The following is a 56,133-nucleotide window of genomic DNA, read 5'->3' as shown; positions in this document are numbered from 1 at the left end:
AGAGGGTTGACTGGGCTGGAGAACAAGGAGTGAGGACGGGTGTGAGGATGTATTCTATATGCAGTCAGGACTCACTGAAGAATTCTGTGATTTTATTTTCCTATTTGCATTTTAGAACAACTACTCTGGTTGTAAATGGAAAAGAGACTAGAGCAAAGTGAAGCTGCAGGTAGAAAGCCTGTGTGTCTGTCTGCTCCCTCAACCAAGTCTGCCTACTGTGGGGAAGCTCACTCTAACAGGAGGAGAGCTCAAATTGCAGAAGTCCAGGTGTCCGGAGAGAGATTCACATTATAAGCCCAGTATGTGGGCGGAGCTAGAAAGCACTCCTAATCTAAGCATTCTGGTACAATGACACACCAGGGAAAAATAATTTTGCATATTGTAATTTGTATGTAATTCACATATACCATCTGTATCTTGGCAGCCCAGGCCTGAGTGGCACTGAGGGAACTAAGAGAAGGCTGATGCCTGGGTCCCCACAGAGCCTTAAGGAGCAGAGTGAGGAAGAGCCAGGAGCACATGTCTGTAAGGGACAATAGGTGTGGGAGCAGAAGGTGGGTCTGCTGGCTCTTCAGTATTTCCTCATCTCCTAGAAAACTGAGGAATCCACAGTAGACAGAATCATTGTTTTGCAAATGCATCAGAAAGAACACTTTTATCAGAAATAAAATGACTGTCCAGGAAAAGAAGAAAATGTCTTTATGCCATTCCCCAGAACGGTAACTCTTCTCCTGTGCATACCTGAAAATGTCAGGAGCGCATTTCTACATTGACATTTTAATAGATTGTATGACAAATGTTATAAGACAATTCTTGGAAAGGTCAAACAAACCACATAATCTCTAGTTTCTTCTTCTTATCAAATTTTTAATTCCAAGGAAGTGGTAGGTTAGGAGGAGATTGGAAATCTGAATTCATATCAGATCCTAATGAAAACAAATCAATTTTAACTAAGTCGACAAATAAGAGTTATTTATTATTTAATTAGCATGTAATTGGAAAGAGTTTATTAGCTTTACAAGAGGCACAGTCCACACATAGGTAAAGCACTTCATTGTTGCAAACTTTGGAATATTGGTCTTGCATGTCCTTGGCCTCCATGGCTGCTTTATTACAACCTGAAAATCTTCCTTACTTTTTCTAAACTTTTCACATCCATGGGAGGCTTCCTGGGGCTGCCAGGTTGCAGAAACTTCTTCACCGTGGGCAGGTTGCTGATTCTGGTTTTCAGGGCCTGTAATTCACAAAGCACAGCCTCAGAGTGAAGCCAAGGCCTGCCACCACCATTAATACCTCCCAGGGAATCTGAGCCCCTCCTGCCAAAGACCAAGCGAGTCCCCTCCATCAGCGCCAGCATGGAGGCAGAAACAGACACCCAGTGAGAAATGAAGATAAGAGGAAGGACATGTAGCTCACTTTATTTTCCCCAAAGATATCGTTCAGATTTTAAGCAGCTCAGTCATCCCTTTCTCCTTACATATTAATCCTATAGATTAGTGACTCTTGTATAAGACAAGAAAAATCAATGTGCCTGTGAGATATCAACACAGATCAGTCTCTAAGCAGAAGTAAAAATATGGGGAAATGAATTGGAAAGGAAAATGTTATAGAAAATATTAAAGACAAACCATGGGACCACCTTTTCTCAGTGAGCGATACAGTGTGGGGGGCAGAGTGCTGGAGAGCTGTGCAGAGAGGAACACAATGTCTGACAGCAGGAGCTGGAGCCCAGGGAGAAAACCAGATGGAAAGGGCCCTGCTCAGACTGACTGAATGTGGGAAGACAAGGACACATATGGGATAAAAGAGGTCACAGAGAATTCAGGAACAGAAACCACGTTGAAAGAGAGGGATGGGGAGGATGCTGGGCCCTGGGTCCTTCCCATGATAAAAGGCAAAATACTCTTTGTGGGGTAGCATGCACCACAAATTTCCTTTCCATAACAAAAGTGTTTTCATTCCTCAACATTGGAGCCTGGAAGCTGATTTTGGAGACCCTGGGGCACTGAAGGCCTGGAGAAGGCTGGGGTCAAAACATGGTCAGTCCCAGGACCCAGATACAAGATCCCAAGATGGGATATGTGGGGCTGCCTCTCTGGGCTGTGAAATGGGTCACCTTCAGCAGAGGGAAGCTGGAGATAAGGCTGGAGTCAAGCTCTTCCACGTAGTAGAGAAGTTCCACCAGGTGAATGTCAGCCCGGCTCAGCTTGTTGCCAACAAGGTAGTCTTGTCCATGACTCTTTAAGACCTGGAGAATTGGAGGAATCAGATCAGGAACACATGCCCACCCAGGCTGGGACCCCTGCTTCTTTCAGAGCCTCTCCAGCCTGACTTTCCCCACCTCTGTTGCCTTACTGCATGGGTGCAGAAATCCAGAGCTTTCTCCACATTATCTGAATGAATGAGAGAGTAAGAAATGTGACTCTACTCACTCCTCAGTTGGAGCTCAGGCTCCCATTTTCTCTTCTCATTCCACATCGCTGTGGCATCTACACCACCCACCCAGCTTGCTTCTTCCACATGGGCCAGGGGCATAGCACCCGCCGCCACATGTTCTGTCTACCCCAGGCCCTACAATGTGGAGCCCTCACATTCAAGACATGGCTCTACATTCTGCTCTCTCCCTCTTCAATCTCCCTTGGGTAGAGACTCCACCTTCATGACAACACTCTTCCCCCAGAAGGAGACTATTTCAGAGTCCTCATTTCTCCTTGTCTGCTCTCCTCATTCCCCGCTATATCTCCCTGGGATCTGTAGTAAACCTGGGTGAACCTGAATTCATCATCTTTCTTACAGCATTGACTCTCACTCCTGACTGGCACTATGTTATAATCTGCAAGCTGAAGCATTTACAGGTGAACTGCACTGATGTCTACAACTTACTATAAAATGCATTTTGCAAAATCTTCCTCTGCATCCCACAATCACTCTCCTTTTTAAAAATACCCATCTCTGAAACACTACAGTATTCTCTGGTTGGGCAATTGGTCTCCTGTCTTCCTGCACATGGTACCAGAATGTTTTCTGATGGATCACTTTCATCATGTTCGTCTTCAATCAAAGTCCATGGGGTTCCATAGACTCAACAGCAACCTCTAGTGTGGTCAAGAGCCTTCCACAGCCCATGTTCTACTTATGAACATGAGATTTTGTTGAACAGATAATTTAATGTTGGGGTCCGTAAATTAACATTTTACTGGAAAATTATGGCTTGGGTGTAAGTGATACAATTGCTTCTCCAAGCCTATTTTCATAAAATGCCTAGAGAGCCAGAGCGCTGCATTGGTGTTCAGGAAGTCTCACTGAAAGTGAAGGTCAGTGCCCCAGGAATGCCCAGCCACTATTTTTCTACTGGCCTCTAAACTCAGTTCCCCAAACACTGAACACTTTCACTTACTTTTTCAAAGGCAGGGAAATAGCGGTTTTGAATTTTCTCTTTGACCAAGGCAGTCTTGGCATCTCTTTCCTCAGGTTGACACGTGATCAGAAGAAGGACCATTTCAGTCAAATCTACTATACCTTCTGTATACATATCAATCCTGAAAGACAAGCAAACGGTCAAATGCCTTTTGCCTTAGATTTTATAGGTTTATAAAAACCTAAGAAAATAGAGGGTCAGATGGTGGCAAAGTAATTCACCTCCAGTGAGTGCCTTTTATAGTCTAGTAATTATGCTCTGATTTTTACAGGTATATTAACATTTATGTCTTAAAACAACCTATCAAGGTAGATAGATCTCTAAATTTTGTTACACACATGACCTAAAACAGGAAAAAGAGCATCGGTGGTCACAGTCATGAAAGAAATTGGTGGAATCACTGCCAGTACCCACTGGTGCTGTGCCAAGATTTATCAACTCCATTGTGGTTTGTTCTGTGCATGAACTTAGTGTGAGTCAGATGGCCAAAGACCTGCCCCCTAAGTAATCCTAAGAGAGTCCCTGGCACAACCTTCTCAGCCGTATTTCTTGTCCTCTCTCATCATTTTACAGCTCCCAGGGCTCCTATGCCCCAGATTATCAGTTCTTCCAATTACACCCATGAAACGTGTTTCCACAGCCCTCTCCATGTGCTATTGCCCAACTTTAGCCAGGTGTGACTTTCTGGAGACCCCACCTAAGAATCCCCTTCCCTGGTGAAATTCTCTATTCAGTTACAACCAGTGCAAACTTTTCTTCTTTTGTGTCAAACTGGAGTTTCACAATACTTTTTAAAACAAGAGCTTTATTGATGTATGTGCACATACTATAATTGCAATCTGTTAAATTATACTACTGAGTGGTTTTTGGTGCATTCACAGAATTCTGTAAAAATCATCACAGTCTAATTCCAGAATTATTCTTATCACCCTGATAAGGACATCTGTACCATTAGCAGTATTCATTTTTCCTCAAGCCCCACTTCTTTAGCTCCAGGCAACCACTAATCTACTTTCTACCTCTATGGATTTGAATATCTGGACATTTCATACAAAAAAAATTCTATAATGCATGGCCTTCTGTATCTCATTTCTTTTATGTAACATGTCTTTATGGTTTAACCATCTTGTAGCATGCATCAGTACTTCATTACTTTTCATGACCAAACATCATTCCATGGCATGGCTAAGGCACATTTTTCTCCTCCATTTATTGATTGATGGATATTTGAGTTGTTTCCACTTTTTGAATACTATGAGTATTGTTATTTGCATTGTTCATTTATGTAAGAGATGTAGTGTGGATGTATTTTTGATTGTTTGGGGATGTACCTACTAGAGCGACTGCTGGGTCATTGGTAATACTATGCTAAAGTTTTTGAGAAGCTGCCAACAGTTCTATTCAGGATTTATTTGGAATCATGCGGTCTCCTCACAACAGAGAGGAGACCCCAGGGTTTTGCTGGTATTGAATCAATCTGGCTGTTTCAGCCTTCTATCCATTTGTCAAGGTAACCGCAGCATCCTGGGCGCCAGCCTCTACTAGCCCTGCTCAAGTATTCCAGTCCATATAATTGGTTGGTAATTTAGGCTCCTGGTCATAATTCTTGGAATTACTGGGATCTGAGATTCAGCTCATTTGCAGCTTTCCCTCCCCAGTCCTTCATCTACAGACTCTCAAACATTCTGTGCCTTGCCCTACACTATTGGCTAGAGTCTAGCCCCTGAAGCTCTGAGTACCTGAATCACGATTCCCTATCCTCCTCAGTTCATAGGGTTTATGAGTGTTTGGAAACCTTTGTCAGGGTGCTGGATCCATGGACTGCATCCTCTTCTAGAATCACCCTCACCTGAACCCTCCCCATGTTCACTGTTCCCTCATCTCCACGGGACTCTGCAATACTGGACCTCAGTATGTATGCCCAAGGCCCAGCCTGCTGCTGGTCATGATGCCCTGCCACGGTCCCACCCACTCAGGGAAGGACCTAAATCACTCTGTGTTCTCTGTGGATGGAATAACAGAAAATATACCGTACAGGGCTCTCTCCTTTATGTCTTTCCCGTAGAGGTTGTATTTGCTGGCAATGTAGTTGAGAATGGCTCTGGTCTGCACCAGCTTCATCCCATCAATCTCAACCATTGGTACTTGCTGGAACAGCAAACTCCCATCTTTAGAAAGAAGGGAAAAAAAGGAGCATTAAATGTCTATGAAACCCACCCTTTCAGGATGAAAAAAATGGTTTTGGAAATGACTAAATTTGTGAAAGGAAAAAGAAATTATTGCCTGGTAAGATTTCATCTGAAACAACCTTTTTCCTTGTTTTGTTTTTTGAGACAGAGTCTTACTCTGTCACCCAGGCTGGAGTGCAGTGGGACGATCTCAGCTCACTGTAACCTCCTCCTCCTGGGTTCAAGCAATTCTCCTACCTCAGCCTCCTGAGTAGTCGGGATTACAGGCATGCACCAACGTACCTGGCTAATTTTTGTATTTTTAGTAGAGATGGGGTCTCATCATGTTGGCCAAACAGTTCTCGAACTCCTGACCTCAAATGATCCACGCGCCTCAGCCTCCCAAAGAGCCGGGATTACAGGCCTGAGCCACCACACCAGGCCCAAACAACATTTTTTAAAAGCTTCCTGTGGTTCTTCTTTTTCTTAAGAAGCTTCCTTTTACTTTTTAATCTTGTTATTTCATTTTTGTTTTTATTTCCCCTCCAGATACATAGTGAGACTCTTGTATTTTTTGTGTTGATTTATCTTCATGGATATTTTAGGAAGAGGTTGGGACAAGTTACAATAGGACTGGCAACAAGATGCCATTTAAAACAGGAAGTTCGCAGGGTAAGTTTCATGGTGTTTGTAACATTTAAGGCAGGTTCTGAGAGGTTTTTATGTAAGGGTCCCTTTCTCTGCTCTTCAAAGCCTGCAATAGTGCTGCAGTGTTACTTTGTCACACCCCGCCCCAAGAAAGAAAAACCTCATGGCAATGGCCACATCGATTTCTCCTCCTTTCGACTAGCACGTGTTCTTGCATGTGCTTGGATGGGGAGGGCTGTATGGGATCCTCTACTGATGACCACAGCTCATTCACGGTGTCCCAAGCATGAAAACAAAGAAAGGACTTTCTCTGGGGGTGGGAGATCATTCCTCTAACAAATAGTCTGAGAGGTCTGGTCCTTTCAGCCTGGAGAGAGTTGCCAGACCTGTTCAAGGGGCCATATCCTTTCCACTTTAACCACTTTCTCTCTCTGCACCATGTCCAAATACCACCGCCTACACACATAGGCATTCCCGGCTTCTCAAGCCTCCCTCTGTACTTCCTACTAGATACACTCATCAGAGGCACTTAGAAATTGATCTTACCATTTCTTAACTTGTCCAAATCTTCTGCAGATTCTAGAAATTTCTCTTCAAACTGGAAGCAGAAACAGTAAATGGATTCTTGTTAGTTCATTCTATTATAGACTTGTGACCTTGATGGCCCCATCTGGTGCATGATTTGGAGAATATAAGATTTCTGAGTTCGGCAGGACACACAGAGGGGTCTGGTCATGGTCATTTGGAAATTTAGACCTAATTCATTTAGAAAAGTGCATGGGTCACAGCACGTAGCTGCCCAATCTTCTAGTTCACTTCACCTCCACCCTGACCTCATGAATGTGTATGATTAGGTCATGTTTTGAGAGGGGACGTCACTGGAGAAAAGGCACTGAGCAGTTCTTCTAGTTATGGTGTTGTCATATCTTAGGAAAGCCTGTGTCTCCAGGTGAGATTAGACCACAACCTTGTTTGTCCCCAGTATGGGGTATACCATGGGCTAATGGCCATCAAATATTCTGCCACCAAGGAGCCTCTGCTGTAATTTATATCGCCCCACTTCTTGGGAACCCTGCTAAGGGTGAAATAGGTCGCCGCTGTTGCACAGCTTTAACACTTGTAATTCTAACTTTCTCTTCTCAAGTACATGGAACCCAATAGGTTAAATTATCAATTTAATAAAGGAATTAGAGTACCACACTAACATTATTTTTAATGAAAGCCTCTGGTTTCTGATGTGGTTTTGTGGGTTCAATATCACCATTTTCATGTACTGGCTTCTTGACTTTGGACATGTACCAAATCTGTGTCTGAGTATGCTAATCTATGAAATGGGTATACTTACGGTACCTATGGTATAGGATGATATCAAGATTAAATTGTAAGGTCACAAAAAGCACTTAGAAAAGTAGCAGGTGTATAGTAGCTGCTCATTAAATATAAGTTATCTTTAGAATTTTGAAACTGTACTTAGTTCTTTATCTACATCCAGTAACTTAAACCTGGGAGTAAATTCCACCTTGTCCTGGACAAGTCACTTTGGTAGAAATGGCAGCCAGCAACAAGACTGTCTCAATCTGACCAGAAGCTATGGGTGGATGCAGGTATTTAATACAGATATGAAATTCAGTTATTACATGATGATGCAGTTGACTTAAGTAGGCAGAATATGTCAAACCAAAAGTCTAAGCAAAAGTTCTCATGGTTTTTTGGACTTCAATGTTGTTATGATCTGGTTCCAATCTTGACTCTGCCTCAAAATAGCTGTGTGATCTAGGAATTATTACTTTAAATCTTCAAGCCTTACATTCTTCATCTGCAATATTTTCTTAAATGGAATTTTGTAATGTTTTCAAAATGCAAGATACAGGGCCTGACCCACATACATCAAGTAATAAACAGTAGTGACGTTTGCAGTGGCTAATTATACTTTAGGGAGTTCTTTATGGTGAAATGTCAGGAATTTGGGGGTTTCTAGCTTGCTCCATGGAACAGAGTTTGTTGTGGATCTATGATCACACAGGACCAGGATCTAGAGGTCATGGAGGTGCGTGCCAACAATTAACAAAGCGTCCAGTTCAGGACAAACCTAAGGAATGGTGAGTGGTTCAGGCAGGAGGGTGGCCGAGGTGCGGTGGGGTTGGCAAGTGGGATGTGCTTGTGAGGTTGAGGACTGGGTTATGATCATCAGCCCTAGGGCCCTGAGACTCCAGAAGCCTGAGCAAGGTCTGCATTCAGGCGGGATGGAGACCAGGGAGCCTGGGTTCCTCTCAGCCTTGCCCCTCCCTCCCTCCCTCCTGCTGAACTCTTCCTGCCCAGGCTCTGACCACATCCCTGAGCTGCAGAGCTGATGTCTGGGTGACAGTGAAACAGGGTGTTCATTTGTACAAAGGAAACAACCTGGAATGATAGTGTTTGGATTTCTTGTGTGATTATTTCTTCATAGGATTGAGAAAGGGTGAGGCTTAAGTCCCAAGCCTTCGTGAAGCAATGGAGAAAGTGCCATCCCGAGGTTCAGGTCCACACGGCGCTGTGAGGCTGAAGGGGCGCGCTAGAAGTTCCCTTCACAGGACGCCACCTCACCTGAAACCCTCCTTTTCAGCTGCCACCTGAGGGACAAGATCTCCTGAGTTTGTCCATGACTTACCCCCGAGGAAAACCCTCAGGCAGTTACTGAGGGACTCTGGTCTGGACTTGGAAGTGTTTTTCTCAGTGACACGTCTAGAGGGCAGCGCTTAGTGGAGTCCCACAGACACCTCCCAGCGTTTCCTGCTCAAACATCCAGGAAGATGGCCTGGTAACACTGGGGAATGCTTGGGTGTTCTAGAAGCCTCCACCCCTCATTTTAACCACGTGTTTACTTGTCTACATCCTCATAGACATGTAGGCCGCCCCAGGGCAGGGACTGTGTCTGTCTTCTTCACTGTCTATCTCCATGACCTAGTATGGAACCTGGAATTAATAAGTGCTCAACCAAATAATTGCTGTGAATGTAGTCAATCTTTAATAGGTAATTTGTTACAATCCACTTCCTTCCGCCTCTCATTTGTAGTTTACATTTTGCATTTTACCTCTGACTACAACCTTCTTTTAATATTATGTATTTTTATTGTTTTATTGTGGAAATTATGAACAAGAATAAAAATAAACAGAAAAGCGTAATAATTCTGCTTATACTTCTCACCTAGAATAAATAATTATCAACCAAAACCAATGTGATATTATATATAGGTGGGCATAAATAAATATATTTATGGTAAATAAATAAATATATTTATGCCCACCTACTTCTCCTCTTGTAATAATTCCAAGGAAATCCCAGATCCATATGATTAATCCTTAAATACTTCAATGTGTTTTCCTAAAACACATAAACTATTCTAAAGGCAGCCATAGTACATTATCACACATTAAATATTAACAATAATTCTTTCATGTCATCAAATAGTCAATATTCATGTTTCTAATTGTATGAATGCCATAAATTATTTTTTACACTTTGTTTAAATTCTAATCCACTTAAGTTCTACACTTTGTGATTAGTTTCTTAATTATATTTTAATATGTATGCTCTTAGATGAGAAGAAATTTTAACAATTGTTAGGTCAAATCTGTTCATCTTTTTCTTAATTACAGTCCATTTTTATTTAAGGCACAATGCTTCAGTAAGTAATCATTGCATAGTTTCTGTGGGAAAAGCATGTGATAATGCAATTTTAAATCCAACTTAAGATGACGTAACTCAGAACCTACCTCTACTCCAGCTGCAGCCAGGAGCCACCGGATGGGCTCCATTCTGCCCCATGTATTGAGGTAGTGGAGCTTGGGTTTCTCTGCCATGATAGCAGTCTCCTGGAGGTTTCTCTAAGCCTGAATGAATGAATGAATAATTGAAGCCATAGAATCAAAATGTACTTTAGGATGTGTGGTTGAGAACCACCAACAATGCTAAAGAACAAGCTGCCTTCTTCAAGACTGGGTTGGAGGAGTTCCTGGAATGTTTTCTTGGCCCAAATTGTTACCCAGCAGTGACCACCCTCAGATTCCAGGAAACCAGTCTCAAGTCTTCATTGGCTAACTGTGACTTTTCTTGGCAGCCTAAGAGGTGAGAGTATGTGGTAATAATACATGTATAGGAGTTAATGGGAAGAGGAAGAATTCAAGAACTAGTATTTATTGAAAACTTCCTAATGATCCTTCCTCAATGCTAGTCCCTTTTAATATTTTATATCTTTAACCCTCCTTATAGTACCATGAAATGGTTGTTATCTCCATTTTTTAGTTAATGAAATGGAACATCAGAGAAATGCAATGTTCACAGTCACACTCCAGTTGGTGATGGACATGAATATCTACACCAAGGACTAAAATGAAGGCATGCCTGGAAGCCAGCTGGGTGAATGCCCTGGGAACCCATGAACTGGTTGTGAACCCAGAGGATGTCACTGACAGGGAGGACCAGCAGGGAGCTAAGTCACCCTTCAGCTCTTTGGCTGTGAGACTGCATTTGATCAAAACCAGAAATTAGGCTTCAGACTTAACTATAGCTAGAATATCCAAATTATTTCAACAGACAGAGAATGCTAATCCCTTGCTTCTTTTGGCATTCTATATTCTAACTCTGTGGGGGAGCATTTTGTTTTATAATCTGGCAAAAGAGATGCTGCTGCATTAACTTTGCAAGATATGGAAGGAGCTAGCATTTATTCAATGTCAGTCACTCACTGGTCATTCTTCTAAACTTCTCTTCATTTTATCCTACAAAAATCACCTAAGGTGAATGCTGTAGCTATTCTCATTTTACAGTTAAGGATACTGAGGTTTTTAAAATAACTTGCCCAGATTAAGTGGTGGATCTGGGATTCAGACTCACTGCTATTAAAAACCAAGCACTGAGTCTTATTTTCTATGTTAGTGTTTCTCAAATATGCATGGTAACCTTTCAGTAGATTGTGAAATCCCACTACTTTTTAAAATAAAATAGAAAAGAATAGAAAATATCAGTGAGTCTGACATGTGGAAGGGTAAGTAATGTTTCATGAGTTGTTAGTTTCAGTTATCTGTATGTTGTGTGTATGGATGTTTGCATGTGTGCATGCTGACTTGGCCGTTGTAAATGGTTAGAGATAAATTGAGTGGGCTCATCAGTGAAGTTTGATAGCCCTTGCTCTATCCCAGGCTGTTTGGGAGGTGGAACACAGCAGAGTATCAGAGAATGAAAACCAGTGACTACAGGGACAGATGCAACTAATTGTCTCATGAATGTGAGTGGAAAGACACAGGACTCATTGAAAGCAGGAGTTCCAGTGCCAGGACTTAGGAACAGTTGCATTTTCTCTCCAAACCCCTAGCTCTGATATTAAACATTAAGATTCTTCTTGCAATGTTTTGTGGTTGTTGAGTTTAGGAGAAAAATATACTTGCCTTTAACTACTAATGTATTTCTTTCTTTCTTTCCTTTTCTTTCTTTTCTTTTTCTTTTTTTGAGACGGAGTTTCACTGTTTTTTCCCAGGCTGGAGTACAATGACGTGATCTCAGCTCATGCAACCTCAGCCTCCCAGTTTCAAGTGATTCTCCTGCCTCAGCCTCCCAAGTAGCTTGGACTACCAGCACATGCCACCACACCCAGCTAATTTTGTATTTTTAGTAGAGACAGGGTTTCAGCATGTTGGCCAGGCTGGTCTCGAATGCCCGACCTCAGATGATCTGCTTGCCTCAACCTTCCAAAGTGCTGGAATTACAGGCGTGAGCCACTGCACCTGCCCTCAACCAATGTACTTCTAAAAATGTATGTATGACTTAAATTTAGACATCGAAATCTTTTTTATATACTTTAAATTCTGGGGTACATGTGCAGAATATGCAGGTTTGTTACATATGTATGCATGTGCCATGCTGGTTTGCTGCACCTATCAACCAGTCATCTACATTAGGCATTTCTCCTAATGGTATCCCTCCCCAACTCCCCCACCCCACTATAGGTCCCGGTGTGTGATATTCCCCTCCCTGTGTCCATGTGTTCTCCTTGTTCAACTCCCACTTATGAGTGGGAACATGCAGTGTTTTGTTTTCTGTTCTTGTGTTAGTTTACTGAGAATGATGGTTTCCAACATCATCCATGTCCCTGCAAAGGATATGAACTCATCCTTTTTTTATGGCTGCATAGTATTCCTTGGTGTATATGTGCCACATTTTCTTTATCCATTCTATCACTGATGGGCATTTAGGTTGGTTCCAAGTCTTTGCTATTGTGAACAGTGCCGCAAGAAACATAAGTGTGCATGAGTCTTTATAGTAGAATGATTTATAATCCTTTGAGTATATACCCAGTAATGGGATTGCTGGGTCAAATGGTATTTCTAGATCTAGATCCTTGAGGAAGCACCACACTATCTTCCACAATGGTTGAACTAATTTACACTCCTACCAACAGTATAAAAGCATTCCTATTTCTCCACATCCTCTCCAGCATCTGTTGTTTCCTGACTTTTTAAGGATCGCCATTCTGACTAGCATAAGATGGTATCTCATTGTGATTTGGATTTGTATTTCTCTAATGACCAGTGATCATGAGCTTTTTTTCATATGTTAGATGGATGCATAAATAGAAATCAAAATCTTTTAAATGTCTACATTTTAAAAAGTGGGAGTCAATAGTTTAGCCTTTGAAAAGTAAATAATTCTTTGAAATCATACTGAATCAACTCACCTGTTTTGTACCTAGATATTTTGACATTGTACTTTCCTAACTTGGGAAATGGAAATAGCATTATTCAGCAGAAAGGAAGGGAGAGTGAAATTCACACGAAAGTGTGGGGTGTAGTTGTTTAATTGTTATGGATTAGTTCACAGTGTTGTAACTCTAATCCCCACACTAAGCTCCCTTAGCCATTGATTGAGGATCATGTTTCAACAGGAAATGAATTTTTATCTTACATAATATTTTATCACAATTCTCCTGCTGATAACTAACATTTCACCTTCTCAATATGAGGTTTCCAAGGGTCAGGTTAAGACTAGGACAAAGGTTACCGTTGAGCTTTGCTGGGTCAACAGAAAATGAGAACCAGAGAGCTCAAGGATTTGCCATGGGTCACATACACATGCTGCTCATTCACGGTCAATATCTAGGGAGTGTGTCTACCTTCTGCAACAACCCTGGGAAATGGCTCCTATTATCCGAATTAAAGATGGGCACACTGAGTCTCAGAGAGCTAAAGCACCTGTCCCATGCTGCACACTTGGTGAGTGTTGGGTCAGCCTGAACTTCTGATTGCAAGTCCAGAGCTTTTCCACTCCACCCCGTAACCTGGCTCTCAGCTCCTCTCTGAGAAGTTGTTTTATATTTTCCTATTCAGAGTATATTAGCCAACTAAATGTTGGAAGGAGAGGGTGAGACGGGAACATCTAATTCCTGAGTTCCTCCTGTGAGCAACTTTTCAGGGGCTTGCTTGGAAGAAAAAATTAATAAAAGTGTGCCTTTTTCTACTTTGACAACCTAAAATGCAGAGTGAGTTGAAGACTAGTATAACTGTATTTACATCAATTAAAAATGGGCTTGTTTTAACGGAATGTAAGCTCTCATAATTCCAGGAGTTAATTAAAAGAGTTACTTATATCTCTGAGTTTGTCCCAATGACACTGTTTCTTATCAGAGAGAAGGGAGAATGAGATAAATCACGACTCCTCCCATTATGAGGTTCATAAAAGCTGTAGGTTGTTTAATCTCTTTAATTCTTAGAATAGAGGTAGTTATTTCTACTTTTGTAGGTTGTTGAGAAAGTTAAATGAGATAATGTACCAAAAATTCATAGTAGGAACTCAGCAATGGGTGTTTGCTCTTGTCCCAATGCTTAGAAGATGGGTGAGTCTCTGGACACACTGAGTAGCCCATGGATCCTTTTTCTTTGATCTATCTATCCATCAATTATTTTACCTATCAGTAATCTATGTATATGTATCTATTTATAATCCCTATCTGTCTACCCATCCACGTATGTATTATTTTATCTATCATTCTATGCATCTATCTATCTGTAATCTGTCTCTTCATCATCTATTATCTATCTTGTATCCATCTCTCTATATCTCTGTATTTTGGCCATAGAACTCTAATAGGAATACATTTTTATATGAATCCAGACTTATATGAAATCTGTCGTATGATGGCTCTGTTTCTCTCTCTCTCTTTCCTTTTTAGCTCCTGTACAGAGGTTAATGATATTCATTAATCAGTCCATGGGGATTAACAGGAAGTTTTCAGTGAACGTCCAAGCAGTGGGGCACATCAGTAACACAGCCTTGCTTAGTCCCATGAGGTCATGTAGTCCCATGGTTCTCAACCAGGGGGATTTTGCTCCTCTGCTCCAGAGGACATTGAGCAAGGTCTAGAGATATTTTGGATTGTCACATCTGCAGGGAGGGAGAGGGGGCTACAAATCAGGTAGGTAGAGGGCAGGGATACCTAGAAACATCCTAGAGTGGGCAGGTCACTTCTCCATACAAAGAATTACACCATTCAAACGGCAGCAACAGTCAGAGTCTCTTTCTTAGCTATCCTCTAGATTGGCCAGGAGTCGGTAGAACTCCAGGGACAAAATATGACTTGTCATGGAGCTAATTAGTGGCAAAGGCTCTACTAGAATCTAGTTCCCCTGACATTCAAACTAATTTACTCTAATTATAATAAACCTTAGTTTTAAATTTTCACAGCCAATATAGTATTACAGTATCACAATTTACAGCAATTGTGTGTTGACTACTTACATAGAGAAAGAAATTTTTGCATACATTGCCACTTCTTCCAGCACTGATTATTCTCAGATTGTTTAAATTACTACCATTTCTTTTTTCGCCTCATGTCATTGTTTCCCAAACCATTAAATGCTGAGGCCCTGGTTTTCTAAATTCTTCATTTTAACGTTTCTCTAAAGATATATCCAACAGAAAAGAAATAAACAATTATTGAACTGTCACCCAAACACACAAAGATGGCACGATATGAGTAAAAACAGACTTTTTCTTGTCTTAAGGACACATACTAGCATATTTTTCTAGGAGGCTAGAGAGGAGAGTGTGAGGCAATGTAGAGAGATTTATAAGATCAGTACTTACTTTGTTAAACGCTGTCACTGTCGTGGCTCGACAACTGAGTTCCAGGTCCTAATGTATTTATAAGGTCATTGTTCCTTTCAATAGTTCCCTCCCACTGAAAGGAGAAGGGTGAAGTTAGGGAGAAGCCACTCCCACACATTTCATGGCCAAGGGACCACCTACTGGATTCTAAGACATGAGTAAGTGATCTGCTTATCAGAAGAAACTGGTTAAACATGTTCCTTTTCAAGGTTGGCAATTAAAGTTCAAATAATACATGTCACCTGGATTTTGCTCTCTCTACAAGTCAGCAGAAATTGGCTTTTTAAAGATGCTTTTTTTCATGAGTTGGATGCAAGGACTAGGGCAACTGAAAAATCTCTATTGTGAGCATAGCTGGGGGGGATGTCTGTGGAGGGCAAGTTGATGGCACTCTTTTCTTACCGAGTTGCCAAATAATGTATAGAACATCCATGTCAACGTGAATTTCAGGCAAATAATTAATAATTTTGTAGTTATAGCTATTTCCAAACATGGCATGAAACATGATTATACTGAAATATTCTTTAGTGTTTATCTGAAATTCACATTTAGGTGGGTGTCCTGTATTTTATCTGCCAAATCCAGGAACCCTGTTTGCATGTGCTTTCCTCTTTGCGTCACTCGAATTGCCCATAATATAACAAATCTGAAAGTATCCATCACCTGGATTCATCAATTGCAAATAATCTTTCTTCATCTGTCCCATCTAGGTGGTTATGTTGGCCCCCAAGAAAGATAGGTCCATACAGAAATCCCTAGACCCTGTGAATGTGATCTTGTTTGGAAAAAGGCTCTTTGCCGATGTAATGAAGTAAGAGAATTTGAGATGAGATCATCTTGGTATATCTGGATAGGCCCTGAATCCAATGACAATTATCCTCACAGCAGAGTGAAAAGAAGACACAACATGGCGAGGGTGAGGTGCAGGAAGACAGAGGCAGAAATTAGAGCAATGTGGCCACTATCCATGAAAGTCCAGAAAGGCCAAGAGCCCCCAGAAGCTAGAAGATGCAGGGAAAGATTCCTGGAAAGCACTCCTAATCCAGGCACTCTGGCACAATGACACACAGGGAAAAAATGATTTTGCATATAGTTATTTGTATGTAATTCACATATACCATCTGTATTTTGGCAGCCCTGGCCTGAGTAGCACTGAGGGAACTGAGGGAAGGCTCACGACTGGGGCCCCACAGAGCCTTAAGGAGCAGAGTGAGGATGAGCCAGGAGCACCCGCCTGTAAGGGACAACAGGGTGGCCTGAGAGAAGAGGGTGGGTCTGTTTGCTCTTCAATATTTCCTCACCTCCTAGAAAACTGAGGAATCCGCAGCAGAAAGAAAGGTTATTTTGCAAATGGTTAAGGAAGAACACTTTTATCAGAAATAAAATGACTGCAGGAAAAGAAGAAAATGTCTTTATGCCATTACCCAGTATGGTAACTCTTCTCCTGTGCATACCTGAAAATGTCAGGAGCGCATTTCTACATTGACATTTTAATAGATTGTGTGACAAATGTTACAGGACAATTCTTGGAAAAGTAAACAAACCACGTAATCTACAGTATTTTTTTTACTGAACTTTTAATTTCACGAAAGTGGTAGGTTAGGAGGAGACTGGAAATCTGAATTCATATCAGATCCTAATGAAAAGAAATTAATTTTAACCAAATCAACAAATAGGAGATTTATTATTTAATTAGCATGTGATTGGAAAGAGTTCATTAGCTTTACAACAGGAACAATCGATACTTAGGTAAAGTACTTTATTGCTGCAAAACTTTAGAATATGGGTCTTGCATGTTCTTGGCCTCCATGGGTGCTTTATTAAAACCTTAAAGTCTTCCTGGCTTCTTCTAAAGTTATCACATCCATGGGAGGCTTCCTTGGGTTGCCAGGCTGTAGAAACTTCTTCACTGTGGGCAAGTTGCTGATTCTTGTTTTCAGGCCTGTAATTCACAAAGCACAGCCTCAGAGTGAAGCCAAGGCCTGCCACCACCATTTATACCGCCCAGGGAATCTGAGACCCTTCTACACAAAGACCAAGCAAGTCTGCGCCATCAGCACCAGCATGGAGGCAGAAACAGACATTGAGTGAGAAATAAAGAGAAAAGGAAAAAGAAAATACAAGAGCTCACTTGTATTTTCCCCAAAGATGTCGTTCAGTCAGATTTTAATCCACTCAGTCATCCCCATGTTTCTTCTTACATATTAATCCTATAGATTAGTGACTCTTGTATAAGACAAGAAAAATCAATGTGTCTGTGAGATATCAACACAGATCAGTCTCTAAGCAGAAGTAAAAATATGGGGAAATGAGTTGGAAAGGAAAATGTTATAGAAAATATTAAAGACAAACCGTGGGACCACCTTTTCTCAGTGAGAGATACAGTGTGTGGGACAGAGTGCTGGAGAGCTGTGCACAGAGGAACACAATGTCAGAAAGCAGAAGGCAGAGCCCAGGGAGGAAACCAGATGGAAAGGGCCCTGCTCAGACACACTTGGTGCGGGAAGACAAGGGGACATGTGGGATAAAGGACATCACAGAGAACTCAGGAACAGAAACCACACTGAAATAGAGGCATGGGGAGAGATGCTGGGCCCTGGGTCGTTTCCATGATAAAAGGCAAATGCTCTTCATGAGGTAGCATGCACCACACATTTCATGAACGTAATAAGAATCTTTCCCTGCTTGTGAGGAACAAGACATAACAAGAATCTTTCCCTGATTGTGAGGAATCAGGGCCTGGAAGCTCACTTTGGAGACGTGAGGTCACTGAAGGCCTGGAGAAGGCTGGGTCAGAATGTGGCCAGTCCCAGGGCCCAGATATGAGATCCCAAGATGGGAGATGTGGGGCTGCCTCTCTGGGCTGTGAAATGGGTCACCTTCAGCAGATGAAAGCTGGAGATAAGGCTGGAGTCAAGCTCTTCCACGTAGTAGAGAAGTTCCACCAGGTGAATGTCAGCCCTACTCAGCTCGTTGCCAACAAGGTAATCTTGTCCGTGGCTCTTTCATACCTGGATAACTGGAGGAATCAGATCAGGAACACATGCACAATCAGGCTGGGGCCCCTGCTTCTTCCTGAGTTTCTCCAGCCTGACTCTCCCACCTCTGCTGCCTCACTGCATGGGTGGAGAGAACTGGAGTTTTCTCCATGTTCCCTGACTCATTGAGAGTAAGAAGTGTAGCTCTGCTAATTCCTTGGTTGGAGCTCAGGCTCTCATTTTCTCTTCTCATTCCACCTCACTGCAGCATCCACACCACCCACTTGGCTTGCATCTTCCACATGGGCCAGGGGCTCAGCACCTGCTACAACATGTTCTGGGTTCCCCAGACCCTACAGCATGCAGCCCTGACTTTCAGGGCATGATTCTACACTCTGCTATCTCTCTCCAATATCTCTTGGGCAGTGACTCCTCCTTCCCCCAGGAGGAGACTATATCAGAGTCCTCATTTCTCCTTGTATGCTCTCCTTATTTCCTGCTCTAGGATCTGAAGTAAACCTGGGTGAACTTGAATTCATCCCCTTTCTTGAAACATTGGCGCTTACTGATTTCACTGTGTTATAATCTGCATGCCACAGTATCCAGGGTGAACTGCATTGATGTCTGCAACTTACTTTGAAATGCAAAAAAAAAAAATTGTGTTTGACTGAGGGAGACAGGGGTGGAGTGACTGCCCCATGTGATAAAGCCCAGATGAGGAGATGTTAATTTTGCTGTCTAGGTGGTTGGTGTATATATGGTCTTAAAATATTTCTTTCAACTATTGTGAATATATAAAATGTTTCATAACAAAATTTTTAGTGATATGTGATATTTATTAAAATATTTCAGCACATTCACATCATAAATAATAAAATGAGAAAACATACAACATCACTGATTTAAGGTAACATTTTGGCAAATACCCTTTCAGACTGTGTATATATATCTAAGTGTAAATAATTACTTGATACATAAAGAAAATGCAACATCAAATGCTATATTGTAGCATACATAGTTCAGAGTCATGTATCATGGGACTCTTTGGTAGAACCTGTGAAATTCTTCCTGACAGTCTATTTTTATACCATGCCTTGAGAGTCAAGTGTTCAATTAACATCAAGGAAGGCTTTTTGGACATGAAGGTCAATGTCCCACAAATGCACAGGCACTATTTCTCTGTTGCCTTATGTTATTGACTGAATGTTTATGTTTCCCCAAAATTCATATGTTGGGATCCTGACCCCTGATGTGATGCTGTTAGTAGGTGGGGCCTTCAGGAGTCATGGGGTGGAGCTCTCATGAATGACATTAGTCCCCTTATGAAAGGGACCTTAGAGAACTCCCTTGGCATGTTTGCCATGTGAGGACACAGTCAGAGATTGGTTGTCTATGAACCAAGGAACAGGCGCTCCCCAGATGTGGAATCTGCTGGCACATTGATCTTGTACTTCCCAGCCTACAGAGCTGTGAGATAGAAACATATGTTCTTTACCCAGTCTATGGTATTTTGTTATAGCAGCCAAACTGCTAAGACACCCTCTACCTCTTAGTGCCCTTATAGACTAAACAGCTTCCATCATGACCTTTGCAACACTCAAATATGCCAGCATTTGGTCAATAACTGCCAACTTTCCTAATTTTTGCCTCCACTATCAGTTTATGACCAAACACAGAAAGTAAATCTGACCAATCACATAGAAATTAATGCTTCTAGTTAGCCAGCTTATAGCATCTTCATGCCAACAACCTGCAATCAGGACATATGTTTTTTCACCATAAATCTCTCAGACTTTCCCGACTGCCTCTGAATCTCTGGCAAATGCAAGTGATGGTGTCTGACTTCCTTACTATAGCAAGCTCAAAATAAACACCCTTTGCTTATTCTCATTTGGGTTGTCTTCATTCACTTTCACAGTTTTTCTGGAGGTTGTGACAAGACATGGTCTATGTTGCCCATTGCCATGGACCCCAGCCTTCAACCAGGTGCAGTATCCACAAAGGCTCCTTGTGCCTTGTGGCAAGTCTGCACCTGGGCTGAACTCTTTTCTCTTTGCTTTGAGCTCTTTCACTTTTTATTCTCAGTTTGGACCTTGGTTTTTTATTGGTTCCCATCTGCTTACCATCCTTAATAGAACCAGGCCTTTTTTGCCTGTTTGTTTCTTTTCAGTCTTTTGTGGTACTGCTTTGTGTCATGCTATCAAGAAGTGTTGTTTGTCATTAAAAAAAAAAAAAAGAGGCAGCACATAGGCATAGGCCCAGAAGCCTGTTTTTCAAGACAATCTCACCGTACACTGAGTTGGAGGTTCTCACTGGACCTCTGTCCACGTGTACAAACTCTTCTGTGGGTCATCCCTGAAACTAAAAGAAGTTCTTCACTCTTGGCTTTTGTTCTTGTCATTCTTTGAAATTGGCAGTGATCCAGGCAGAAGATTACAGTTTCTACTTGGGGCAGAGTACTGACTGTGACTTTAGGTTTTCTTTATTCCCATTAGGTGTTAATCCATACGGTTGGGTGAAAAAATCTCTTTTGTAGTTTGGAGGCTCAAATCATGTAGCCACTGAAAAGACAAAGACATGCCTAGGGCGAGAGATGGGACTCTGGAATACTGCACCTCAGCATACATGCCCAAGGCCCAGCCTGTTGCTGACCATAATGCCCCTGCCACGGTCCCACCCACTCAAGGAAGGACCTAAATCGCTCTGTGTTCTCTGTGGATGGAAGAACAGAAAATATACTGTACAGGGCTCTCTCCTTTATGTCTTTCCCATAGAGGTTGTATTTGCTGGCAATGTAGTTGAGAATGGCTCTGGTCTGCACCAGCTTCATCCCATCAATCTCAACTATTGGCACTTGCTGGAACATCAAACTTCCATCTTTAGAAAGAAGGAAAAAAAAGGAGAGTGAGATGTCTATGAATCCCAGTCTTTCAGCATGAAGAAATGTTCACTGAAATGACTAAATCTATAAAACAGAAAAGAAATTATTGCCTGGTATAACCTCTCAAAGGAAATAGAATTTGTTTTTAGCTTCCTGTAGTCCTTCTTTTTCTTATTAATCTTCATCTTGCCTTCTAATGTGTTATTTCATTTATGTTTTTATTCCTCTTCCAGATACATAATAGGTCCCTTGTATTTTTTGTGTTGGTGTATCTTCATGGATATTTTAGGAAGAAGTTGGGAGAGGTTGCTGCAAGCCCACCAGTCAGACGCCATTTAACATGGGAATTTTTCAAAGTAAATCTCATGGTGTAAAGACATTAAACACAGTTCTGAGAGAAGTTTCTATGTAGGCCCTTTGTGTGCTCTTTAATACCCCCACTGGACAGTGTGCGCAGGGTGGGTGCTGTGTTCCTCACCCTACTGCTGCTGCCCTGGCTCATGTCCCTCCTCACCCTCTGACTTGGACTTCCAACCAATTCAACACTGTCTCATCATCTAAGCCTACAATGTTGCAAGAATATCACCTTGTCAAATTAATAAGAGAAATGAATTCAAGATGGACCTGTTTCAATTCCTTTCCTCCAATGCACGTCCGTGCGTGTCCTTAGATGGGGAGGGGTATGTGGGATCCTGAACCAACCACAGCTCATTCACAGTGTCGAAAGCATGAAAGCAAGGAGAGGCCATTCTCAACTCGCTGGGGATGGCTCCTCTAGCAAATACTCTAAGGGGTTTGGCCCTTTTAACCTGGAGAGAGTTGACAGACCTGCTCAAGGAGCCCCACCCTTTCTACTTTAACCACTTTTTTCCCTCTCCACCACCCCAACCACCACCTTTCACACACATAGACACTGCCTGGTATTAAAACCTTCAAGTGTACTTTCTACTAGATACCTTCGTCAGAGACATGTAGAGACTTGATCTTACCATTTCTTAACTTTTCCGGATCTTCTGCTGATTCTGGAAATTTCTCTTCAAACCAAAAGCAGAGTCAGTAAATGGGCTCCTGATAGGTCATTCCATAGCATTATAGACTTTTAACTTTGAATGGCTAATGTCTGGTAAACAATTTGGAGGCTATAAGATTTCTGAGTTTGGCAGTGCACACAGAGGGGTCTGGTCATGGCCATTGGGAAATTTAGACTAGATTCATCAAGAAAAAGGCATGGATCACAGCACATAGCCACTCAATCTTTTAGTTCACTTCATGTACACCCTGATCGCTCCCATGTCCGTGATTAGGTCATGATTTGAGAGAGGATGTCACTGGAGTTAAGGGATCAGGCGGTTCTTCTAGTTTCGGTGTTGTCATATCATAGGAAACCATGTGTCTCCGGGTGAGATCAGACCACAGCCTTTGTGTCCTCAGTGTGGGCTATGCAATGGGCTAACAACTATCAAAGATTCTGCCACCAAGGAACCTCTGTTGTAGTTTATATCACCCCACTTGTTAGGAGCCCTACTAAGCATGAGATAGGTCCTGCTGTTGCACAACTTTAACTCTTGCAACGATAATTTCCCCTCCTGGAGTAAATGGAACACAATAGAGTAGAATTCTCAATTTGAGGAAGGAATTAGGGTCCCCACAGTAATGTTATTTTTAATGAAAATCTCTGGTTTATGATATGGCTGTGTGGGTTTAATATCACTATTTTCATGTCCTGGCTTCTTGATTTTGGGCACATTGTTGAATCTCTCTGTGTCTCAGTATCCTAACCTATGAAATGGATATACTTATGATGGTTTTGTTAAAGATTGGTATGAAAATTAAATTACAAAGTCATGCAAAGCACTTGGAAAAGTAGCAGGTATATAATAAATGCTCATTAAATACACGTTTTGGAACTCTGAGAGATGGCTGCTATTTCATAGCACCCTTTTCAAAAAACTTAAATCAAAGATCACTGAATATATACTCTCTTGTTGACCTGTGTCCAGTAATTTAAACTTTGAAATAAATTACACTTTCTCCTGAGAGTAGCTGGAATGGCAGCCAGCAAGGTTGTCTAAATCTGATCAGAAACTCTGAGTGGATGCAGGTATTTAATATAAATATGAAAATCAGTTGTTACATAATGATGCAGTTGACTTAATAGGCAGAATCTATAAAAATAAAAGTTAAAGCAGATACTTACAAAGATTTTCAGGATTTCACTGTTAATATGATCTGGTTCCAATCTTGGCTCTGCCTCATAATAGCTGTGTGATCTGGGAATCAGCACTTAACATTTTTAAGCGTTAGTTCCCTCATCTGCAAAATGGGCATAGAACGTTTTCTTAACAGAATGTTTTAATGTTTTCAAAATGTATCATACAGGGCCGGACCCACATACATCAAGTAATAAACAGTAGTGGTGTTTGAAGTGGCTAATTATGCCTTAATAGACTTCTTTATGGTGAAATGTCAGGAATTTGGGGGTTTCTAGCTTGCTCCGTGGAACAGAGTTGGTTGTGGATCTCTGATCACACAGGACCAGGATCTAGAGGTCATGGTGGGGCGGGGCGGGGCGGGGCGGGGTGGGGGGGGGGGGTAGGCGGGAGCAGAAAGGGTGTGCCAGCAATTAATCCAGCGTCCAGTTCAGGAAAAACCTTAGGAATGGTGGGTGGTCCTGGCAGGAGGGTGACAGAGGTGGGGTGGGGTTGGCAAGTGGGATGTGCTTGTGAGGCTGAGGACTGGGTTGTGATCATCAGCCTTAGGGCACTGAGACCCCAGAAGCCTGAGCAAGGGCTGCAGTGAGCCCTGCCCCCGTCTTCAAGTCAGACTGGAAGGAGACCAGGGAGCCTGGGTTCCTCCTTGCCTTGCCCCTCCCTCCCTCCTGCTGAACTCTTCCTGCCCGGACTCTGAACGTATCCCTGAGCTGCAGAGCTGACGTCTGGGTAACAGTGAAACGAGGTATTCATTTGTACAAAAGAAAAAAGAAAAAAAAAAAAAAACCTGACAGTGTGTGGATTTTTTGTGTGCTTGTTTATTCGTAGGATTGAGAAAGGGTGAGGCTAAAGTCCCAAGCCTTCGTGAAGCAATGGAGAAAGTGCCGTCCCGAGGTTCAGGTCCACACGGCGCTGTAAGGCTGAAGGGGCTCACTGGAAGTTCCCCTCACAGGACACCACCTCACCTGAAACCCTCTTTTTCTGCTACCATCCAGGGGACAAGATCTCCTGAGTTTGTCCAAGACTCACTCCGGAAAACCCTCAGGCAGTTACTGAGGGACTCTGGTCCGGACTGGGAAGTGTTTTTCTCAGTGACACCTCTAGAGGGCAGCACTCAACGGAATCCCAGAGACACCTCCCTGCATTTCCTCCTCAGAAGCTGGCTGGATGATCTGGTAACACTGAGGAATGCTTGGGTGTTCTCCTGGAAGCTCCTGATTTTAATCACCTGTTTACTTGTCTCCATTCTTATAGATATATAGGCTACCCGAGGGCAGAGACTGAGTTTGTCTTGTTCACTCTCTACCTCCAGAACCTCACACAGAATCTGGCACTTAGTAGGTGCACAACAACGTAATCATTGAATTAATATTCTGAGTCTTTATCAGGTGAGTATGCAGTTTCACTTTACATTCACTTTCTAATTTTATACCTTTTTATCCTCTTATTGTATAAATTTCTAACATGTATAAAAATAACACAAAAGTATAATGACCTTTCTTATACTCCTCACATAGAATCAATGATTATCAATGTTAGGGAAAAGAGTGAAACGCTGTAAAATATTTGAAGAGATTTATTCTGAGCCAAATATGAGTGACCAATGGCCCGTGATACAGTCCTCAGGAGATTCTGGGAACGTGTACTCAAGGTGATTGGGATATAGCTTAATTTTAGGGAGACATGAGACATCATTCAATTATAGAGATGTACGTTGGTTCAGTCCAGAAAGGCAGGACAACTGGAAGTGTGGGCTTCCAGGTTTTGTGTAGATTTAAAAATTTTCCAATTGGCAGTTGATTGAAAGAGTTATGATCTAAAGACCTGGGATCAATAGAAAGGAATATCTGGGTTAGGATAATACGGGGGTGTGAAGACCAGTTTTATCATGCAGGTGAAGCATCCCGGTAGCAGGCTTCAGAGAAAATAAATTGTGTCAGGTTGGTCCAAAAGTAATTACGGTTTTTACCATTGAAAGTTATGTTTCTTATCAGACTTAGAGTCTGTTCTATCAGTAATTCCAAAAGAGAGGAGGGCATGTCCAATTCCCCACTTCCCATCATGGCCTAAACTGGTTTTTCAGGTTAGCTTAGTAATGCCCTTGCTGAGAAGAGGGTCCATTCAGATGGCTGCGTCTGGGGAAGAGGCTTAGAATTTTATATTTGGTTTACACCAACTAAAGCCAATGTGTTTTCACCTACGTGCCCACCCACTTTCTCCTTGTAATGATGTGAGGAAATCCCAGATACCATATATTTTATTCTTAGATACCTCAATGTGTTTCTCTAAAACAGAAGAATGGTTTTAAGTATAGCCGTAGTACATTATCACACATGAAACATTAACAATAATTTTTTCATGACATCAAATATTCAATCGATATCTATGTTTCTAACTGTTATATAAATGCCATAATTTTTTTTATAGTTTGTTTAAATCCAAGTTCAGTTAAGGTTCACACATTTTGATTAGTTTCTTAAATGTATCTTAATGTTTATGCTCTTAGATGAAAAGATATTTTAACAATTTATTAGATCAAATTCATCATCTTTTTCTTAATAACTGCCAATTTTCATTTAAGGTACAACACTTGACAAGTCATTTAGTAAGAAACATCTCATCGTTTCTGAGGGAAAAGTATCTGGTAAGGTCAATTTTAGATCCAATTTAAGATGACCTCTCAGAACCTACCTGTACTCCAGCTGCAGCTAGGCACCACCGGATGGACTATATTCTGCCCCGTCCATTGTGGTAGTAGAGCTTGGGTTTCCCACCATGATAGCAGACTCCTGGAGGTTTCTCTAAGCATGAATGAATGAATGAATGAATGAAGCCATAGAATTAAAAATGTTCATTAGGATGTATGGTTGAAAACCACCAACAATACTGAAGATGAACCTGCCTTCTTCATGACTGGGTTGGAGGAATTCCTGGAATGTTTTCTTGGCCCAAATTGTTACCCATCGGTGGCCACCCTCAGATTCTAGCAAACCAGTCTCACGTGCCCATTGGTTAAATGTAGCCATTCTCGTCATGCTAAGAGGTGAGAGTTTGTGGTAATAATGCATATATGGAAGGTAGTGGGAAGAGGAAGAATTCAAGAACTAATATTTATTAAAAACATCCTGGTGATACTTCCCCAATGCTAGTCCCTTTTAATATGTTATATCTTTAATCCTCCTAAGTCCCATGAAATACCTATTAGTATCTCCATTTTTTGGTTAATGAAATGGAACATCAGAGAAGTGAAATGCAATGTCCACAATCACACTCTAGGTGGTGATAAACATGAAAATCCACACCCACTTCACTAAAATGAAGGCAGATCTGGAACCCACCTAGGTGAAGGCCCTGGGAACCCAGTAAGTGACGAAGAAACCAGAGGATATCATGACAAGGAGGACCAGGAAGGAGCAAAGTCACTCTTCAGCTCTTTGGCTGTTAGGCTACTGATATGGTTTGGCTCTGTGTCCCCACCTAAATCTCATCTCAAACTGTAATCCCCATAATCCCCACATGTTGAGGGATGGACCTGGTGGGAGGTGATTGGATCATGGAGGCGGTTTCCCCCATGCTGTTCTCCTGAGAGTGAGTTCTCACGAGATCTCTTGGTTTTATAAAGGGCAGTTCCCCCTTCTCTCTCTCTCTCTCTCTCTGCTGCTGCCTTGGGAAGAGATGCCTGTTTCCGCTTCACCTTCCACCATGCCTGTAAGTTTCCTGAAACCTCCCCAGCTGTGTGGAACTGTGAGTCAGTTAAAATTCTTTCATTTATAAATTACTCAGGCTCAGGGAAGTTCTTTATAGCAGTGTAAAAATGGACTAATACAGCTACGTTTGATCAAAGGGAGAAATAGGGCCTCAGACTTGCTTGACTGTAACTATGAGATCCAAATTCTTAACAGACAGAGAATCATAATTTTCTTGATTCTCTTAGAATTATATTTTCTACCTCTATAGGGTGCATTTTGTTTTATAACCTGGAAAAAGAGATGCTGCATTAATTTTGCAGGGAAAGGAAGGAGCTGGCATTTGTTCAATGTCAGTCACACACTGGCCATTCTTACAAATTTATCTTCATTTTATTCTACAAAAATCACCTAAGGTGAGTGCTGTTGTTAATGTCATTTTACAGTTGAGAGTACTGAGATTTTTTGAGTAACTTGCCCAAAGTAAGTGGTGGATCTGGGATTCAAATCCATTGCTATTCAAAACCAAAGACTGGCTGGGTGCAGTGGCTCACACCTCTAATCCCAACACTTTGGGAGGCCAAGGTGGGTGGATCACCTGAAGTCAGGAGTTCGAGACCAGCCTGGTCACATTGGTGAAACCTTGTCTCCATTAAAAATACCAAAAAATTATCCAGGCATGGTGGCGCGTGCCTGTAATTCCAGCTACTAAGGAGGCTGAGGCACAAGAACCGCTTGAACCCAGGAGGTAGAGGCTGCTGTAATCCAGCTTGGGCAACAGAGTGAGACTCTGTCTCAAAAAAGAAAAAAAAAAAAAGATTGGGACTTATTTTTTGTGTTAATGTCTCTCAAATACACATGGTAATCTTTCAGCAGACTGTGAAACCCAATACTTTAAAAGTAAGATATAAAAGAATAAAAAATACCAGAGAGCATGACATGTTGAAGAGTAAGTAATGTTTCATGAGTTTTTAGTTTCAGTTATATGTATGTTATGTGTATGGATGTTTGCATGCGTGCAGCTCATTTTGGCCATTGCAAATGGTTAGAGATAAATTTATCGGGGCTTGTCAAGGAAGTTTGATAGCCTTTGCTCTCTCCTAGCCTGCTTGGGAGGTGGAACATAGCAGAGTATCAGAGAATGTAAACCGAGTCTACCGGGACAGACCATAAATAATTTTATCATGAGTTTGAATGGAAACACCCAAGACTCATTGAAAGCAGGCATTCCAGTGCCAGGACTTAGGAACAGTGGGATTTTCTCTCCAAACCCCCAGCTCTGTAATAAAATATTAAGATTCTTCCTGCAAATTTTTGTGGTCGTCAAGGTTGGTATATTGGTACAAAAATATACTTGTCTTTACCAACAGATGTATTTCTAAAAAAGTATGTATGACTTGAATTTGGAAATCAAAATCTCTTAAATATCTACATTTTAAAATGTGGAACTCACTCTAACTTTTAGAAAGTAAAGAACTCTTTGAACATACTTAATCAACTCATCTGTCTTGTAATTAGAGACTTTGCACATTGCACTTCCCTCTCATTGGAAATGCAAATAGCATGATTCAGCAGAAGGAAAGGGAGAGTGAACCTCACCCAGAGAGTGGGTGTGTCTGTTTAATTGTTATCAACTAGAGTTCACAGAGTGACTCAAGTCGCACACTTGTACCCTTAGCCATTACTGAGGATCATGTTTCAAAGGGAAATGAATTGTTATCTTACATAGCATTTTATCATAATGCTCTTGCTTATAAGTAACATATCACCTTCCCAATATGAGGTTTCCAAAAGCCAGACAAGACTGAGACAAACTTGACACAGAGCTTGGCTGGGTGAACAGAATTTGAGAACCAGAGAGGCTCAAAGGTTTGCCATGAGTCACACACACGTGCTCCTCATTCATGGTCAATACCTAGGGAGTGTGTCTACCTTCTGCAACAACCCTGGGAAATGGCTCCTAATATCCTAATGAAAGATGGGCACACTGAGGTTCAAGAGCTAAAGCGACTGGCCCACGCTGCACACTTGGTGCCTGTTGGGTCAGCCTGAACTCCTTCTAATTGCAGGTCCAGAGCTTTTCCACTCCACCCTATAAGCTGGCTCTGCTTCTGTCTGAGAAATTGTTTCATATTTTCCCATTCAGACTCCATTAGCCAGCTAAAGGTTTAAAGGCAAGGGCAAGAGACAAACATCTGAATCTTGAGTTCCTTTCTGTTAGCAACTTTTCAGGAGCTTGATTAGAACAAAAAATTAATGAAACTGTGCCTTTCCCTGATATGACAACCTAAAAACCTGAGTTGAGGACTAGTGTATTTACCTCAATTAGAAAATGAGCTTGTATTGAAAGAAATATAACCTATGATAATCCCAGTAGTAAATTAAAAGAGTTAGGTCTCTGGGTGGTCCTAATTACACTGTTTCTTGTCAGAGAGAAGGTAGACTGAGATAAACCACAACTCCTTCCATTATGGGGTTCATAAACTCAGCAGGCTCTCTGAATTCTGAGTTTAATTTTCTTTTTTCAAAATAGGGATTGTTGGCCAGGTGTGGTGGTTCACGCCTGTACTCCCAGCACTTTGGGAGGCCGAGATGGGCAGATCATTTAAGATCAGGAGTTGGAGACCAACCAGGCTAACATGGTGAAACCCCATCTCTACTAAAAATAAAAAAATTAGCCAGGTGTGGTGGCGGGCACCTGTAGTCCCAGCTGCTAGGGAGGCTGAGGCAGGAGAATTTCTTGAACCCGGGAGATGGAGGTACAGTGAGCTGAGATTGCACCACTGCACTCCAGCCTGGGTGACACAGAGAGATTCTTTCTAAAATAAACAAACAAAACATAGGGATTTCCATACCTATTTTTGAGGGCTGTTGAGAAAGTTAAATGAAATAATTGATCTGGTTTGGCTCTGTGTCCCCACCCAAATCTCATCTCAAATTGTAATCCCTATAATCCCCTCATGTTGAGGAAGAGACCTGGTGGAGGTGATTGGATCTTGGGGGCGGTTTCCCCCATGCTGATCTCACAATAGTGAGTTCTCGTGAGATCTGATGGTTTTATAAGCGGTGGTTTCTCCCGCTCTCTCCTTTTCCTGCTGCATTGTGAAGAAGGTACTTCCTTCTCCTTCACCTTCCACCATGATTGTTAAGTTTCCTTAGGCCTCCCCAGCCATGCAGAATTGTGAGTCAATTAAACCACTTTTCTTTATAAATTACCCAGTTTCGGGTATTTTTTATAGCAGTGTGAAAACAGACTAATAAAATAATGTGCATAAAATTCATAATGGGAACCGAGTAATGACAGTGTCCTCCGACCCCCACTTCTTGGGATGTGGATGAGTCTCTCTGAACACATTGGGTAGTACCGGGGTCTCCTCTCTCTCTCTCTGTCTCTCTTAACCCATCAAGCTCTGGTAAAAAAAAAAGATTTTATGTATATCCAGATTTTTTTCCAAAGAAGTCATACAATGGGTCTTTTCTATAAAGCTCCTGTACAGAGGTTAATGATATTCACTAATCCAGTCAACCTGGGTGATATGGTTTGGCTGTGTCTCCATCCAGATCTCATCTTGAATTGTAGCTCTCATGATTCCCGCGTGTCACGGGAGGAACCCAGAGAGAGATAATTGACTCATGGGGGTGGGTCTTTCCATGCTGTTCTGATAGTGAGTAAGCCTCGCGAGATCTGTAGATTTTATAAAGGGGAGCTCCCCTGTACACACTCTCTTGCCTGCTGCCATGTAAGAGGTCCCTTTACTCTTCCTTCGTCTTCTGCCATGATTGTGAGGCCTCCCACCCACGTGAAACTATGAGTCCATTAAACCTTTTTACTTTATAAGTGACTCAGTCTCAGGTATGTCTTTATTAGCAGCATGAGAACAGACTAATACACTGGATTAACAGGAAGTTTTCAGTGAAGGTTCAAGGAGGCCTGACCCGTCGTTAACACAGTCTTGCTTAACTCCTAGACTGCAGCAGACCCCTGGTTCCCAGGTTGTTTTTTAACCTTGAAAAAGAGATAATTTATATCCCAGAAAAAGACTCCCATACCCTGCACCTGGTGGGCCTCTCTCCTCAGACTAGGCCCAGTTACCACTCACCCCCTGCTCAGGGCAGTCTGAGCCTTTCCTACTGCCAGGCCCCCTTTGCATGAACTCCAGCCATGCATGTGGGAGCCCCACTGCCTCTCTCCAGCTATTCATAGCTCTTGAGCAGGTTCTCACTCTTAATACTTGATGAAAACAGTCACTTCTCTACACCATCCTGTTACTTACCTGAAATGCAGACATTTTGCTGATCCTTTCTCAATTCCTTGTTTCTGGAGTGTTCGCCTCTTTTAAAAACAGTTTCAGTGTCTCAAGCAATGATGATGGCTTGTAGCAAAAAATATTTGGTCTGATTTGGTCCTTACTCTAAAGGGTTTAAATCTAGTCAGAAAAATAGCTTTGTGGGGCCAGGTGTGGTGGCTCTTGCCTCTAATTGCAGCACTTTCAGAGGCCGAGACAGGTGATCACTTGAGCCCAGGAGTTCGAGACCAGCCTGCGCAACATGGTGAAACCTCACCTCTACCAAAAATGCCAAAAAAAAAAATTGCCTGGCATGGTGGCATGTGCCTGTAGTCCCAGCTACTAGGGAGGGTGAAGTGGGAGAATCACTTGAATCCAGGAGGTGGAGGTTGCAGTGAGCCTAGATCATGCCACTGTACCCCACCGTGGGTGACAGCAAGACTGTCTCAAAAAAAAAAAAAAAAAAAAAAGAGAGAAAAGAAAAAAGAAAAACAGGCTTGTGGACAACTAACAGAACAGAATGTGCTTAGCAGTGACTTCATTTTAATGGGTTCCTGAAAATTCCAACCCAAGAATCATAATTCTCTTAGCCAAGCAAATCAGAGCAAGGGGAAAATGCTGCCAGACTCAGAAAAAGCTGAGGACCCAGTCTTTTCTGCCCAGGTGGGCTCCTTTTTTCCACAGTAGCATCTCAATCTGCAGGTTCAGTGGATTTTGTACCTCCCAGATGTCTGCTTTCCTACCCTTCAAAGTAGGATCACTCATCTGTATTTACACATTGCTCTCTGTAACCTCTTGCAACTCTCATTTCAGCATCTTCTCACATGGGTGCTATATTTCTTTCCTGTGAATTATTTTATAGCTTGCATAGCTCTCAAATCTGGATCCAAAAAGAGGATCTCACTGAAACTCCTGGTCTTCCTTTTATAACATCTCCTGCCCCTCAATATTAAACATTTATTCCAGGCCGTCGTCGACTCTTGCACTCTAATGACATCATACATTCTAGTCAGATGCCTTTTGGCACTTCTTAGAAACTAGTTGTACGCTCGAATGACTATGTAGTTCTCCTATCAGGACTTCTGACTTTTAACACTTTGAAAAGTCATGCAGTCAAGTGATTCTAAACGAGGAGAGATTTTACTCCCCTATCCCATTCAGCAATGTCTGCAGACATTTTTGGTTGTCACAACTTGGGGGTACGTAGTGCTGCAAGATCAGGTAGGTAGAGGCCAGTGATGCCTTGAAATGTCCTCTCATGCACAAGGCAGCTCTTGCACACAAATAATTACCCAACCCAAGGGATGCCAAGGGTGAGAGACTTTTTCTTAGCTATTTTCTAGCTTTGTCATGAGTTGGTTGAACCCCAGAGAGAGCATGTGACTTGTCATCCCATTAATTAGTAGCAAAGACTAAATTAGATTCTAGTTTTCCTGACATTCAGAGACTAATTTATTCTAATAGGAATAGCACTGCTATACATTTTAGTGGTCACAGAGATTTCTCCAATTTCCACTTTCGAGCTTGCTTGATGTGAAAATTAAATAATATAGAAAAAATTAAATAGAAAAATTAAATAATAGAATCATGAAAATGGGTCAACGAATCCTGATTGTCAGACTCAATTTTCTGCAGTTCAAGCAGAATTACTAAAGAAATGGGATTGTTCCACTAAGTAGGCACAGAAGGAGTAAGGAAGGAGGAATTTGGAAAGAGCAGGGTTTTCGGACAAATGTTCAACTGGGCAAAGGACAAGGATTAACAAATAATCATTGAATCAGGATGTAAAAATTCACAAGAAGGGCATTCTTGTTCTTAATTTTTTTCATCATAAATCTAGGTCATCTTGCTTTATAAAACTAAACGTTCTACAGACTTAGATTAACCTGCAAGTTCTACACAGTGCCTCACAGAAGATTTTGCCTGCCCTTTGGAGCATAACAACCTTAAAGTAATATTGAAAAGTCAGTGGCGTCAACACTTGGCAACAAATCACAAAGCACTTCCGGAAGCAAGCACAAATGTGTGTGATATCTACCATCAAGTTGTAAATTACAATTGTGTTTGGTAGGTATTGGTGGCTCTTTCCTCAGCAGGAGATGGAGATTTGGAGAAACAACTGCAGACGTGGCACTGTGCAGATACATGTCTCTTTCACTGGTCATTGGGAGTCCCAGGTCTGTGATCTTGCCAAATTTTCATTCGCAACAATGGTGTATTGACTGCTTGTCTAGAGAAAGCAACTTTGGCACAAACACCTGTGTTTCTTCTGGCACTGCTCATATTCTCAGATTATCTAAAATGGCACCATCACTTTTTTTTTTTTACCTTAGATCATTAACTTTTTTCCTATTATTATATACTCATGCCCTAGTTTTATAAATTTTTCATTTTTACATTTCTGTAATGATCGTGAACATTATCAGAAACAAAATGAAGTTACTAATGTTAAGAAAACCTTGACAAACAGAGTTGAAAAAGCCATGAAGAGAAGGTTTTCATTCTTTTATGTCAGATAAGAAAAAAAAGTTACAAAAAACATAATCTTGCACAAAGGTTATCACAGCATTGTACAAAAAACTTCTGCAAGGACATCTGACCAGCAACTGCCAGTTCAAACTTGGCCTGACGTCACCCTTGTTATTGACGTTTGTAGTGAATGATAAGTATTTTATAAATTTATTTAATCCTTTTCATTGTTTTCTTAAAAAACCTTTGTCTTCCTTTATCTCCCTAAGTATATGCGTGGTTTACTATGTAATTTACTCATTACAAAACTTTATTCCCAAATAAATATCTTTTATTTTAGAGTCTCTTTCTGTTAATTGAGTTGACACAATGTATCCAAAAGCAGCTGAATGCACAACTCGAACTCTCATCCAAGCACACAAAGAAGGCACTGATGTGAGTATTAAACAGATTTGTTTTTATTGTGTGAAGGATACATTTAAAAGTATTTTTCTGGTGACCTAGATGAGAGGATATGAGGCAGTGTGAGAAGATTTACAAGATCAGTGCTTAGTTTGTTAAAGGCTGTCACGCTCATAGTTCAACAGCTTAATTTAAGGTCCTAATGCGTTTATAAGCTACATGTTCCTTTCCATAGCTCCCTCCCATTGAAAGAGATACAGTCAATTTAGCAAAAAGCCACTCCCACAAGTTTCAGGGTCACAGGACTGCCTACTAGATTCTAAGAAAAATGGCAAGTCATCCTCTTATCACAAGGTAACTGGTTAATATGTTCCTTTTCAGGGTTGGCAATAAAAGTTTAACAAAACATTTCAGCAGATTTTGCTCTCTTTGCAAGTCAGCAGAAACTGGCTTTTTGCAGATGCTCACTTTTCATGACTTGAATGTAAGGACTAAGGCAGATGAGAAATCTCTGCTGGGAGCATAGCTGGGAAGGGATGTCTGTGAAGGGCAGGTCGATGGCCCTCTGGAAGGCTTCTCTTACTGGGTTGCCACATAAAATGCAGGGAACCCAGGAAAATGTGCAATTCAGGCAAATAATCAATATCTTTTTACTATAAGTATGTCCCAAGCACTGTAGGTAATATGATTATACAAAAATAGTATTGATTGTTCATCTGAATTTCATATTTACTTCGGTGTCTTGTATTTTATCTGCCAAATCTAGCCACCCTATTTGCATACTCTTTCCTCTCTGCATCACTCAGGTCATCCTTCATGACCTCTGGGCCTTTGCACATGGTAATTGTCCTGACTGGAATGCACTACTTTCACCTACTACGGTATTTTCTCTACTGTGTCTTCTTACCCTATGCTGTTTTCACATGACGTATTCAATATCAGCTTCCTCACTAGACCCTGAGTTCCTGAGGGAAAAGCCTTCTTCCCCTTGTTTAATTCCATTCCTCATTGTCTGGCACAAAACCTGGTCATTGTAGGAGCTCCTAAAATACGAAAGTTTTTTAATTTACATGGAAAAATTCTAGCAAATACAAAAGTAGACAGAATAACATAACAAAGTTGAAAGTACCCATGACCTGGATTCACCAATTGACAAAAACCTTTCTTCATCTACACCATGCAGTGGGTTATGTTGGCCCCCACAGAAGATAGGTCCATATCCAAACCCCTGGGTCCTGTAAATATGACCGTATTTGGAAAAAGGCTCTTTGCAGATGAAGTTAAGGAACTTGAGATGAGACCATCCCGATATATCTAAATAGGCCCTAAATCCAATAAGAAGTGTACCCACAACAGAGAAGACAGACACACAGAGGGTGAGGTGCTGGAAGCCCCAGGCAGAAAGTAGAGTGATGTGGCCAAGATCCAAGAAAGTCCAGAAATGTCAACAGCCCCCAGAAGCTGTAGGAGGCAGGGAAGGATTGTTCGCTAGAGCTTCCAGAAGAATGTGGCCCTCACAACTTGACTTCAGATTTCTTGGCCTTCAGAATTTCTGTTGTTTCAAGCCACCTTGTTTGTAGGAATCTGTGACAAGAGCCACAAGAAAACAGTACAAACTTCCCACTACCAAGGGATTCTTTTGAAGCAATTTCCAGACAGCATATCATTTCTTTGGTAAATACTAGTATTTATCTCTAGAAAGGAAGAACTACTTGTTGAAACATGATCACACAATTCTCTTATCATATTAAAATTCTATAATTTCCTAGATTCATCAAAGCTTCAGCATTCTAGTTCATGTAAGTGTCCCATACCTGCGCTCACAGTACAAGGGAGCAGACACAGTGGCCCTCAGGTGTTGTTAGAGGCTCAATGGGGCTGTGAGGAGGGCACAGAGAACAGCCCAGTGCTCCTGAAAAGCAACAGGGTAGACTTAATTGTGGCCACTGGGAAGGAGCTTGCCAGGCAGGGCTAGCAAATGCACCCAGGCAGGAGGGCAGGAGGCCCCACCATGCTCAGAGGGTTGATTGGGCTGAAGATCAGGGAGTGAGGATGGGTGTGAGGATGCATTCTACATGCAGTCAGGACTCACTGAAGAATTCTGTGATATTCAGATTTGCATTTCAGAAAAACTACTCTGGTTGTAAGTGGAGAAGAGACTAGAGCAAAGTGAAGCTGCAGGTAGGAAGCCTGTGTGTCTGTCTGCTCTCTCACCCACGTCTGCCAACTGTGGGGAAGCTCACTCTAACAGGAGAACTCAAATTGCAGAGCCCAGGTGTCCTGGGAGAGAGTAACATTATAGGCCCAGTAGGGGCTGAAACTAGAAAGCACTCCTAATCTAAGCATTCTGGCACAATGACACACCAGGGAAAAATGATTTTGCATATAGTTATTTGTATGTAATTCACATATACCATCTGTATCTTGGCAGCCCAGGTCTGAGTAGCATTGAGGGAACTGAGGGAAGGTTCATGCTTGGGTCCCCACAGAGCCTTAAGGAGCAGTGTGAGGATGAGCCAGGAGCACACACACTGTAAGGGGCAACAGGGTGGCCTGAGAGCAGAGGATGGGTCTGTTTGCTCTTCAATATTTCCTCACCTCCTAGAAAACAGGAATCCACAGCAGACAGAATCGTTGTTTTGAAAATGCAGGAGAAAGAACGCTTTTATCAGAAATAAAATGACTGTCCAGGAAAAGAAGAAAATGTCTTTATGCCATTCCCCAGAATGGTAACTCTTCTCCTGTGCATACCTGAAAATGTCGGAAGCGCATTTCTACATTGACATTTTAATAAATTGTATGACAAATGTTACAGGATAATTCTTGGTAAAAGTCAAACAAATCATATAACCTACATTTCACATTTTCACTAAATTTTTAATTTCAAGAAAGAGACAGGTTAGGAGGAGATTAGAAATCTGAATTCATATCAGATCCTAATGAAAAGGTTTAAATTTTAACTAAGTTGGCAAATAGGAGTTTTTATTATTTAATTAGCATGTAATTGGAAAGGGTTCATTAGCTTTACAAGAGGCACAGTCAACACTTAAGTAAAGCACTTCATTGTTGCAAACTTTAGAATACTGGTCTTGCATGTTCTTGGCCTCCATGGCTGCTTTATTAAAATCTGAAAATCTTTCTGGCTTCTTCTAAAGCTTTTGCATCTGGGGGAGGTTTCCTTGGGCTGCCAGGCTGTAGAAACTTCTTCACCGTGGGCATGTTGCTGATTCTGGTTTTCAGGGCCTGTAATTCACAAAGCACAGCCTCAGAGTGAAGCCAGGGCCTGCCATTACCGTTTATACCGCCCAGGGAATCTGATCCCTCCTGCCAAAGACCAAGCAAGTCCCCTCCATCAGCACCAGCATGGAAGCAGAAACAGACACCCAGTGAGAAATGAAGATAAGAGGAAGGACATGTAGCTCACTTTATTTTCCCCAAAGATGTCTTAAGCTTTTAATCAGTTCAGTCATCCCTATCTTTCTCCTTAAATATTAATCCTGTAGATTAGTGAATCTTGTATAAGACAAGAAAAAATAATGTGCCCAAGAGATATCAACACAGATCAGTCTCTAAGCAGAAGTGAAAATACAGAGAAATTAGTTAGAAGGTAAAATGTTATAGAAAATATTAAAGTCAAACCATGGGACCACCTTTTCTCAGTGATAGATACAGGGTTGGGGGCAGTGTGGTTGGTGAGCTGTGCAGAGAGGAACACAATTATCTGACAGCTCCTGCTGGCCACCCTGGCCAGAGCCTAAGGAAGGAACCAGATGGAAAGGGCCCTCTCAGACTAACTCAGTGTGGGAACACAAGGACAGTCTTGGGATAAAGGGCATCACAGAAAACTCAGGAACAGACCACAGAGGAATGGGGGAGGGAGGAAGATGCTGGGCCCTGGGTCCTTTCCATGATAAAAGGCAAAATACTTTTCATGGGGTAGCATGCACCACAAATTTCCTTTCCATAACAGGAGTCTTTCATGCCTCAAAATTGGAATCTGGAAGCTCATTTTGGAGACCTGGGGGTAGTGAAGGCCTGAAAAAGGCTGGGGTCAGAACATGGCCAGTCCAAGGACCCAGATACTAGACCCCAAGATGGGACATGTGGAGCTGCCTCTCTGAAGGCTGTGAAATGGGTCACCTTCAGCAGTGGGAAGCTGGAGATAAGGCTGGAGTCAAGCTCTTCCACATAGTAGAGAAGTTCCACCAGGCTAATGTCAGCCCGGCTCAGCTTGTTGCCAACAAGGTAATCTTGTCCATGGCTCTGTAACACCTGGAGAATTTGAGACATCAGATCAGAAACACATGCCCACCCAGGCTGGGACCCCTGCTTCTCCCTGAGTCTTTCCAGCCTGACATTCCCACCTGTGTGGCCTAACTGGATGGTGTGAAGGTCCAGGCCTTTATGTTCCCTGATTGAATGAGGGAGCAAGAATGTGGCTCTAGCTCACTCCTGGGTTGGAGCCCAGGCTCCATTTTCTCTTCTCATTCCGCATCACTGTGGCATCCACACCACCCACCCTGCTTGCATTTTCCACATGGGCCAGGGTTTTAGCATCTGCTGCTGCATGTTCTCTCTGCCCCAGGCCCTACAGTGTGTAGCCCTGACATTCAGGATGTGGCTCTACACTCTGCTCTCTCCCTCTCCAATCTGTCTTGGGCAATGACTCCACCTTCATGACAGCACTCTTCCTCCAGGAGTAGACTATTTCAGAGTCTTCATTTCTCCATATGTTCCATAGACTCAACAGCAACCTCTATGTGATTCAGAGCCTTCCACAGCCCACGTTCTACTTACAAACAAAATTTTGTTGAATAGAGAATTCTATACTGGAGTCTAGTAAATTGAAATTTTGCTGGAAAATTATAACTTGGAGATAAGTGGTATCTTTGCTCCTCTAAGTCAATTTTCATAAAATGCCTTGAGAGTCAGAGAGCTGCATTGGTGTTCAGGAAGTCTCACTGAAAGTAAAGGTCAGTGCCCCAGGAATGCCCAGCCACTATTTTTCTACTGGCCTCTAAACTCAGTGCCCCAAAATGCTGAACAGCTTCACTTACTTTTTCGAAGGCAGGGAAGTAGCGATTTTTTGTTTTCTCTTTGATCAAGGCAATCTTGGCATCTTTTTCCTCAGGTCGACATAAGGGCAGAAGAAGGATCATTTCATTCAAATCTGCCATACCTTCCGTATACATATCAATTCTGAAAGACAAAAACAGCCAAAGCATCAAATGCCTCTTGCCTTAGATTTTGTAGGTTTATAAAAACCTAAGAGAATAGAGGGTCAGATGGTGGCAAAGTAATTCATCTCCAGTGGGTGCCTTTTATATTCTAGTCAGTATGCTCTGATTTTTGCATGTATATTGACATTTCCTTCCTTCTTTCTCTCTTTCTTTTTTTTTTTTTTGAGATGGAGTTTCCCTTGTTCTCCAAGCCGGAGTGAAGTTACACAATCTTGGCTCACTGCAACCTTTGCCTCCAGGGTTCAAGGGATTCTCCTGCCTCAGCCTCCTGAGTAGCTAAGCTTACAGATGCCTGCCAATATGCCCAGATAATTTTTGTATTTTTAGTAGAGAGAGGGTTTCGCCATGTTGGCCAGGCTGGTCACGAACTCCTGACCTCACGTGATCCACCCGCCTTGGCCTCCCAAAGTGCTAGGATTACAGGCATGAGCCACCATGCCCGGCTGCCATTTATTTCTTAAAACAACTTATCGAGGTAGATATATCTCTAAAATCTTTGCTATGCACATGACCAAATACAGGTACAAAGAGCATCGGTGACCTGTCTACAGTCACAGTCATGAGAGAAATTGGTGGAATCACTGCCAGTACCCACCAATGCTGTGCCAGGATAGATCATCTTTATTATGGTTTGTTCTGTGCATAAATTTAGTGTGAGTCAAATTGTCAAAGACCTGCCTACTGAGTAATCCCAAGAGAGTCCCTGGCACAGCCATCTCTGTCATGTTCCTCATCCTGTCTCATCATTTTATATCTCCCAGGCCCACTTCTGTGCCCAATATTACCAGTTTTTCCCGTAACTCCCATGAAACATAATTCTACAGCCCTCTCCATGTGCTGTTGCCTGACTCTAGCCACATGTGCATTACTTGAGACCCCACCTAAAAGATCCCCTTCTTTGGTGAAATTCTTTACACAGTTACAACCAGGACATATTTTAGGAGACCTTTTTTTCTTTTGTGTTTAACTGGGGTTTCTACAGTACTTTTTAAAACAACAGTTTTATTGATGTGGAGTTACATATTATAGTTGTCACCCATTAAATTATACTATTCAGTCACTTTTAGTACATTTACAGAATTCTGCAAATACCATCACACTCTAATTCTAGAATATTTTTATCACCCTGATAAGGACATGTGTACCCATTGAGTATTCATTTTCCCTAAACCCCAAACCCTTTAGCTTCAGGCAACCACTCGTCTACTTGCTGCCTCTACGGGTTTGAATATTCTAGACATTTCATACACACAATCCTACAATATGTGGCCTTCTGTGTCTAATTTCTTTCACGTAACGTGTCTTTAAGGCTCAACTTTCTTGTAGCATGCATCAGTACTTCATTTCTTTTCATGACTAAATATTGTTCCATTGCATGGAAAGTGGGCTAAGGCACACTTTGTTCCTCCGTTTATTGGTTGATAGACATTTGGGTTGTTTCTACTTTTTGAATACCATGAAAATTGCTGTTATTTGCACTGTATGTTTATGTACAAGATTTGGTACGGACGTATTTTGATTCTTTTGGTATATACCTAGTAGAGGAGTTGCTGGGTCATTGGTAACTTTACATTAAACTTTTTGAAGTTTCACATAGGATGTTATTTAGCATCAGGCAGCCCTATGGCAACAGTGAGAAGACCCCATGGCTTTGCTGGTATTCTATAAATCTAGCTGCTTCAGCCTTGAATCAATGTGTCAGGGTAACCCCAGAGTTCTGGGTGCCAGCCTCTACTAGCCCTGCTCAAGTTTACCAGTCCATATAATTGGCTGGTAACTTGGGTTCCTGGTCATCATTCTTGGAATAACTGGGACCTGATATTCAGCTTCTTTGCAATCTTCCCTCCCCAGGCCTTCATCTACAGACTCTCAAACATTCTATGCCTGTCCTAAGCTGTTGGCTGGAGTCCAGCCTCTGAAGGCCTGACCACCTGGAATCATGATTCCCCAACCCCCTCAGTTCATAGGGTTTGTGAGTGTTTGGAAACCTTTGTCAGGGTGCTGGATCCATGGTCTGCATCATCTTCTAGAATCACCCTTGCCTGAACCCTCCCCATGTCCACTGTTCCCTCATCTCCATGGGACTCTGCAATACTGAACCTTAGTATGTATGCCCAAGGCCCAGCCTCCTGCTAGTCATGATGCCCTGCCATGGTCCCACCCACTCAGGGAAGGACCTAAATCACTCTGTGTTCTCTGTGGATGGAAGAACAGAAAATATACCGTACAAGGCTCTCTCCTTTATGTCTTTCCCGTAGAGGTTGTATTTGCTGGCAATGTAGTTGAGAATGGCTCTGGTCTGCACCAGCTTCATCCCATCAATCTCAACCATTGGTACTTGCTGGAACATCAAACTCCCATCTTTAGAAAGAAGGAAAAAAAAAAAGGAGCATGAAATTTCTATGAATCCCACTATTTCAGAAATAGAAGATGATAGTTGAAATGACTGAGGTTATAAAATGAAAAAGAAATTATTGCCTATTAACCTCCAAAATGAAATAGTATTTTGATTTTAGCTGCCTGTAGTTCTTTTTCCGATCTGATTCCTTTTACCTCTTAGCCTGTTATTACATCTATGCTTTTATCCCCCATCCAGGTACATAGTAGGTCCCTTGTATTTTTCTTGCATTGATTTATCTTCATGATATTTTAGGAAAAAGTTGAGACAGGTTACAATGGGAGTGCCAGGAAGATGTCATTTAAAATGAGAACTTCCCAGGGTAAGTCTCACGGTATCCATGGCCTTTAAAGTAGGTTCTGAGACACGATTTTATGTAGAGGCCCCTTTCTGTGTTGTTCCAAGCCTACAATATTACTACAATATGACCTTGTCACATGACCCATGAAAGAAAACAACTCAAGGTAATGGCCACATCTATTTCTATTCTTTTCGTCTTATTAATGTTCTTGTGTGTCCTTGGATGGGGAAGTCTGTGTGGGATCCTGAGCTGATGACCACAGCTCATTCACGGTGCCCCAAGCATGAAAACAAGGAAAGGGCATTCTCAGGGCACTGGGGGTGGTTCCTCTAGCAAATACTCTGAGAGGTCTGGCCTTTTAGCCTGGAGAGAGTTACCAGATCTGTTCAGGGAGCCACATCCCTTCCACTTTAACCACTTTCTCCCTCTCCACCAACGCAACTACCACCCTACACACACACATAGGCATCACCTGGTGTTAAAATCTTCAACTATGGCCAGGCGCAGTGGCTCACGCCTGTAATCCCAGCACTTTGGGAGGCCGAGGCAGGCAGATCACGAGGTCAGGAGATAGAGACCATCCTGGCTAACACGGTGGAACCCTGTCTCTACTAAAAAAAAAAAATAATAATAAAAAATAAAAAACTAGCTTGGCATGGTGTCGGGCGCCTGTAGTCCCAGTTACTCGGGAGGCTGAGGCAGGAGAATGGCATGAACCCGGGAGGCAGAGCTTGCAGTGAGCCGAGATCGCGCCACTGCACTCCAGCCTGGGCAACAGAGCCAGTCTCTGTCTCAAACAAACAAACAAACAAAAAAATCTTCAACTGTACCTTCTCTACTAGATACCAGATACCCTCATCAGAGGCACTTAGAGACTTGATCTTACCATTTCTTAACTTTTCCAAATCTTCTGCAGATTCTATAAATTTCTCTTCAAACTGGAAGCAGAAACAGTAAATGGGTTCTTGTTAGTTTGTTCCATAGCATCATAGACTTGTGACCTTGAATGGCCCCCATCTGGTACATAATTTGGAGAACATAAGATGTCTGAGTTTGGCAGGGGATACAGAAGAAGTTCGTCATGGCTGCTTGGAAATTTAGATTAGATCCCTCAAGAAACAGGCATGAGTCAGACCATATAACTGCTCAATCTTCTTTTTCATTTATTTCTTTTTTTGAGACCAAGTCTTACTTTGTCGCCCAGGCTTGAGTACAGTGGTGTGATCACGGCTCATTGCAGCCTTGATCTACCAGGCCCAAGTGACCCTCCCACCTCAGCCACCTGAGTAGCTGGGACGATATTTATGCACCATCACATCCAGCTAATTTTTTATTTCTATTTTGTAGTGCTGGGGTCTCACTATGGGGTCTAGACTCATTTTGAACTCCTGGGTTCAAGCAATCCTCCCCCATCGGCCTCCCAAAGTGCTGGGATTAAAGGTGTGACCCACTGCTCCTGGCCTGCTCCGTCTTTTAGTTCACTTCACCTCCCCACGGTCTCACAAATGTCCATGATTAGGGAGGGAACATCACTGGAGAAAAGGCACTGAGCTGCAGAACTGATGTCTGGGTGACAGTGAAACAGCGTATTCATTTGTACAAAGAAAACAACCTGGAATGGCAGTGTTTGGATTTCTTATGTGCTTGTTTCCTCATCGGATTGAGAAAGGGTGAGGCTAAAGTTTGAAGCCCTCGTGAAGCAATGGAGAAAGCGCCATCCCAAGGTTCAGGTCCACGTGGCGCTGTGAAGCTGAAGGGGCGCGCTAGAAGTTCCACCTCACCTGAAACCCTCCTTTTCTGCTGACACCCGAGGGACAAGATCTTCTGAGTTTTTCTATTACTTTCTCTGGAGGAAAACCCTCAGGCAGTTACTGAGGGACTCTTGTCTGGACTGGGAAGTGTTTTTCTCAGTGACACCTCTAGAGGGCAGCACTTAGCGGAGTCCCACAGACACCTCCCAGCATTTCCTGCTCAAACACTGGAAGGATGGCCTGGTAGCACTGGGGAATGCTTGGGTGTTCTAGAAGCCCCCACTCCTGATTTTAATCACCTGTTTACTTATCTGAGTCCTCGTAAACATGTATGTGGTCTGCCTCAGGGCAGGAATTGTGTCTGCCTTTTTCACTGTCAGTCCTCAAGACAGAACTTGGCACTTAGTAGGTGCACAACAAAATAACTGCTGACTGAATATGCTCAGTCTTTAACAGGCAGTTTGTTACAATCCACTCCCTCCCTGCCTTTATTGTGATTTATAGTTTATGTTTAATGACACTTAGTTTCTTATGTGCTTACCATTTTATTGTATAAATTTCTCATATGTATATAAAATACACATAAAATACAACAGTCCTCTTTGTTTCAATCATCTAGCTGCAATAATCCCCAACCCAAGCCAGTCTTTCATTTGTATGCCCAGCTTCTCTCCTCCTCTAGTCATAATATGAAACAAATCTGAGGCATCATATTACCTCATCCTAAATACTTTAGTGTGTATCTCTGAAACATAACAGAAACATCATACCTAACATCACAAAATCACACTAAAAATTTAACAATAATTCTTTAATATTATCTAATATTCAATCAATATTCAGGTTCCTGATTGTTATGTGTCATAAGTTATATTTTATAGTTTGTTTAAACCCTAATGCAAATAAGGTCCACTCATTGTGATTAGTTGATGATTCTTTTCAAAATATATTTTCATTGTTCATGTCTTCTTTTTCATTTGCTCTTTGATGGACAGATTTTTAAAATTTCATTTGGTAAAATTTGTCCATTTTAAAAAAAATAACTGGGGATGTTTTTATTGGAGGCCAAAATATTCACAGGTCACTAGTATGGAAGTCTCTTGGCTTACTAAAACATTTTGATACAATCAATTAGGTCCAACTTAAGATGACCTAACTCAGAACATACCTCCACTCCAGCTGCAGCCAAGAGCCACCGGATGGGCTCCATTCTGCCCCGTCCGTTGAAGTAGTGAAGCTTGGGCTTCCCCGCCATGGTAACAGTCTCTTGGTTTCTCTAAAATGAATGAATGAACGCATGAATGGATGAATGAATGAGTCTAGAGAAGCAAAATGCATGCTAGTATAGTATATATATGGTGGAACAACAGGAGTGTCTTCCTTCTTCTTAGCAGGATTGTTTTCACCTGTGAATTCTGTTTGCACTAGACAGGTCCAACACCAATGTGACTTCACAGGGTCCCTCTGAGATTCTGAGGCTTTCCTGTGTAAGACCTTTGTTTTCATTTATTTATTTTTATGTTGGTAATTATTCCAGGCACTACTAACTTGTATTATGTTCCAACCTGTTTGGTGACTTCATGTGCCTTATAAAAACTGTATGTTCTATTGATATATCTAGCTCTCCCCTCAAGACTTCCCAAATTATAGAGATAGAAGGGATCTAGCTAGCCCTTCCTCCAGGTTTGTGCAATTTGCCAACTAGCTAGTTAGTGTTAAAGTCTGGATTAGAACCTAGGTCTTCTGACATTCAGACTAGTTTCTTCCTGTTATGACTTATGATTGAATATTTACAGCCTGCGGAAGTTACCATTTTTGTGTCCCCCACCCCTCAAACTGTGAGCTCCTGGGAAGCAGAGAAGTTGTCATCGTCTTTAAGCACAGTGTAGCGCATTGCTCAAAGTTCAGTCCGTGCTTCATAGGATATAACATGGCTAGATATCTCAAGAGCAATCCTTTTTTTTTTTTTTTTTTTTGCATTTGCCTCATAGGGGTCGCTGTTTTAGAATACAGTGTATAGAGTAATTAAAAAACAAACCAGGGCTGGGCATGGTGGCCCAAACTTATAATCCCAGCACTTCGGAAGGCTGAGGAAGGAAGATTGCTTGAGCTCAGGAGTTCAGGACTGGCCTGGGCAATTAAATAAAGTCTCTATTTAAAACAAAAAAATTAGCCAGGATTGGTGTTCCACACCTGTAGTCCCAGATACTCAGGAGGCTGAGGCAGGAAGATCACTTGAGCCCAAGATGTTAAGGCTGCAGTGAACCATGGTCACATCACTGCACTCCACTCTGGGTGACAGAACGAGACTGTCTCAAAATTGACAAACAAAAAGTGTGGGGAAAAAAAAAACAAAAACAAGCTAGGATTATGGCAATAAAATAACCAATCCTGATTATGAAACCCACCAATCTGCTGTTTAAAAAGAATGATCAAAGCAACCAAACTCTCCCACATAGTAGAAACATCATGACTACACAAAAAATTACTTTAAAAAATTGAGTAAGTGCTTTGGCAGGGTAGCCCAGGGTAATATTTAATTTGGCAGATAGGAAGAACTTGCACATAGAAGGACTTTACATATTCTGTTGGACAGGGAATATAACAGCTTAAGAGGGGGTTATTACTGTTCTTAGATCCACTTGCCTACTACCCTAAAAGTCCTATATATTTAGATTCACTTGCAATTTTGAGACTTTAAACCCTGTTTGCCCTTTGGTCCCAGATATGCTGAACAAGAAGGAGGAGGATGTGGAAGAAGAAGAGGCGGCAGAGGAAAAAGAGGGGGAGGAAGAAGAAAGAGGGCAAAGAGAACAAAGAGAAGGAGGGAAGAAGGAGGAGAAGAAGAAGGAAAAATAGCATGCTACTTGGTGCTCAGTCACAAAGTCACTTGTATGAGCAATAAACTAATCTGTGTAAAATCAATGATGGAAGTGTAAATTTAGATTCTGATTGGCAAGCATTGATGATTGGTTACCCATTTGGAAGTACCAGTTCTAGAGGAATACAACCATCCAGATGTATTTTCTTTTCACTGATCAAGTGGTGCTCCCACATGTGTGACCCTGCCAACTTTAAATCTAGTATAATTGTGTGTTGACTCCTGTATGAATCACATGAATACATGTTTTTAATAAACAACTTTACCATAAGCAAGCTGCAGCATGTCGCCTGTCACTGATGTGGTTGTATCTTCAGATTGCCCACAATGATACCATTCTCACTTTTCTCATATCATCAAATTCTTTGCCCTTGTTTTCTAATCGTTGAATATTATTTTTCTTTACCGACATGTCCTTCAGGAGCTAACAAACAATGCTTAAGTTGTCTCCTAAGCACACACAAAAGCAGCAAGGACATAAAGTACTCACACAAACTAACACATTTAAAATTGTTTTTCCTTAGTGAAGTAGACATGAGAACATTTATGAAGAGTTTTAAGGTCAATACTAACCTGATTAAAGTCCAGCTGGTCTCCACTCAGCTTCTCAAGGCCACCTCCTGATGTGTATGTTAGCGGTTTTAATACTATGACAACTGCCTTCTGAAGAGGGTGGAGTCTAGTTGGGAGCGGCCACGCCCACACCACTTTAGTCTCCAGAGTTCCAAGCTCTGCTAGGAAGAAAATGACAGCAATTAATTTCAAGGCTATCCATAAAAGCACAACAAGATTTCAGATCTATTTGGCTGCCTCAGAAGGTCACTGGGGACCAGTATCCTGTAAACACTGCTTAAGGAGGATCTGGTTAAATAGGCTGCAGCTTTATGACAGATGATTAAACATTGTGGAGAGAGGAGGAAAGTGTCATAAGAGGGTGATGACAGGAAAGAGGATAGGGAGATTTGATAAAGAGCATAGAGAGATTGCCTTCTAAATTTGTTTAAAAAGACTAAATTACAAATAATGTCACAAAGTTTTATAGGCCCAAAGAATCTGGCTGAGTTGTCCTTGCCCTGGGCAGACAAAAGACCTCAGCTGCATTCCCTGAGGTCATTTGCAGATTTTTCTCTATGAAGTACAAGCTAGCCTTTCTCCCTAGCCCAAGGCTCTGCATGCTGTTTCTTCTGTTTGGCTCACTCTTTTCTCGCCTGCTCCCAGGCATCCTGTGCTTCCTCTGTCACATCACTCTTTCTACACTCCCTGCGTGTCATGTCTGCTTTCCCTCTGTTGACTGTGAGCTCCTTGAGGCAGGGCCTCAAGTCCTGGTTGTTAGCCAAGTCCCCATGGCTAACCACAGTGCCTGGCATATAGAAAGGGCTTAATACATGTATATGTAATTTCTATTTTTCTAAAGGAAATTGTCTGACATACATAAATCTAGAAAGAACACTACAAAGCCTTGATGTACCCATCACCTTGCTTCAACAATTATTGACAATATTTGAAGCAAATATCAGACTTAGTTTTTTCCTCCATAATCTAATGTGTATCTTTTAGACTTTTGTGGGGGGGAGTTGTTTATGTAGCAGAAAAATTGCAAAACTAGTACAAGTTTCCCAAATACCCCTCACCCAGCATCCTCTAATGTTACCATCTTATGTAACCATAGTACAATGATCGAAACCAGGAATTTAACATTGATGCACTATTGACTAAACTCCAGGCCTTACTTGAATTTCACCAGTTTTCCAATCAGTATCTTTTTTCTAGCCCAGGATCCCATCCAGGACCCCAGCACTGCATTTCATTGTCACATCTCCAATGTTACCTCCAATCTACGGCAGTTCCTCAGTCTTTTCTTGTCTTTCATGATGGCGGCACTTTTGAAGAGTAATGGTCAATTATTTCGTGGAATATACCTCAATTTGGGTCTATCTGATGTTTTCTCATGACTCAATTGACGACACACAGTTTTTGCAAAATGTCACAGCAGTTGTTCCAGTCTCAGCTTATCATTTCCACACATAATTTCATATCCAAGACATAGTATGTCTTACTCATTGTGATCTTAGCCTTAATCCCTTGATTAAAGTAGTGTCTGCCAGGTTCATCAACTGTAATATTACTATTTATCCCTTTGGAATTCATAAATATCTTGTGGAAGATACTTTGTGACTCTAAAAATATTCAGTTTCAAAATAAGCTTCTGCTCACTAACTTGAGCATCCATTATGGATCTTGCATGCAGCCAATATTACTATAATGTGTATCTGATAGTGACTTTCTATTTCCCTCTTTCCACCTACATTTAATAATTGGAATTCTTCTGTAAAGAAAAGTTGTCTCTTCTCTTTTATTTATCCTTCCATTCATTCAATTATTTTCTTAGTACAGATTTATAGATATTTTATTCTAAAGGTTATAATCTAATACCATCAATATCTATTTTATTGCTCAAATAAAGCTTTAGCCTGTAGGAGCTCCTTCAGATTGGCTTCTGTGTCTTTTATGACAAATCTCCTCTCTTATTGTGAGTATTTCCAGATACTTTCTGTGCCAAAGATGTTCCAGGCTTATCTTGTATTGTCTGTGCCCCAGCCTTGAAGTCAGCCAAAGATCCTTGTTTCCTTTTACTGGGGAAGGTATTTCAAAACTAGGATCTCGGAACTATGTGTACTCATTGCTTCTGGGTTTTCAATGCTTCTAGGCTCTCCCCAGTGGGAAATATATGCATGTATATTAACCCACACATACATACACTTCTGTAGGTATTTATATATCTACCTGTATAAATATGATTTAAAAATGAGTTCATACTGATACCTACTATTTCAGTTCAATAGATTCATTTAGCCATCTCCTTTCCTTATTTATAACTTCTCTGACAAGTGAGAAACCTGGCTATGATTATCTAAAATATACAATATTTGCATATTCGTTTAATCCTAGTACACATAAAATAGCTGCAGAATTGCCAATGCATACCTCTGTGAAAAACAAATCTACTAACAAGAATACAGTATTTTTCTTTCTTTCTGTATTTTTTTTTTTTTTTTTTTTTTTTGGTCTTGAGCCTTACAATATCCAGTCAAAATGCTATTTTCTATGGTTATTTAGGTCAGTTCTTTCCCCCTCCCACCTCCTTCAGTTTGGTTATCTATTCATTTGAAATGCTGTTAGGTTGTTAGTGTTTGTATATTCCACTTTGGGGTTTCCTTACATCCTGGTTGGTTTCAATTAATTACTTAGTTTTCCGGTATGCAGAACTTCACCACGATTCTAAGAGCCAGAGTTAAATGAAAAACTGTCTTTGGAGACACTGTCCCTCTCTGTCCCTAATTCCCCATTCCTAGTCCCTCTTTTTCCCACCCTTTTCTCACTCATCCCCCTATAGATAACCAATCTCACTAATTTCTAACTTTCCCCTTTTGTTTTTCTTTTGCTCAAGTACATATTTTCTTATAACCCTTTCTTTCTTACATAAAGGGCAGCATACTATAATACTCTTTCACACCTTGTTTTGTGTGGTTGTTGCCTCTCCCTCCACACACACACGCACACACACACTTAATGATAAATTCTGGAAATCACCTCCATCTAAGTTCATAAATGTCTTCGTTTATTTTTCTACAGTTGCAAAAGACTCCACCATATGAATGCATCATAGCTTATGCAAGCACTCTTTATTTATTTACTCATTTTTTTGAGACAGAGTCTTGCTCTGTAGCCCAGGCTGGAGTCCAGTGGCATGATCTCCGCTGTCCGCAACCTCCGCCTCCCAGGTTCAGGCAATTCTTCTGCCTCAGCATTCCAAGTAGCTGGGACTACAGGTGCACACCACCATGTCTGGCTAATTTTTGTGTTTTTATTAGAGATAGGGTTTCGCCATATTGGCCAGGCTGGTCTCGAACTCCTGACCTCACGATCCGCCCACCTCAGCATCCCAAAGTGCTGGGATTACAGGTGTGAGTCACCGTGCCTGGCCTGCAAGCACTCTTATATGTGTGGACATTTAGGTTGTTTCTAATGTTTTGGAATTACAAACAATGCTGCAATGAAGAACACCGTGCATATGCATTTTAGTATTGCTGGAGGTACACTTTAGTATGTTTCTTTAAAATGTAAGTGCTTATTTTCTAGACGTCATAATTTTATTCTACTATAACACTAAAAATTTATATTTTTTAATTTTGTCAAATAACTGCATGCAAATTTCCTCAATTGTCTCATAAAAATTTCTTTGCCATTGGTTTATTTTTGTCAGGACCCATGCAAGGTCCATACATAGCATTTGAGGGACACAAGTCAGTATGTTTTGTAGAAATGGGTGAGATGCAGAGTAGGGCAGAGGGTGTGGGGATTTGTGAGGTCTCAAAGCCCAGTCTTATATCCTCAGTTCCTCTAAATATGTGTGGAGCTGTGCAGCTGTTATTGTTCTTTGGTGGTGCAGGAATGGGGACCCAGCAGGCCATGCCACAAACCCTGAGGTCACAGGAAAATTGTGCAGACACAGTGTCCCTCAGGTGTTAGTAGAGGCTCACCAGGACTCTGTGGAGGGCACAGAGGAGAGGCCAAAGCTCCCAGGAAGCAATGAGATAGGAGTTAGATGTGGCCAGTGGGACGGAGCTTGCCAGGCATGGCTAGCAAATGCACCCAGGCAGGGAGAAAGGAGGCCCTGCTGTTCTCAAGGGGCTTATTGAGCTGGAGATGAGAGTGAGGAGTGTGGTAAGGATGCATCTTGCGTGGCATGGAGACTCACTGAAGAATTTGAAGAAAGACGATGATATTCAAATTTGTGTTTGAGCAAACCTACTCTGGTTGTAAGTGAAGAAGAGACTAGAGCAAAGCAAAGCTGCTGGCAGGGAGATCCACTGGGAGGACCCTGGGGTGGTGGAGATGAGAAACCATGAGGCTTTGACCCACAACGTGGAAGGGGATAGGAGAAGGAAAGAGATATGTGAGGTAGTTAGGAGGTAGAGTTGCCACGGCTTGGGTCCCATTCTGTTGGGGGTTGGGGGTTGGCAAGGAGAGAGAGTGGAGAGTGTGTCCTGGTCACTGGTTAGGACTCCTATAACACAGGCACATCACACTCATGGAGTGAGACAGATTGGTGTCAACTTCCACACCTGGAGCTAGCCCTGGGAAGAGCCACTCAGATCTGTTTTCCCTGGGACAGCAATCCCTCCCACGTCTCTCTAAGGTAGAGAAAGGTCTGGGCAACTCTAGTTGGGCACATCAACTTCATTAGATGTGGCCGGAAGAGTTTAGTGAAATCAGCAACTGAACTGCAAGGCAGGTTTCTGGGAAGACACTCTGCCCAAACCTTTTTCCTGGGCATCAGACCCCCTATCCTGTACATCTGCCTTCTGGGCATGTTCACCTACCCACCTCTCAGGCAACTCCAACTGACCCTGTCCCAAACTGAAGTCAAGTTCCAATCTTAGAGATTAAAGATCCACACTGTTGGTCCACCCAGTTGCCCAGGCTGGAAATCCGCCGTCCACCCTAACTCCCCCGTCTCCCTATGTGTCCTGCCATTTCCTTCTCAGTCTCTGTCCAGTCAGCAGGTTGCCCTCACTTCTGGCCCCATTGCTGCAGTGTCCTGCACACTGGACTCGGTGTTCTTGGGCCCTCTACATCATTTTCTGGCTCAAAACCTTCAGTGAGTCATTAATGCCCTCACGGTGAAATCCAAACTCAACAGAGTTTACAAAGCCCTGCATAACCCACCTTCTTTATTTGCCCAGCCTCATGTTGGCCACTCTTCCTCCCTAACCTAGCCATGCTCACCTTCAGACTTTCCTGCCCTCTTGCCCTCACTGCCTTTGCACAGGCTGTTGAGTGTTAGAACACACTCCTTGCATGTCTTCATTTCCACCTCCTCTCTTGGCTACCTCCTTCTAAACTTCTAGGCCACAGAAAGGCCACTGCCTGCTGGAAGCTTTCCCTGACATACCCACACATCCAGGCCTGGGTGAGGGTGTAGCTTCATGTCAGTGTAGTTCGCAAGCCAGTCTTGGAGCCAAACTGCCTGAGTTCAAAGCATGGCACAAGGCCAGGTGTGGTGGTTCAAGCCTGTAATCCCAGCACTTTGGGAGGTCGAGGCAGGTGGATCACTTGAGGTCAGGAGTTCGAGACCAGCCTGGCCAACGTGGTGAAATCCCATCTCTACTAAAAACACAAAAATTAGCCAGGCATAGTGGCAGGCACCTGTAATCCCAGCTACTTGGGAAGCTGGGGCAGGAGAATCTCTTGAACCTGGGAGGTGGAGGTTGCAATGAGCCAAGATCATACCATTGCACTCCAGCTTGGGCAACAAGAGCAAAACTCCATCCCCCAAAAAATAAATAAACAAATCATGGCACTGGCACTTGATACTGTGTGGCTTGGGATGAATTACTTGGGATGAATCAGTTTCCCCATATATACAATGGGGTGATAATAATACCTACTTCATAAGGTTGTTGTTAAGGATTAAACATTAAGTGCTTAGCTCAGGGCCTGATAGTATAAAAGCACGATCTGTAAGTCTTAATCATTACATATCTGCATCAATCATAGTGCTTCCTAAATGCCAAACTTTAATCCCACTAGATTGTAGATTCTGTATAGAAAAATAGAGATGCATACACATTTTCATAATTAACAATGGTTATCTTTGGCTCGTGGAATTAGAGGTGATGTGTGCGTGCATGAGCTCTTAAGTGCATGTGTGCATTTAGGTTTGGGGTTTTTTTGTGTGTGCAAGTTTTGTGCAGTAAGCTTGTACTATGTTTGACATTTAGAAAAAAGGTAATATTTTAAATAGGCAAGTAATAAAAAGAATCAGAATACTCAGTTGTTTCTACACTATGATTATCAGTATGAAGACTTGTATGTGCCTGGGCAAATACTGAGAGGAACACAGAACGAGAAAAATAATGTGTGTTGGGGTTATGAGATTATGGGTAAATTAATTTTCCCATCAAATGTACTGGAATTTTAGTATAGTATCATTTCTCATAGAAATTAATATAAATCAGAACAGAGATGAAGCAAAAGGGAACTTCCAGTAGAAAATGGAGGCAAGGAAGAAGAGATGAAAGGAAGAATGAGGCAGAAGGAAATATACTTGACCTAGACACAGATTTGTATACTTAACATTGCCAGCCTTATGCAATATGGAAGAGCACCGAATTACATTGCCCTGCATAGCACATTTAGTGCCTCCCAGAATATGCATTAGCATGGTGTGGACTGGCATAGGTTTAACTTTGCTTTACTTTAAATTCTATCAGCTTAGTGTCTCCTTATATCACATGAACGATACGTGAAGAGCACCGAGCTTTGAGTTCTAGGCTCAAAACCCAGCTCAACTATTCATTAAATTATGTAAACAAGGTAAGTTGCTTAGTATCTCAGAGCCTAATTTTTATTAGTAAAATAGAGATGGTAACACCTACCTCACCAGATTAGTGTGAGGTTTAAACGAAGTACTATGAGTAAAATAGCAGCTAATTATTAAAAACAGTCACCATTATTACAATTATTATTAGCATGTGTGTAGAGCTTTGTATGGACAGACAGGAGATGTGTGTGTAAGCAAGGCCCAAACTGCGAGACTCTCAGCCTCTGAGGCCGGTTGGCGGCCAGAGTGTTGGTTAATTGGGCAAAGGCAGTGTTTAAAATTCTGCGAGAGGCAGGTTGTGGTGGCTCACGCCTATAATCCCAGTACTTTGGGAGGCTGAGGTGAGTGGATCACTTGAAATCAAGAGTTCGAGACCAGCCTGGCCAATATGGTGAAATCCCATCTGTACTAAAAATAAAAAAACTAGCTAGGCGTGGTGGCAGGTGCCTGTAGTCCCAGCTGCTCAGGAGGCTAAGACAGGAGAATCACTTGAACCTGGGAGGTTGAGGTCACAGTGAGCCAAGATCATGCCACTGCACTCCAGCCTGGGCAACAGAGCGAGACTCCATCTCAAAAGAAAAAAAAGAAAAGAAAAGAAAAGAAGAAAATATATTAAGTTTAAAAATTAACTTAAAATTTCAAAAAAGTACTCCAGCCTGGGTGACAGAGATAGACTCTGTCTCAATAAATAATAAATAAATAAATAAACAAAATAAAATAAAATTCTGCTGGAGACTTTCCAGGTAGAATTTCACAAAAGGAGTGTCTGGGCCAAGACAAAGATTCAGTTATCAGAAGTGCAATCCAAAGCAAGTGCAAAGCTAAAGACAAAATAAAACACAAAAATTAAGATAATTTGGGCCAATAAACAAAAACACCCAGTTGTAGGGATGGAGAGGGGGAGGGCGGGTCAGTGCAATCAACATAGAGACTTGTCTGCACCTACTGGGACTGGGACCTTGAAGGGACAGGCTGCATCCAGACAGCAGAGGCAATGGCTCAAAAAATAAACGGAATCCCAAGTTTTCATGAGAATGTGATCCTAGAAACTATGTTCTAAAGCAGGTTTTATAAATTAAAGTGTATTCCCCCATTAAAAACCATGTTATATTTATAGCTTTTATTTCTGACCAAGGACTTGTCATCAAATAATGCCTAGATACGTTCAATAAAATGTCATAAAAGAACAGATGAAGCAACTATGAATTTTCAAAAGAATCTATTGAGCTTCAATTTGTGTAAAATGCAAACCTGTCATCAATCCTGACTCCTCCCATAGATATGGTTAAACACAAGCACTATTTTGCTGGAAGAATCTAAGGAGTTGGTGGCCGGTTGAGAGTCATGTGTTTCCTCCATCTCTTCCTCACTCCCAAACCCAAACTTCCATCAAGTTTGCTGATTCTCTTCATTGTGTTTAAATCATCTCTTCCTCCCCACACTTCTTCCTCTGCCCTACTTCTGGCCCTGTCATTAGTCACCTGAGTTCTTACGGAAGCCTCCTTCGCTGACCCTTGGTTTTCCCTATATATTAGTTAAGATGCTTTCAGCTTCGTATAAGAGAAAACTCAGAAGTGTTTTGAATAGCAATAAGAAAGATAACATCTCAGCAAGAAATCTGGAAGCAGGCCAAGTGCAGTGGCTTGAGCCTGTAGTCCCAACACTTTGGGTGGCTAAGGTGGGAGGATCCCTTGAACCCAGGAGTTTGAGACCAGTCTCACAATACAGCGAGACCCTGTCTCTACAAAAAATTAAAAAATTAGCTGGGCGTGTTGGCGCATGCCTGTGCTCCTTAGCTACTCAGGAGGCTGAGGTAGAAAAATCACCTAAGCCTGGAAGGTCGAGACTGCAGTGAGCCGTGATTGCACCACTGCAGTCCAGCCTAGGGAATAA

General features: G+C 41.9%; 2 protein-coding genes and 2 long non-coding RNA genes across 12 annotated transcripts; 1 reads left to right on the top strand and 3 right to left on the bottom strand.

Moving 5' to 3' along the window:
• Nucleotides 1-841: 841 nt before the first annotated feature.
• Nucleotides 842-15,450, bottom strand: LOC105490853 (glutathione S-transferase A5). The gene is made up of 7 exons (XM_011756820.3): nucleotides 15,350-15,450; nucleotides 9,988-10,104; nucleotides 6,781-6,832; nucleotides 5,454-5,586; nucleotides 3,398-3,539; nucleotides 2,117-2,248; nucleotides 842-1,234 (listed from the first exon to the last, which is right to left on the bottom strand). The coding sequence occupies exons 2-7, from the start codon at nucleotides 10,072-10,074 to the stop codon at nucleotides 1,112-1,114; spliced, it is 669 nt and encodes a 222-aa protein (XP_011755122.2). The 5' UTR covers nucleotides 10,075-10,104; nucleotides 15,350-15,450; the 3' UTR covers nucleotides 842-1,111.
• A 1,495-nt stretch (nucleotides 15,451-16,945) lies between these two features.
• On the bottom strand, nucleotides 16,946-32,335 carry LOC139363388 (uncharacterized). Of its 5 annotated transcripts, XR_011623654.1 has the most exons (6): nucleotides 31,400-32,331; nucleotides 26,131-26,240; nucleotides 23,427-23,542; nucleotides 22,219-22,263; nucleotides 18,250-21,225; nucleotides 16,950-17,312 (listed from the first exon to the last, which is right to left on the bottom strand). It is a non-coding gene; the product is annotated as an uncharacterized lncRNA (long non-coding RNA). The 5 variants fall into 5 exon arrangements; XR_011623653.1 differs by having other exon boundaries at nucleotides 16,947-17,312; nucleotides 18,250-22,263; nucleotides 31,400-32,334; XR_011623652.1 differs by having other exon boundaries at nucleotides 16,948-17,312; nucleotides 22,219-23,542; nucleotides 31,400-32,334.
• LOC139363389 (uncharacterized) lies at nucleotides 23,958-45,194 on the top strand. Of its 5 annotated transcripts, none has more exons than XR_011623656.1 (4): nucleotides 23,958-24,184; nucleotides 24,268-24,827; nucleotides 26,021-27,147; nucleotides 45,108-45,194. It is a non-coding gene; the product is annotated as an uncharacterized lncRNA (long non-coding RNA). The 5 variants fall into 5 exon arrangements; XR_011623659.1 differs by having other exon boundaries at nucleotides 23,958-24,614; nucleotides 24,752-24,827; XR_011623658.1 differs by having other exon boundaries at nucleotides 23,958-24,614; nucleotides 24,694-24,827.
• On the bottom strand, nucleotides 36,975-45,247 carry LOC105490855 (glutathione S-transferase A3). Its single transcript, XM_011756822.3, has 6 exons — nucleotides 45,141-45,247; nucleotides 43,108-43,159; nucleotides 41,751-41,883; nucleotides 39,340-39,481; nucleotides 38,423-38,554; nucleotides 36,975-37,525 (listed from the first exon to the last, which is right to left on the bottom strand). Exons 1-6 carry the CDS (start codon nucleotides 45,225-45,227, stop codon nucleotides 37,403-37,405), a joined length of 669 nt encoding a protein of 222 aa, XP_011755124.1. The 5' UTR covers nucleotides 45,228-45,247; the 3' UTR covers nucleotides 36,975-37,402.
• Between the last annotated feature and the right edge of the window lie 10,886 nt (nucleotides 45,248-56,133).

This window comes from Macaca nemestrina, chromosome 5 (genome assembly GCF_043159975.1).
Source record: "Macaca nemestrina isolate mMacNem1 chromosome 5, mMacNem.hap1, whole genome shotgun sequence".
NCBI classification, from domain to species: Eukaryota; Metazoa; Chordata; class Mammalia; order Primates; family Cercopithecidae; genus Macaca; species Macaca nemestrina.
Note: the sequence above shows the minus strand (reverse complement) of the source record. Positions and strands in the feature narration are given on the sequence as shown.

Excerpts from the sequence above, each read along its gene's own strand:
- LOC105490853 (XM_011756820.3), bottom strand. The coding sequence starts at position 10,074 with ATGGCAGAGAAACCCAAGCTCCACTACCTCAATACATGGGGCAGAATG. Across the intron at positions 6,833-9,987 it reads TGGCTGCAGCTGGAGTAGAG|TTTGAAGAGAAATTTCTAGA; the intron begins GTAGGTTCTGAG and ends TTCTGCTTCCAG. Across the intron at positions 1,235-2,116 it reads CCAGCTTCCCTCTGCTGAAG|GCCCTGAAAACCAGAATCAG; the intron begins GTGACCCATTTC and ends TGTGAATTACAG.
- LOC105490855 (XM_011756822.3), bottom strand. The coding sequence starts at position 45,227 with ATGGCGGGGAAGCCCAAGCTTCACTACTTCAACGGACGGGGCAGAATG. Across the intron at positions 43,160-45,140 it reads TGGCTGCAGCTGGAGTGGAG|TTTGAAGAGAAATTTATAGA; the intron begins GTATGTTCTGAG and ends TTCTGCTTCCAG. Across the intron at positions 37,526-38,422 it reads CCAGCTTCCCACTGCTGAAG|GCCCTGAAAACCAGAATCAG; the intron begins GTGACCCATTTC and ends TGTGAATTACAG.